The sequence below is a fragment of the Pinus tabuliformis genome, chromosome X (assembly GCF_031772625.1).
Source record: "Pinus tabuliformis cultivar Carrire ecotype Pingquan chromosome X, CPIR1, whole genome shotgun sequence".
Taxonomy (NCBI): domain Eukaryota; kingdom Viridiplantae; phylum Streptophyta; class Pinopsida; order Pinales; family Pinaceae; genus Pinus; species Pinus tabuliformis.
Window position 1 is genome coordinate 1,671,562,917 of NC_142308.1, and position 72,089 is coordinate 1,671,635,005.

The following is a 72,089-nucleotide window of genomic DNA, read 5'->3' on the forward strand; positions in this document are numbered from 1 at the left end:
GTGTTGATCTACTTTGCACTTGCATAGCAAATGCAGTTCGAAGGCTAGCTGGCTTGACTTCAGGCTCCGTCTGTAAGTTTATAAAGTAAACAAATGTAGATAAACAATCAATCTATTCGCTCCCCAGTGGAGTCGCCATTTTGTTACAGGGAAAAGTGTCTATGCAGAACTGCTAATCCCACTAAGGCTGGTAGCTACCTTAGAAACAAACAAAGTAAAACTACTTTCGTTTTCCTTTATGAAAGATAGATGAGAGAAAAATAAAGGAGACCAACCTCTGTCTTGCACTTGGTTCCTTGCTCGATTCCTCTCTCTTCGGATAGTCCTTTGCTACTTGCTTTCTTGTATACCCAGCTTCACAGAGTACCTGTAGAATCAAAGCAGCATAACACTATACAAGAACATGGATCTATTATCATAAACAATCTAGGATCAGATGTAAATTGACCATACAAATGCATAAAACATAAATCACACAAGAGTATGGAGGAAAACTTGAATAGCTTTATTGATAATCAAGAAAGATCCAAGAGAGTTACAACCAATCGTTCTGACCCAGCATCATCCTCTCAGCAAGTGAGCCCTTCTTCACCTCATGAAAAGCTTAGATCACCCAACACTATGATGTTGCCTCAAGAAACCAACAGCAATTCCTTACAAGATGCAAAATTCCGGCCTCTGGATCTCTGGGATGAGGGATCCATATATAGATGTATGCAAGGGAGGTGAGTCAGCTTTTGAGATCTGATTAGTGTCTTCCCTGTGATAGTTCTTGCTTCCACTTGGAGATTGATGATCTCTTACTCATCCCTGGTCGAATTCAGAGAGGCAAGTGTCACAGGAGAAGTTTCTGGAAGATTCCATGCTTCTCCACCTCGCGGATTGACACTACCATTTGTCCCTTCTCACCCATCGCACCCTATAGAAGGGATTTTTGAAATGCAACGCACCTACTGTGTGTATTTAGGTGAGATGCAACGCACTTTGCCTATGGAGCAGGTGAAATGGTCCAGTTTTGACCAGTTCTGAGTAGTTTTTCATGGAGAACTTCTGGGAGAAGCTGTAATCAGTTGACCTTGTTATTTTAGGGGTTGGAACAACACTTTTAGGGACTTAGGAGCCCTTAGTTTATGGACATTTATGCTTGGGGTTGCAGTGCCCAAAAATGTCTATAACAGACCTCTGTCGTTCAAAACACTGTAATTCCTCAGCAATCAAATCAGTAACCAGATGGCCCTGAAGTTTCTCCCCCACCTTCTACTTTGTTTGTTTATCCCTCTCCTTCTTCCTCTTCGCTTGGTGAAGCTAGTAACGCTAAAAACCAAGTAATTGAGAAGAAGAAGAAAGGGAAGGAGAAGCAGAAGAAGAATCCAACGACGAAAGGGGGCAACCATGCATCATCTGGCGAAAATCCACACACTGCACCTTCCAAACCTAAACCTCCATGTGTCATTTGCAAGGGAGACTACTATCATCGAGATTGTCCCTGCATCCCACAGATCCTAAGGGACTGGTCTCCCCGCTTGCACAATCCGGTGTCTTCAACCTCTGATGATCACGTTGAGAGTACACCATCAACTAGTGAAAACGAAGCCAACGAAAAGAAAGGAAGACCTAAATTTCCTTGTAGACTGTGTGAAGGTGATCATGTCCTCCACCGTTGTCCTTTCCTAGACGAAGCTAAAAGAGTCTTGGATAATCGTCCTGCATCACCACAGCAACTTCCTCCTGGATACAAGAAACTCTTGTCGAGTCCATCGCTAGTTGAAAATCCGACTGACACACCATTGTTGTCGGTCGAAGCACCTGTCATTGAATATAGTCCCTCTGAGTCCACACTGGACCAAAGTCAACAGGTCGAGATGGCAGTCGACCCAATCTTGTCTTCAGAAGGTCCACCTTCAGATGATACTGTTACCAAAGAGAATGAGAACAACACCATTCAAATTATTTTCATAAACACAGAATCCGATGAACATGGGGGAAATCTACCCATTCCTTTACCGTGGGAAGGAAGTTCATCAAATATTTACCTGGCTATTTATTCGGTCCCACCTCCAAGCAATCTAGTCGTTTCCTTCGATTGGAATCTACTAGGCAGACCCCACCTACCATCTAATGTACCATTCCGAATCATAGTACAAACTTACAGAATGATCATGGTTGGTACTATTATAGATGAAGGGGCTTCTGTGAGTATCATTTCCTCAACTGCTTGGAAAGCGCTTGGTTCGCCATTGCTTCTGCCTGAGATTCGAAATCTGACAGGCTTCCACAAAGGAACCAATCGACCATTAGGGATCCTTCCAAGTTTGCCTATAACTTTGAGAAGGAAAATCATTCATCTAAACGTGATGGTAGTCCAAGGGCCTCTAGATTACAATCTACGCCTTGGGCGTGACTACATTTATAGCATGGGAGCTATTGTTTCCTCACTCTTTCGAGTGATGTGTTTTCCACATGAAGGCAAAGTGGTCCACCTAGTTGACCAACTTTCTTTCCCTGGTTCAAACATAGCTATTAGTCAAATGCCATCCCTAACTGGTCTTTTTGCACAAGGAATGTCTCATCAATCTCCAGTCTGTCCACCTGATGATCACAAGTGATTTGGTGATTGTGACTGAAACCCAAGAGGCATGCGCCATGGTCTGCTTCGGCAGAAAAACCCCAGATATAAGGTGGGTTTCCACGTAGGAATATGACTAGTTTGACAATCCTATCCGTTTAGGAAAATGGATCAGACTGGGAAAGGATTTCCCCGTCAAGTTTATGTGATTGGCACTGACAACAGTCACCTTTGTCCATTTCGATGGACATCGCCAAGGAAGTGTTTTGTCTGCAATGCGGATGGAACAATCTTGCTAATGCGAGAACTTCCATATGGTGACCTGGAAACTCTACTTTATACCTGGGGGCATGCAAACCTTTTTGCATGCAAGTGAAAAGCGACCATTTATTTTCTTAGTTTGTAGGCTCTTAACCCTTTAAACTCGTAGGTTGGTCGTTCCTAGCTTGCATAACGAAAGGCTCAGGAGAAAAGTTGTGCATGGGGCAAGCTCCCTAAAAAATGAACCTATTGATGAGACATCCTTATTATACCACTGGCATGAGCAGTTTTACGCAAAGTTCAAGCTCGTTAAAAAATAAACCTAACCACGAGTAGTTTTACGCGAAGTTCAAGCTCGTTAAAAAATAAACCTAGCAATGAGAAAATGTTCCCCCAGAGTTTAAGTTCATTAAAAAATGAACCCACCTTCGGTAAATAACCATTGCAATCACATAATTATCAGCTTTTGAACCTTGGTCGTGTTCTTACCATCACCTCCACTTTTTTTTAGCCGATCATATGCCTCCATTTGATTGTTTACCCTTTTGAGGAACAACTGCGACGAGTGATTCTATTAGCCACCTTCTTTACACTGTCATGATTGAAAAGTTCCAAACCTTACCTGGAACCAGCTGCTATCCAAAAACATCACTCATTCCTCAAAAAACGAGTCTCCTTTAAGCTCTTTTCATCTGACTCGTAAAATATGAAAAGATTGCCAAGCAATTGGCCTCTCCAGCTCGTTAAAGCGATCGGAAGTGCCATCCCTCCTCTAGATTTTAATCTTTTTGGACCTGAGGGATCATTACACAAAAAGATCGAGCGCTTGTCTTGTTTAGCTCATTAAAACTATCGAAAAGTCATTCCTTTCATATTATTTTACACTTTTTCAGACTTAAGGGATTACATTATGAAAAAGGACCACTAGAGTTGCCTTTACGTCTCTTTTTAGACTCCTTTACGTCTCTTTTTAGACTCTCTAAAATTGAAAATGACCGAGTTATCTTTGTCGTTAAACTCGTTAAAACAATAGCGACAAACTTGTCCATGCAGACAAGAGCGAGTTTCGCTGTCGCTAGGCTCATTAAAACATAGCGATGGGTTTGCCTGAAGGGCAAATTATAGAACAAGCATATGTTATCCTCCTCAAGCTTGACAAAAATAAAGAGGTACTGGTCAGCAATGACTGGGGAAAAAGGGAAGAAAACTTGAATAACTTCATTGGTAGTAGGTCGCTCTTGAACATGACGCTTTCACTCTGTCACCATGATTGAGTCGGGTTGGGCTATTCTGTTCACCGGTCATATCACCATTGGTCCGTCGTACCATCCATTTTGGCGTTAACGCTACCAATCCATTTCAGTGTCGTTGATATGTTCAAGAGAAGTTGCTCAGAGAATTCACCAACCTAGCTAATGCCTCATCCGCTGCAATACCTTCACTCTCCATTTTTCATGACTGCCACCCTGAACCTTATATCATCAGATCATTTTCACATCCACAAAATCATTTACTCCATTCCGTGTCGTAGATGTGGGATTCATTAACACCCTCCTACGACGGGTCACTTCTTGTCGACATCAGCTCATTATCTAAGAAGTTGACTTAGGAACAACCCTTTCAGTAGTTTGAATCTTGCATGCCTCAATGGCAAGTTTCTCACGTTCGGCAACAGGTTTACATCAATGGCCTTCGACTGAAAGATTTTGCGTGGTGTTCGATATCAACTCATGTATTCACAACACGTGAACTGTACTGCAGTACCTTGAGGGTCATTATCATTATCAGTGATTCCTCTCGCACCTGTTAACAACTTAAATCATTGGCTAGTAATCAGGAAATGTCTTTTCAGGTTCGACTCTAGAACATCTTCTCACATGGATCGACTTGTACTTCAGGCGAAGATTGAATGAGTTTGAAGACCTCGGTTCTAGTTTCATCCATATGGGCTGTGATATATTCAGGAAAATAAAGACATCAAATGTACATCTTTGCTGCACAGATAATCATCCAAGCTAAGGGATGATGGCTCTACCAAAATCATCAGTCTGCCACACAGACAATTGTCTGTCTTATGTACATGAAAATTAATTTATAAAGCTGAGCATGGGAAAGCCCACCTCAGCTAGATCATGAAAATATTATGAAGATAATGTATTGTATTGTATCTTATTATCGGTCACCTTCCAGTTCGAAAAACCTCGGATCCTCATTATAAAGCATTTCACCCGACATCAAAAGATTTACGACCTCATGCTTTAGGGGAAAACTGTTATAGACATATTTGGGCACTGCAACCCCAATCAAATATGTACATAAACCAAGGGCTTATGAACCCCTAAAAGTGTTGTTTCATACCCTAAAGGAACAAGGTCAACTGATTACATCATTTCCCAGAAGCTCTCCCTGAAAAATTGCTCAGAACTGGTCAAAACTGGACCATACAGATTGCTCCATGCATAGGGTGCGATGCATCTCACCTATTACATACGGGGGGTGTGATGCATACTAAAAAGCCCTTCTGTAGGGTGTGATGAGTGAAAGCAAACAAATGGAAGAAGTAGTTTGCTAGGTGGAAACTCAAAGAATCTTCTAGAAACTGCTCAGATGACACTTGCCTCTCTGAAGTCGCCCAGGGATGAGTAAGAGATCATGAAATCTCCAAGTGGAACCAATAACTATCAGTGAAATGACACTAATCAAAATCCCAGAAGCTGACTCACTCTCTTGCAAACATCTATATATGGATCCCTCATCCTAGAGATCCAAAGGCTGGAATTTTGTAGTTTGCAAGGAAGTGTTGTTGGTTTCTCTTTGAAGACATTGTTGGGTGATCTTGCTTTGTATGAGGTGAAGAGAGCTTTCATGTTGGGAGGATGATGCTAGATCAAACAGCTTGGTTGTAATCCTCTCTTCTACTACTTCTATCAATAAAGCTATTTGAGTTTTCCTCCATATGTTTGTATATCTCTGAATCTTGTATTTGTATATGCACTTATATGGTTAATGTATATCTAATCCTACATTTTTTATGGTTATAGATCTCTATGCTTTGATGGTATTTTGCGCCTTGACTCTACAAGTGTTCTTCGAAGCAGGACAAGTGAGAAAGGAGTGGCAAAAGCTCTATCAAGGGAGAGAGGAAACGAGCAAGGAGACTAGCGAAAGACTGAGGTTGGTACTCTCTGCTTCTCTCTCATCTATCTCTCATAAAGGAAAACACAAGTAACTTTAGTTTGTTTGTTTCTAAGATAGCTACATGTCTTAGTGGGACTAGCAGCTCTGAATGGACACTAGTTTTCTCGATAAGAATATCGTCCCCAAATATTGTAACCATTTGACTCCTAGTACAACATCAGCACCACCCATTCGAATGGAGATCATTGGACCATTCAATACATATTCCCCCATGGATAGCTTAATATTATGACACTTTCCAGAGCAATTTATAGTTCATCCATTTACAACCATTACTTGACATGTGGTGCTAGATATAGGAATAAATTCAATTGCTTAGCTATATTACAATGAATAAAATTATGGGTACTACCCAAATCAATCAACACTATTACCTTTTTCTTCTTGACATGTCCTTCTATCTTGAGAGTTTTAGGAGTGGTAATTCCTTCCAATGCATTACAAGATATGGTCAGATTCATTTTTTCTTTCTCTAAAATTGGTTCCTGATGTATATCCTCTTCTTTTGATGTTTCTTGATCTTTTTCTTCCTCCTCTTCACAATCTATGTAAAATAATTTCTTCTCGGCACACGTATGAACTTTAGTGTATTTTATATCAAAACTGTAACAGATCCCTTTTTCTCTTTTTTCCTCCAATTGTTGTGGTGCCAAACTTGTATGTTGTGGAAGGCTAGGAGCCACCCTAAATGCCTTGTCCAATGAATCAAGTTCCCAAGGCGAACCTCGTGTTGAATGTTATCCTCTAAATTCCCTATGAATACATCAATCCTATGTTGCTCTGGAATATCATTTGCCTTGATATTCAATTGTTGGAAGTCCTCAATGTGCTCTGCCATTGAACCCTTTTGTTTGAGATTTATCCATTGGCTAAAGAAGGTGTTTCTCTTTGTATCCTCATAATGTGCTATCATTTCCTCCGTAAAAATTGACCAAATGAAAAGTGGTTTACGAGAACAAAGGCATCAATACCATACAAATTGATTGTATTCTAAATATAAAGATGCAATGTGTACCTTTTGTGTGTGTTGCACATTATGGAGATCAAAATATTGCTCTATCTGTAGTATCCATGTTACCGTATCCTTGCCATAAAACTTACTCATATCGATATTTGGAATATGGTGGGTCCTTAATCCAAAGTTAGAGTCTATAAAATCATGATTAATATTCCTTTTTTTCTCATCATGAGTTTCATCTAATATCTTTTTATCGTTAGGAAGAATTTCTTGTAGCAATTTTGTCAAACCTTCCATGTCTACTTTTAAACCATTCTTCAAATATTCCATGTTGCCTTTAATTTTTTCTTCTATGCCATCTTTCAAACCTTCCATGTCTTATTTTAAACCATTCTTCAAACCATCCATCTTATCGTCCATTTCGTTTTTGGTTACTTTTTGTGTGAGCAAAATTTGTTGCACTTGGTCTCGTAATTTTGATATATCATGTTGCATTTCTTCCTCTTCTTCATGCATCATCATAGAGATTTCTGGTTTCTTACTAGGTGTTTCCATTTTCTTGTTTTGATTCATTTTGGAATCAAAGAATGATATTTATGCTTCACTATGCCTTTTGAATCACTTCAAACTGATTTTTCACACAAAAGTTGTGCAAAATTTAAAAAAAAATACACACATTTTTCTTTCTTTTTAGGAGCTAGATATTGTAGTTATTGTATCTCTGTAATTACGAATATACGAGATCTAAAATTCCATCCTGTAATATCTTTATGAGTCTTCTTTCCAACCCCACAAGTCAGACCAAGATTGAATTCTTCAAGAAAGAGTTTTATCAATATCCCATGATGTCCTGATTATAGACTAGTTCAGTAGAGCAAACTTGTACGGAGTTCCACGTTTCAATGTTTCGACCTCCAGCCTTGAAAATTATTGCCACAAAACTATAGTCTGTCTTATTTCCATCATTTTTATAAAATTCAAATATGATGCTGAGAGAGAAAGTTATGATGATTTTCCCTAGGTCACCTGTTTGAGATGGAATTATATAGCCTGCAAAAACCTTAACTTCCTCATATCATATCTCTAAAAATATAACGAGACAAGATCTGAAATTCTTATACAAAATTCACCGTGTTTTTGTCTCCATGTGGTTTCAATTTCAGCTTCTAAAGCTTTGTATAAAAAATGTTATAGTGAAATTCCATGATTACCTGTTTGAAGTAGTAAAATCCTAGCATCCAAATCTCTAATATCAAATGTTATGCAACCAACTCACAAAAATATAGATCAACGAATTAAAATTTATCCTCTTTAAGGGGGAAACCTCTTTTACATTACATAAATGAACAATTCTTGGATGATACAAATGAAAACACCTCCTTTGTATATATAGGAGTCTAAGGGGTCACAATATAATCAGAGGCTACATAATAATAATAATGTAAGGGCACAACAATAATGATAATGGGCTTCTATGGGGCACAATAATAACAATATGGGGGCTACATGGGCACAACAATAACAATAAGGGGGCTACACTAGTATTATAGGGACCTAACAGTGGATGGTTCATAATAGACAATGATTTGGCAGGATTCAGTAGTAGGAAGAGTTTTCTCCATCTAATAGGAGCTAGACAGTCCAATGTTAGTTGGGCGAGGATCGTTGGTCGTGGGAGCTTCCACCATATGGTAGCCTGCAGATCCATGGGAGAAACAGATTTTTGAATTGATAGACGTCATCATACTTTGGAGAAAGCCAAGTCTTTCAGATTATGGGTGTAAGCCAATCCATGTACAATAATTGTTCATCATATTAATAAAAAGAATTGAACAGCGCAGCAACAGCATGGTAGTTTTCTCCTAAAAGGGTTTCCACCAGAAATACTTTTGTTCTCGTTTGTGCATGCTTGTGTTTCTCATGGTTTTTTCTCATGATTTTTTTTATTTCAATTTATCAATACTTATATGTTGTGAATGAATGGTTAATTGAGGCAAAAGTTTAAATAGGTAAAAAATGATACGAAGGTCATCCCTGCTGATTCACCCCCCTATCAGTAGTGAATACATTTCCAAACTCCAACAACAAGCCTTTCCCAACTCTGATTGGACTCATGAAGAAATATGTTCTTTGTACTGAATTTGCCAAAGCCCCCACTCCACTCTTCTATGTGACCCTCACTTCATTCATTTTCAAATTGGAGTCAATTTGAATTGCTCAATTATAACAACAAAACAACCTCTAGAAATATAGGCTCAAGACAAACACAACAGTCACCTTGAACAATTATGCAACACCTCACTCAATCACTGCAAAAACCCCATCAATAATACATGTTTCATACAAAAATATATTCTAATGAAAATATAATGAGAAATCGTATAGGAAATGATCTATAATCATTCCTTACTCCATCACCATACTGCTGCATAAAATTTTGGCTAAATCATGCTTTTGTTGCCATTTACTACTGTTGTAAACTATTGTAGATTTTCTGCAAAATTCTCTGCACAACCTGAACACAATATTCTTCTCTCACACATACTCTTCCTTACTCACTCAACCATGACCAAAATATAAAAACAACTCATTACTTTTTCCTTCTTCTTTTTTTAGTATATTCCAAATTATCCTCTATTATCTCCAAACCAATACCACAGGAAAATACCATGGTTATGTCAATACCTAGGACACATGTATCGTAGTAATCTCCAAATCAATACCACAAGTAAATACCATGGTTATTCCAATACCACGAACACATGTACCATGGTAATATCCAAGTCAAGACCATGGGTGAATACCATGGTTATGCCAATACCACAGACCCTTGTACCATGGTAATCCCCAAGTCAATACCATAGGTAAATATGATGGTTATTCCAATACCATAGATCCCTGTACCATAGTAATATCCAAGTCAATACCACAGGTAAATACCATGGTTATGCCAATACCATGGACACCTGTACCATGGTAATATCCAATTCAATACCACGGGTAAATACCAAGGTTATGACAATACAATGGACTCTTATATCATGGTAAACTCAAAAACAATACCATAGGAAAATACCATGGTTATGTCAATACCAAGACCATCTGCACCAAGGTAATATCACATGTCAACTTACTCCACACACATACCAATACTAGGGTAATGCTAATACCAACAATACATGTACCATGGTAATACTCTACTCATGAAAAATGAAATATGTGCAAGGTAACCATAGAAATTCTCAAACACAACTAGAAATAACCCATCTCCAAAACATCTGACATAAACCAAGCCAAATCACCTACAAGAATAAAACATTTGCAACTAGTGGCACAAACCAAGAAATCCATCTGTAACAATCCACAAACCATATATCATAACTCAAATCACCTGCAACACAATCATCTGCAAAACATGCTAGGTTGACATCAATGCCAACCAACAACTAATCCATAATGCTAAAAAATATGAGGAATTATGTATTATGTTCATATATTTTATCTCTAAATCCCATGAATTAATGAATAGCTTAACCTTTCTTGCAATGATTAACCTATTAAAATCGGGAGTTTGGGGCTTTATGCCTTGAGGCCATAGCTCAGTGGTTTGGGTCTCCCCTTTGCTATAACGAACACAGAATTGAGGCTCAGGCCTCAGACTCTTAGGCCATAAAATTTAGGAGGTTAGGAACATGGTGACAACACCCCAATGATTGATTCTTTTATATGTGTATATGTTTTCGAGACTGACATTGCCCATTGGTTGTAAGCCTACATGTGTAAGGAGTTTGGAGGCTGATACATGTGGCCAAACACTAAATAAACAAGTAATGGATGAGAGTGGGTATAGAGTGGAACCCAGAGTAGTGGAGCTCTACCTCACCACTCACTACTCGCCACTATGAATTGTTGTTCATTGGACATGACAACAAGCATGTCAACAAGGGTTAGGCCAATATGTCCATGGTTTTGAAGTGGAACTCTATCACTGCTCAAATCCCATCGTCTTGAGATTTGGTGTGTCATCACCCACTTCCCACTCTTTTTTTATCTAGTGTGTTGTGAATGAAATATGATTGTGCTGATAGAGTGGGACCAACCTGGGGTGTGATTCCAGTGTGGGAAGTTTGTCTACCAGGGGAACTGCCATCACCTACTTTCTTTGGTTGAATGGTAATGTCATGACGGTAATGCATACGAGTATTTGAGCCGACTTATCATGGACCTGTCATGGTGAGACCCATTGTGATGACCTATCAAGGTTCTATGGAGGCCACATAGGTGCCACATGGCCAATGTGATGATATGGCCTCTTTTAATAGGTCAAACTTGGAGAGAGTATAATTTTGTATCTAGGCTTAGGTTGAGATAAATTTTATATCACTAGAAACTTATTGACGATCTAAGTATGATGGTGAGGTAAAAATATAATTCTGCAAACTTGAGAGAAGAGGAATTTATAACCCCATCTTCATAATAGACGTTGGGGTTCATGTTAAAGGAAGAAGATAACACCTTCCACTTCTCGAGGTAAGATCATGGGGTGGGAGTTTGGTTACAGGGTGATATCATAATTAGGGTCAACACTCATAATAGATGGGCCTTTATTAGAGTAAAGGTTCAATACTAGAGCTTTGGGATTAAAGTTTAGAATCTTTGTTATAGAGTGATATTAAAGAAATGGTTCGACATCAGACCTTTGGGGATAAAATTAGAGGATATGTTACAAAATTATACTAAAGAAGAGGTTCAATATTGGACCTTCAATACTAAATTGAGACTAGATAAGTGGACAAAATCTAAAATCTTATCTAAATTTCTAGATGTGTGCTAATTTTAGACTTATAATTGATATGAAATCTAGCCTTGATAGAATATTTATATATCTTTTTCTCCAACATGTATAACTCACATGGATTTCGATTTTGTGATTAGCTTCAAATTAGCATGTTTGGGTGTTGAAATACCAAGGTGATAAATTACTATATTCATGTCATATTTAACTAACAGTTGTGTGTGTGTATGTAACAACACATAAGAAAATACAAATTAGAGCAAGGAAATAGAGGAATGAGTAGTAAAATGGTAGAGTATAACATGCCCAAATCATATCATCATAAGGAAGAGGACTTAATGGGAAATAGCTTAAATAAAAATTCCCCTAATTGGATAGAGACCCTCTGAAGTTTGAGAGATTAGTTGAGAAATTACAAAGCAGATAATGAAAGGATTGTCAAGAGAAAAAGAAGGTGAATCATAGGTTAATGCAATGATCTTATAGAGATTTTCATATTTTAAATGGCAAAAGAAACATGAGCTTGGTGCTAGCTATATAAGAAGACACAAATCTAAGAAAAGTCCATATGATATTTGGAAGAAAAAATTGGAGACTAATAAGGCAAAGGGAAGAAATTCAAAGAAAATAAATAGACAAGAAAGTGAAGAAACAATGAGGGGAGAAACCCCACTCAACATCCAGAAAGGGATTCAAGCATCCATGATTGGTTGTCTAGTGTTGCAACTAGAAGACACCACCAACAAAGGAAAAGTGATCAGAGTTGAATGTTGAAGGAGTTCAAGAAAGCAAGGCCCTCCACCTTTGATGAAGAAATTAAGAATGTTGAAGAGGTAGAATCCTAGTTGTTGGGAATGAAGAAATACTTCAAAGTCCACGAATACTCTGAAAATGTGAAGACCGGGTTATCTAGTTTCAACTTGAAGGGAAAAGCTAAGATATGGTGGGAAGACTTGAGAAATGTTAAGGGAATTAGAGAAAAGGAATTATCATGGAGGAAATTTGAGAAATATTTTTGTAAGTACCTTCTTTATAAGTAATATGAAAACAAAATTAAGAAGTTCCATGAACATCATCTATGTGGATATTGGTGGCCACTTGCGTATTCTACCTAGACCTCCAGTCGGCTTCATCTGTTTGCTTGATTATAGAAGCATTTACTATTTTTAGCATTTTTTTGGGTCTTGAACTTCCAAAGTCGTTTTGACCCTCTAAACAGTGTTTTTCTAAGGTTCGCAGCGGGCCCATAGTGATAGGTGAGGGCCTGTGGAAAATCTTGTAGTACTGAGAGAGATAATTCCAACGAGGTATCGTACACACAAAATGAAGATCATATGGACAAGTTACGACCCCGGGAAGTTCGTTGCCCAACTAACCCTAATGGGGCCCACAAACTCTTGGTGTTCCATCTCCTGGGGTTAGGGTTTTGGTTGTTTAGGGTTTTCCTTTATTTTTCAATAATAAAAAGGCCCTTGAGCCTCATTGTAACACAGTTCAGAGGCATCTAGCCGCCACATCTCTTCTCAGTGATAAGGTACCATTTCCCAAGCTAGTTTATTTCCATTTTGTATGTAAGCATATTTTATTTCTTTGATATTAATGAAATGAAGTTTTATTTATGTTGCATCTCGATGTTTATGTTTGTATTTTAATTTTGTTGCATTCCTGTATAATTATAGACTAGTGGTTTCAAAGTGGTCTTCTCTTTCTCTGTTTTTCTTTGCATGTTCCCAACGAGGTTAGGGTATAAGGAGTTAGGGATCAAACTGGTTGAACCTTTGCAAGACCAGCCTCACAAACCCCGATGTCCTCCCATAGCAGAAGAAAAAAAGATGAGGGAGCAGGATATCCTTTCAAAATATTGCTTGAGGAATCTCGCGAGTGACAAAGGAATGCAATGATAGATAAATTTTTCCATATCCTTTAGTGGCTACCCACAGGTGATGCATATTCATCTAGCAGCCACTCTGGAGGTGCCACTCCCGTTAAGGTACAAGTCAAATTTGACATTCCTATATTTGAAGGCATGATAGATGCAAAAATCATAAATATATGATTAAATTTGTTGGAAGGACATTTTTCGGTTCATGACTTTTCCAATCGGGGAAAGATTACTTTTGCACTCCTCAAGTCGCCCCCCCACATCAAGGACTGGTTAGAAACCTAGTGTGAATAGAAGGACAAAAACGAACCCTCGATGTTTTCATCTGCACCCACTTTGAATTATTTCTGAGACACCATCAAGGAACAATATTACCTTGTCAGAAACTGTGAAGATAAATACATAAAGTGGACCATGCTGCGATAGGGAAGGGACCAAGACATGCTAGAGATCACAAATATTTTTCATACCCTTCACACAAATTTAGGTATCAAGGATTTTGAGTGGAATTTGGTACTCAAGTACTGTGTCTGTCTACACAAGTACATCTAGGATCAGATGGAGTTCATGGAAATCTCCTCACTTGGTGTCGCCTATTGATATGTTGTTAAGATTGAGCATAAAATTAAAAATAAGAAGAGATACTTTGGACCTTCGAATCTGAAGTAAGGGAAAGGTGCCCCCAAACCATAGAACAAAGGACAAATTCAAGATAGGGCGAACCAGGACAACCCATCAAAGCCATAAGAAAATAACAACACCATGAAGACAAAGAAAGACATGGTGAAATGGTGTGACTTTCATAAGAGCCCCACTCACAACACAAGTGAGTGTCGAGCCAAGCAGTCACTGGTGGCCGAGATGAAATCTTCCAAATCAAATGCATGTTCTGACTCTCAATTAGAACCTGATAAGGGGAACGATAAAGCGAAGAAGGTTATTGATGTTGATCCCAACGCCACCAGTGCTACCACCAAGATCCAGAAGATGAGCCCGAAGATACATAGGAGAGGGAGCTGATCTTCCACTCATATATGTGGGTGAAGGGTTCTCCGTTGGAGTTCGTTGTCGAAAACGAAAGCCAAAAGAACCTCATTTTAGCAGATGTCGTGAAGTGGTTAGGCTTATCGATAACACCACACCCACAACCATACACCATTGGGTGGCTTCACCAAGGATAAGATCTTTGTGTCAGCCAGCAGTGTCGCCTTCCCTAGAGCATCAAGCCCTTCGCGGATGAGGTATTGTGTGATGTTGCTTCTCTTTAAGTCTGTGATGTATTATTAGGCCAACCATACTTGTGGAAGCATCATGTGTGTATGAGTGTTTATTATTTCTCTAGGAAATAATTTATATAGGATACCAGAGGTAGCACTACCTATCACCATATCTTTGATATTTGTGAAGAAATGCAGTAAGATCATTTCCCATACTGGGAAATTTATTTTCCTTATGATTTTCCCTTAGGGAAAGAAGAATATTGTGGCCATATCCACAGTCTCCAGACAGGGCTCCTATGCAGTACAATAGCAAATGGACAAGGTCGTGGAAGAGTGCACAGACATTTTCACCTCACCCACAGGGGTACCCCTACACTATCCAGTGAAGCACTACATCGATATGACCTCAAGCGCATCACTACCCAATGGGCCAATCTGTCAATGCTCTGTTCTAGAGAATGATTAAATCAAAATGCATATTCAAGAGTTGTTGCACAAAGGGAACATCAGGCCAAGTTCATCACCCTTTGGGAGCCCGATCATGTTTGTACAGAAGAAGGACAGGACTTGGAGACTTTGTATTGACTATTGGGAGTTGAATAAGATCACTGGTCAGAATAGGTATCCAATCCCATGGATTGATGACCTTCTGGACCAGCTAAAGGGGGCCAAATATTTTAGCAAGATTGACTTAAATTTTCATTATCACCGAGTGCTGATTCAACCCTATGATGTGTGGAAGACTACCTTCAAATCCAAGGAGGGCCTTTTCAAATGGTGGTCATGCCTTTTAGGTTGACGAATGCCCCCACAACCTTCATGAGGTTGATGGATGACATATTGCGGCCCTTCACCAACTCATTTTTGGTAGTGTATTTGGAGGACATCCTAATCTTCAACTAGAGTTGGGAAGAGCACCTCCCCCATATTTGACAAGTCCTTCAAACCCTACAACAACACAAATTTTGTGCCAATTTGCAGAAATGAACTTTAAGTATAACATAGGTTCAATATATATGGTAAATCATTGATGAGCGGGGTGCGCATGTGGACCCAGCCAAGATATAAGTTATTCGGGATTGGTTAGCACAAACCACTCTAACATAGCTCTGCAACTTTCTGGGTTTGCCAATTTATACTGCAGGTTCGTGTTGGGGTTCTCTCATATCACTTGGCCTTTGAGTCAAGTCACCAAGGGTGGAGTGAAACCAAAGTTCTTTTGGTTTGAACCCCAACAGAAGGTGTTTTCTGAGTTGAAGCATCCCCTCTACTCTACATTAGTGCTCACATTACCAGACCTTTAGCAACTGTTTGAGATTGGGACAGATGCCTCTAACTATGATACTAGTGTAGTTCTTACTCCGCAGGGGAATCTAGTGGCATATCATAGTGAGACACTTTCATACATAGTCTGAAAGTATCCCACCTATGAAAAATATATGTATTCTATTGTGCAGGCCTGCCGACAATGGAAGCATTACATTTTTGGGAAGTAAACAGTCATCCACATAGACCACTAGCCCCTATCATTCATATAGACACAAGGAAAGTTGCAGAACGATCACCATTAGAAATGGTCCACATACCTGCAAAAATTTCATTTAAACATTAGGTATAAGAAGGGAAACACCAATAATTTTGCAGACTGCCTCAATCAACCATCGATCATGGTGTTGACCACTGTGCTCAACTCTTGTGGACATGATACTTCGAGGTGGCCGCATCTTTATAAGAGTGATCCAGAATTCAACAACACATACCAGATAATCCTTGAAGCCAATAAAGTTCATGATTTTCACCTCCAGGGTGCATTGTTATGCCACATAGGACACCTATGTGTTCCTTCAATAAATTTTTCCAATATGATTTGCGAGGTTCGCTACAGTCAGGTCATTGGACATTTTAGAGTAGAGAAAATAATGGTAGTGTTGCAGAAGTATTTTTATTGGCCGAATCTTCGATGAGATTTTGGAAAGTACAGCAGATCTTGCATTACCTGTGCCATTTCCAAACCGACCATCAAGAAGCAAGGCCTATATACTCCTCTTCCTACTCCTAGTAGACCTTGGGAATCCATCTCCATGGATTACATGTCAGGCCTTCCTTCTACTAAGCATGGCAACGACTGTGTTTTCATGGTCATTGATAGATTCTCTAAGATGGTCATTTTGGTGGCTTGCAAGAAGAGTATCATAGAAAAATCCACCACTAAGATCTTCTTTGAATGAGCGTGGGTACACTTTGGGATCCCAAATTCCATTATCTCAGATCCCGACAACAAGTTCATGAGTACATTTTGGTCAAGCCTCTGGTCAATACTAGATACCAAGCTCAATAAGTCCATGACCTTCCACCCCCAAACTGATGGCCAAATAGAGGTCGTCAACAGGATGATCATGCACATTTTGCGCATGTACAACTTGAAGCATACACACACATGGGATGAAAGCCTCCCCTATGTCCAGCACAGTTACAACAGATCTCTTCATAGCTCAACTGGACCATACCATTTGTAGCTACTCGGGCAGATTCGGCTCATGTCCAAGCTGAAGCTAACAAGGCTAAAAAAATTCATTTAGAACATTTAGCACATCCCCCAATAGGTCCATAACATATTAGATAGAGTTAATGCTAAGTACAAGTAGCATCATGATCATCGTCGGGTGCCACACAAGTTCCATGTGGGCGAAAAATTTTGGTTACATCTGCAAAAGGTGCACCTCGTGGGGCCCCACCAAAAACTCACTCACTATGGTATGGGTCGTACACCATCACCAAGGTTGTAGGGGACAGTGCTTTTGAGCTCAACATTCCACCATTCCTTGGCCTACACCCAGTATTCAATGTGGACTAGTTGTGACCATACTTTCCCCCATTGTTGGACACATCTAATGTTGTTGAGTAGCTGACACCAATAAATCTCAACTCCAACTACATAGAACAAGCCAAAACTAACATGATCATGGAAACACACATCAAGAATACTCACTATCAAAGTATCCATCTCTATCGAGTCGTCAAAGCAGACCAATGCCTTCACCAGGGTAAGTGGTTCACCAAGGACCGGGTTCAACATAAATTTGCTCACCTCATGGAGGCTCTACACGCAATGGGGACCATTGCTTCCTTAGGGGGGAGGACTGATCTAGGTGGATATTTGTGGCCACCCTCCTATTCCAACTAGACCTCCAATTAGTTTCATTTGTTTCCTTGATTATAGCAGCATTTACTATTTTTAGTAGTTTTTCGGGTCCTGAACTTCCAAAGTTGTTTTGACCCCCTAAATGATGTTTCTCTGAGGTCTGCAGTAGGTCCATAGCCATATGCAAGGGCCTATGGTGAATCTTGTATTACTCGGAGAGATATTTCCAACGAGGCATCGTACGCGCCAAACAGAGATCATATGACCAAGGTACGACCCCAGGAAGTTGGTTGCCCAACTAACCCCAAGGAAGCCCATGAACTCTTGGTCTTCCATCTCCTAGGGTTAGGGTTTTGGTTGTTTATGGTTTTCCCTTGTTTTTCAATAATAAAAAGGCCCTTGAGCCTCATTGTAACGTAGTTCAAAGGCATGTAGTCACCACATCCCTTCTTAGAGATAAGCTACCATTGCCCAAGCTAGTTTATTTCCATTATGTATGTAAGCATATTTCAGTTATTTAATATTAATGAAACAAAGTTTTATTTATGTTGCATCTCGGTGTTTATGTTTGTATATGTATTTTGTTGTGTTCCTGTATAATTCTGAATCAGAACATAAGCTAGGGAAACTCACTTCGAATGTTATACTAATAGATTTTTGGATCTACTAAAATGTGTGTCATATATCAAGTAAGAGAAGGTAAATATTCAAAGGTACCTTAGTGGGTTACCACAATATTTCCAAGAAAAAATTGAGTTTGATGAGGTAAGAAGTTTGGAGGATTCCACCTGAAAGGATAAGTTCTAATATGATTAATCTAAGCATAAGAATGAATTTTGATTAGACTAGCGAGAAAAATAAAACTAGTTTCAAGGGGAAGGGACAAAAATCCGTAGGATACAAGAAAATGGGGAAGGAAGTGAGGATCACCACACACATTAAAGGTGAATTCCAACAAACGTTCCCTACTGATAATAAATATAGACTCATTAGATCAACAAGAGATGTGATCAAGGAACCCAAGAGAAATCCATTGCAATGTTGGGGATGTGGAGAGAACCCATGTTGAAGGATTTCCCTCGTCAATAGAAAAATTGTAAGAGGTTTTATAATGTGTAGGAGGTAGTAACAATGAATTATGTGGCTTAGAGTGTGCCTCAAATTTATGTTGCATCAGACAAAATGCAAGTGGATCATGAAGCTGCAGTAACTGAAATGGAAATTATGGTCATTAACTATCATGTTTTGATTTTAATTGATCCAAGTTCTAATTTCAGTTATATCATCCTAAAGGTTGTAGAGAAATGCACTTTTCAAAAGAATACTCATGTATAGTTGTGGTTGATAGAATTAACCATGGGATTCAAATAGTGAGTAATGAAATTAGTGGAACCGTGGCCCGTAGATCTGGGTGGCATGTCCACTACAGTCACCCTTAATTTATTACCATTGGGTTCATATGACATTTTAATCGATATGGATTGGCTAGCATCCCACAAAACTAAAGTTGATTTCTATCATAAATCATTAAATTTCCTTATCAATGAAGGTGACACAAGAACACTACAAGGACTAAAGAAGCATGTCTCTATTAGGAAAACTTGCAACGCTACAATTGAAGAGATCCAACAAAAAAGGGTGTGCTCTGTTTTTGGTTCAAGTGACTAAAGTACAAGAGATCAATGATTATAGAAAGGAATACCACCCTATTTTAAATTAATTCAATGGTGTGTTTCTAGAATAGGTGTTAGGATTTCCACCTAAGAAATAAATTTATTTCTCCATTGATTTTATTCTTGAAACAGTGCTAGTCGTGAAGCCCGCATATTGCATGAGCGCACTAGAGCTAGTAGAGTTAAAGATACAATTAAAGGAAATGATGGATAAAGGGTATATTAGACCCAATGTTTCACCCTAGGGATCCCTTACGGTGTTTTTGAAGAAAAAGGATGGCACGATGTGGTTGTGCATCGACTACTAAAACTTGAATAAAGCTACAGTGAAAAACAAGTACTCGCTACCTAGAATTGATGACTTGTTTAATTAATTGTGAGGGTTTGACATGTTCTCTAAGATAGATTTAATCTCTAATTACCATCATATCCAAATTAAGGACGAAGAAATCCACAAGAAAACATTTGAGAATAGGTATGGAAACTACAAATTTGTGTTGTTTCCATTTGGGCTCACAAATTCCCCAACCATGCTCATGTTCCCAATTAATAATTTCCTCAACCCATATTTGGCAAGGTTTGTATTGGTTCTTTTCGATGAGATCATGGTTTACTTGAAAAACAAACAAGAACATGAAGAGGATTTGAAAACAATGTTGTAATTGCTAAGAAAGCACAAGATGTAAGCCAAACTCACTAAATGTGATTTCTTCCAATCACGAATTAAATACTTGCCACACGTCATTTCAAGAGGAGTGGTTGTCGATCCCGAAAACATTAAGGCCATCATAGAGTGGCCCACTCCCCAAAATTTTATAGAGGTTACATATTTCATGGGATTAGTCAGATATTATCGACAATTCATTTGATACTTTTTAAATATTGGGAATCCAATCATAACATTGCAAAGGAAAGGAATTTAATTCCAATGGATATCAAATTGTGCAGCTAGTTTTGAGAAGATAAAGAGATTGCTCACACATGCACCTATTTTGAGGATAGCATACCCAGACAAGGACTTCATGGTCTACATAGATGCCTAAAAGGAAGGACTACGTGGATTCATAATACAAGAAGGAAATGCAGAGTCTTGTGAGTCAAGGAAACTCAAAGAACATGAGAAGAACTATGTCAGTCATGACTTGGAGCTTGCAGCAAGAGTGCATGCACTAAAGATGTGGAGGCACTCCTTTATTGGAAGAAGATTTTTGTTGATGTTGGACCATGGAGGGATAATATATAGATGGTATGTTCCTTGCATGATTGACTTAAAGAATATTATAATGGATGAGTATCAAAAAATTCCTTCTTCAAGGCATCTTGGATATTAGAAAATTATAAAAACCATGAATAAACAATATTATTGGCTAGGGATGAAAAAGGAGATTGTTGAATATATTGTCAGGTACCTAGAATGCCAACAAGTCAAGGTAGAAAGCATGCATCTAGTGGGTTTTCTATAACCAATCCCAATTCCTGAATGGAAGTGGGAATTCATATCTATGGACTTCATCATAGAATTTCCAAAAACATCCAAGCAACATGATGCTATAATGGTGGTAGTAGACAAGTTGAGAAAGGAAGCTCATTTTATAGATATCAAATCCACCCACAAATCCATTAACATAGCATAAAGAAGGTTGCATATTGCATTAGCACACCAAAGCTAGCAGAGTTAGAGATACAACTAAAGGAAATGATGGATAAAGGGCATATTAGACTCAACTTTTCACCCTAGGGAGCCTCTATGATGTTTGTGAAGAAAAACGATAGCACGATGCAGTTGTTCATCGATTACTGACACTTGAATAAAGCTACAATGAAAAACAATTATCTACTACCTAGTGTTGGGTGTGGAACTTGATTATCTTCTTTATTCAGAGGTATTTCCGCATTGGACCCCAGTTCCTAATGTGGCAGAAACACTGCCCGTAAAATGTACGCTGCCAGGGGGGTCCAGGGGGGGCGACGACGATTATTTGGAGCCCCCCCAGCAGGGAAGCGGGGGCAACACCCTAGAAGATAAAAATAGATGTAAAATTGCCTTGTAAAATGTTGTAATTTCGTAGTCAATCTGGGCCATTCATAATCGTCGTTGCCCCCCCAGCAGGGAATCAGGGGCAGCACCCCCGAAGATAAAAATAGATGTAAAATTGCCTTGTAAAATGTTGTAATTTCGTAGTCAATCTGGGTCGTTCGTTAGGCGAAGATTTGATGGTAGAAGTTATGTTTAATTTAGGGATTTTTTCCCTAGAAGGTAACCCCTCGCTATATATGTATTGCGTCTATGTAGATCTATATTCTGAGTGAGAAAGAGAGAGGAGATTGTGTGAGAGCGAAGAGGGGATTACAATGGATCTACTGTAGGTTGTATCTCTTCAGTTTGTTGGATAATATAAAAGGAAGTACTGGTTGTTTCTCCATGGACGTAGCCCAAATTGGGTGAACCACGTATATTTGTGTCTCTCTTGTTTTATGTGTTTTCTGTGTTTACATTTATGCAATATATTTTATGTGTTCCATTGCTCAATAATATTTAATTTTCTAACACCTAGAATTGATGATTTTTTCAATCAACTGTGAGTGTTTGACATGTTCTCTAGGATGGATTTAAGCTCTACTTACCATCATATCCAAATTAAGGATGAATACATCCACAAGACAACAACCGAGAATAGGTATGGACACTAAACATTTGTGTTGTTTCCATTTGGTGATCTAAAAATGAAGATCTTAGATTACTTTTAAGGTATTACAGACTCATGTGCATGGATTTACCTATATTACTTAGTGCAATGGATCGATAAGAATGCTAATAACATAGACAAGGAAGCAGTTAAAGAAACATAATAGACAAAACACATAAACACAACAATTTTAATATGGGGTTCACCCAAAACTCTTGGGCTACATCTCCTAGTCCAGCCTTCATTGGTGGCCTCTCTATTATGTCTTCAAGAGCAAAGTTTTACAAAATGTGAGCTCAAATTGAGTCTCAACACAACAGATACAAAACAACAGGAGTTTGCTTCAATCCCTCAAGCCTCTCTGAGTACACAGACTCTCCCTCTCACTCTCTGTCTTTGTCTTTGCTCTGTCTCAGCACTACTTGTCTTTGTCTTTTGTCAGTCTGTGTCTTTAAAGCCAATCGGCGGTGTCTGTTTGTTTCCCCTTCTCGGGCTCTCTGGCTCCCGGCCTCTATCTGCTCAAATCCCCTTCTGAGTGTTAGCAATCACGGCATAACGTCTTCAGGGAAGGTGGCCACCTGTTCTGCAACGAAAGGGACCACCGGGCCTTTGAAATCCCCAAAAATAGTGTTCTCTGTTTACACAGAGAAATATACTAAAAGCACAGGAAAATTCACCAAATTGTCATTTATCGGACTTCAAATATCCTTAAATACACTCTATACTCCTATCGGGTCTACCTGTAATCGCTATCGCATCTCCACCATCAATTTGAGTGATCTTGATCCAATGGTTGAGATCTATTTTGGGTGGCTCATGCATACGAGGGTTAATAGCCTGAAAAGGGTGGTTTTCCCTCTCCAATGCCTAGCCACGTGGTAGCCATTGTATGGGCTCAGGCGGAACCCAGCCAAAACCACTTACCACCTACGACCTGCCCAAAATCCCGCTCGTTTCGTGGTTTCCCTTTGTATTTGAAAAATACATTAAAACATTGAAAATCTCGCAAAATGGCTTTATTGCGGACTTGAAATTTTATACATGTGCATTCATAAAACCTTTCAGGTCTGGTTTCATCGCATCGGGCACATTTCCTTTGCAATTCATTTATTTGGCGGAAATGTGAAATACAAAGGAAAATGCCATTTTCTGGATTTCAAAATATATAAAATATTGCCTATAACCCTATCAGGTCTGGCTGTCACAAGCCATATTTGTATCGGCCCCGCTCCTTTGTGTAGCTCCGATGCGATTGATCGCAATCACATATCGCATAGACCCTCGGGCCGTTTGCAAGTGCTCCTTTGTAATCGCTGATTGCGATATCGCGAGTTAACCTGGGTCGTCGATCTACGCGCTTGATCGATGGTCCTCGTTGACCCGCACTGATTGTGATCGCAATTGTCATATGATAGGCTCCGATATCCTCTACCTGCCATCGCCAATTGCGATATGCTGATCGGATCTGGACCATTAATCGGGCAGATCTGACGGTTCCTGTGTGTCATTCCTTTGACCTTCAATATGCCTTATTTCACTGGTTTCTTCATTTTTTTGCCTCCTGATAGTGTAATCCGCCTTTTTAAAAGGTTCTTCTCAGGCGATAGTTTTGAATGTTTGAAGACTTAGAGGGTGTTTTGGATCCATTTTGGATAACTCCTTCCCACTGAAAAAGCTTTTGGACCACCAAAAGTTGGTTTTTTAAGCATCAATCAAGTGAGGATACAGCTTCCTCACTTGTCCAATCTCTATACATCTTGCACTTCTTGGTTTTGAACCTTTGATTCCAATTCTCAGGTACTCAATATCCCCTCTACGCGTAGTTCTCACCTTCCTGTCCAGAACTGTATCTTCCTGCAACTCATTGAGATATTCAGGCAACAAATCATCAATAGAAGGCAACTGACCTTGCTCTTCAGGATCTTCAATCAATGAAGGTTCATAAAGTCTCAAGTTCTCTACATTAATGACTAAATAGATAAGCATATAAGTTGGCAAATCAAGGCAAAAAGTGTTCTCACCAATTTTCTCAAGTATCTTGAATGGCCCATACCTTATTGGCTTTAGCTTCTTACCTTCACCTTGCATTTTGTCTTTGCTAATGTATAGCCAGACTTGATCACCAACTTGGAAGCTATGCTCAATTTGATGCTTATCATGCCTTGCCTTGTACTTGGCCTGGCTTCTTTCCAGCTGTTCCTACACTGCCTGGTGAATTTATTGGATCTGTTCGATGAACTTGGTTTCTTTGTCCACATCACTGTGTCCATCAACTGCTATGTCTTTACTAAAGGCAAAATCCAAGGGAGACCTTTATGTAAAACCAAAACAAGCTCAAAAAGAGATCTCTGTGTAGAAGAGTGCTTGGCATGGTTGTAAGCATGTTGCACATAGCACAAATGTTCATCCCAAAGCTTGAGATGCTTGCTGCAATAGCCTCTGAGCAACTAGATCATTGTCTTGTTGACCACCTCTATTTGACCATCTATTTATGGATGAAATGATGTGCTCTTCTTCAATCTGGTGTCCACTAACTCTTATAGACTTGACCAAAACTTCCCAACAAATCGGGAAACTTGATCAGATATAATGGAAGTGGGTAACCCAAAATGAACCCCTACATGCTGAAAGAACAACTTTGCTATTTGTTCAGCTGTAATCTACTTATTACGAGGTATTAAAATACACATTTTGCTGAACCTATCCACAATAACATATAAATAATCATGACCTTTTATAGATTTTGGCAGTCCCCCAACAAAGTTCATGGAAACACTTTCCCAAGGACGAGAAGGAACTTGAATTGGAGTGTACAAGCCTAATTTTCTATTACTGGGCTTGCTTATAGCACACATGGTACACCCTTTAATATATCTAGAAACGGTTTCATGCATTCTTGGCCAATAACAGAACCTTTGCAGCTGTGCAGTTGTTTTACTTACACCAAAATGACCTGATAATAGAGAAGTGTGTGCTTCTTGAATTATCTTAACTCTTTCAGTTTGAGGAATGCATAACTTTCCCAAATGATATAAGAGTTGGTCCTTAACATGATAATCCAATTCTTCTACTTGTTTGCCATGACTTAAAGTTTCATATACATCTTTAAAATCTACATCTTGAGCATATTGTTCAATGTAGCTTTCATGCAATAGTGAGTTATGCTTAAGTATAGTAGATGCATTTATGATTGGTCTTGATAGCATATCTACAACCTTATTATGTATGCCCTTCTTACATTTGATGACAAGATGAAACTGTTGTAGGAAACCCATCCACCTATAGTGTCTTGATTGCTACAATTTAGTTTGTGAGTGCAAATATTGAAGTGGTTGATGATCTGTATGTATAATTGTTTCTTTGTCCATTAGGCAATGTTTCCACTTTTTCACACTCTGCACTAATGCATACAATTCTTTATCATATCTGGGATAATTAACTACTACAGAAGTAAATGTCTCAGAATGATAACATATGGGTTTACCGTGTTGCATCAACACTGCTCCCATGGCATAGTCACTGGCATCTGTTTCAATCTCAAATAGTCTTTGAAGATCTAGCAATGCTAGTACTGGTGTTGTACTAATTTTTTCCTTCAAGGTGTCGAAGGATTTTTGTTGTTTGCCTACCCACTGAAACACATTGTTCAATCCTGTCAAAGCATGTAAGGGAGCTGCAATCAAGGAAAAGTTAGCAATAAACTTTCTCCAATATTGTGTTTCTCCTAGGAAACTCCTAACTTCTGTAGCAAATTTGGGTTTAGGCCAGTTCATAATGACTTCAACCTTAGAGGGATCTATCTTCAATTCACCACCCCCTACAATATGACCCAAATAATTTAAATATGTTTTTCCAAATTCACATTTTGATAACTTCACATAGAGATTTTCTTTTTTCAAAACATTTAGAGTCTGCTTTACATGCTTCAAATGTTCTTCCCATGTTTTACTGAAAACAAGAATGTCTTCTAAATATACAATTACAAAATCATCAATAAAAGGTCGGAGTACATCATTCTAACTCTCATGAAAGTGGCAGGAGCATTAGTTAAGCCAAAAGGCATAACCAGCCATTCATACAGCCCTTGCTTTTTTTTGAAAGCAGTCTTCCATGCATCTTGTTCTACTACTCTGACCTGATTTAGCCACTACGCAAGTCCAACTTGGAAAAGTAAACAACTTCTTTTAGCTGATCTAATAGATCATCAATGCGAGGAAGAGGATAAAGATTCTTGATTGTTATTTTATTCAGTGCTTTGTAATCAATTCACATCCTCCACGAACCATCTTTCTTTCTCACCAACACGATTGGAGATCCGCATGGTGATGTGCTTGGTATTATGAACCCTTTGTCCAGTAGCTCATGTACCTGCTTCTTGATCTCTGCATTCTATAAAGCAAATAACCTTTTATACCTCTAGTTGTGGCTGTTGTTTCATCACCTGAGTCTGACCCCAAGTCTTTCTGAATAGCAGCAACGGTCTTCTTCTTCTTACCACCGAACTTTTTTGCTTTCAACTCCGGATGCAATGACCAGCAGTGTTCATCATCATGTCCATCCTTCTTGCAGTGAGTGCATGAAGGTTTGTCTTTCTGTACAATGTTTTCCTTCCTCTCTTTCCATTTCTGCTTCTTCTTTTCCTTGTTCTTGCTTGTAGTGGGTTTTGATGATCCCCCAATCTCTGGGTTCACATTCTTGCCTCTAGCCTCTAGATGTGTAGCCTGAACTCATACCTCATCTATGCTAGTAGGGTTAAACATGAGAATGGTGTGCCTCAAATAGCTATGTAGACCAACTATATACTTCAACAAAGTTTCAGGTGAGTCTAGAGAAATGCCTAGAATTAAATCTCTTTTTCTAAATTCCTGGGTACAGCTTTGTACACTTTGGCCCTTTAACTGGCAAAGAGTTTACCAACTCATAGTTGCTTGTTGCATATAAGCTAGTGGATAGAATTGTTTTTTAATGGCATAAACAAATTCACTCTAGGTAGAGAGAATTTTACCATGCTTCCTCAAATCAGCTTGTGTCCTGCCTTCCCACCACACTAGGGCAGTTCCTCCAAGGCAAAGGCTAGCCAGCTAAATTTTTCTCCTTTCTAAATCAATGTTCTGCACCCTGCAATACACATCAATCTGTCTAATCTATTTATCTAGCTTTTCTGCATTTATTCTTCATCATAGATTGGAAAATCAAACTTTACATCTAATTTAATCAAAGATGTTTTCTTCTTTTTATTTTCAAGGCTAGAAGGAGGTGTTGATGGGGGAGACTCTTCCCCTTTCCCTTTACCTTCTAAATGGGCAACTAGAAGAGGTTCCTCTACTCCTTTGCCTGTTTGAGATGCTGAAGTGCTTGCACGTTGGCCTTTCTTAAATTCTCGATACATCTCTTCCACCATGGCTCTCATGGTCATGAAACTATCCAGGAACTAAGGTTATAATTCCAATGGAATCTCTTCTGCCATTTTCCTCTGAGGATAGACTCTTCCAATTTCTAAATTGGCCTCAACAAGTTCTCCATTTCTCTGTTTGAGCTTTGACCTAGTTAGCATTCAAAAAAAAAATCCAACAAAATCTTATCTAACCTTAGCAAACCTAAAGCTTTGATACCACTTGATCTGAAAATGAAGATCTTAGATTAATTTTAAGGTATTACAGACTCATGTGCATGGATTTTCCTATATTACTTAGTGCAATGGATCGATGAGATTGCGAATAACATAGACAAGGAAACAGTTAAAGAAACATAATAAACAAAACACATAAACACAGCAAGTTTAATATGGAGTTCACCCAAAACTCTTGGGCTACGTCTCCTGGTCCAACCTTTAGTGGTGGCCTCTCTATTATGTCTTCAAGAGCAGATTTTTACAAAATGTGAGCTCAAATTGAGTCTCAACACAACAGATACAAAACAACAGGAGTTTGCTTGAATCCCTCAAGCTTCTCTGAGTACACAGACTCTCCCTCTCACTCTCTGTCTCTATCGTTGCTCTGTCTCAGCACTGCTTGTCTCTGTCTTCTGTCAATATATGGCTTTAAAGCCAATCGGCGTTGTCTGTTCATTTCCCCTTCTCGGGCTCTCTGGCTCCTAGCCTCTGTCTGCTCGAATCCCCTTCTGAGCGTTAGCAATCATGGCATAACGTCTTCAGGGAAGGTGGCCACCTGTTCTCAAGGGAATGGACCATCGGACCTTTGAAATCCCCAAAAGTAGCATTCTCTGTTTACATAGAGAAATATACTAAAAACACAGGAAAATTCACCAAACTGTCGTTTATCGGACTTCAAATATCCTTAAATCCACTCTATACTCCTATCAGGTCTGCCTGTAATCGCTATCGCATCTCCACCATTGATCTGAGTGATCTTGATCCAACGGTTGAGATCTATTTTTGGCGGCTCATGCATACGGGGGTTAACCGCCCGAAAAGGGTGGTTTTCCCTCTCCAGCGCCTAGCCACGTGGCAGCTAGTGTATGGGCTTGGGAGGAGCCCGGCCAAAACCACTTACCACCTACGGCCTGCCTGAAATCCCGCTCGTTTCATGGTTTCCCTTTGTATTTGAAAAATACATTAAAACATTGAAAATCTCGCAAAATGGCTTTATGGTGGACTTGAAATGTTATACATGTGCATTCATAAACCCTTTCAGGTCTGGTTTCATCGCATCAGGCACATTTCCTTTGCAATTCATTTATTTGGCGGAAATGCGAAATACAAAGGAAAATGTCATTTTCTGGATTTCAAAATATATAAAATATCGCCTATAACCCTATCGGGTCTGGCTGTCGCAAGCCATATTTGTATCGGCCCTGCTCCTTTGTGTAGCTTCGATGCGATATTGCGATGCGATTAATCGCAATCGCATATTGCATATATCCCCAGGTCGTTTGCAAGCACTCCTTTGTAATCGTTGATTGCGATATTGCGAGTTAACCTTGGCCATCGATCTACGCACTTGATTGACGGTCCCCGTTGACTCGCACTGATTGCGATCGCAATTTTCATATGATAGGCTCTGATATCCTCCACCTGCCACCGCTGATTACGATATGTCGATCGGATCTGGATCGTTGATCGGCCAGATCCAACAGCTCCTGTGCGTCATTCCTTTAACCTCCAATAGGCCTTATTTCACTGTTTTCTTCATGTTTTTGCCACCCAATAGTGTAATCCGCCTTTTTAAAAGGTTCTTCTCAAGCGATAGTTTTGAATGTTTGAAGACTTAGAGGGTGTTTTGGATCCATTTTAGATCATTTGGGCTCATAAATGCCTTGGCCACATTCGTGTTCCTGATTAATAATGTTCTCAACCCATATTTGGTGGGTTTGTATTGGTTTTTTTGGATGAAGTCATGGTTTACTTGAAAACCAAAGAAGAGCATGAAGAGCATTTGAAAACAGTATTTCAATTGCTAAGAAAGCACAAGTTGTAAGCCATACTCAATAAATTTGACTTCTTCCAATCACAAATTAAATACTTGTCGCACGTCATTTCACGATGAGTGGTTGTGGATCTCAAAATGATTAAGGCTATCATGGAGTGGCCCACTCCCTAGAATGTTACAGAGGTTAGTATTTCATGGGATTAGTAAGATATTATCAACAGTTCATTTGATATTTTTCAAATATCGGAAATTGAATCATAACATTGCAAAGGAAAGGAATTAAAATTCCAATGGACATGGAAAATTTTAGGGGCGAATGTTCGCCCTTTGGCGAAGTTAAGGGGTTTTAAATTTTTAGTGGGAAAATATTTTGTATCATAGTACATTTTTACAAATCACCTCAAATAGCCCACCTTATTTTAAGGGAGAGGGTAAGAAAGGTAAATTTAGCACTTGAAATTAGGAGTTACAACCTTCCATTTGCCCTAATTTTCAAGAATAGGTTTTATTTAAGTGAATCCTATGGGCCAAATACCATATTTATAAAATAGGTATGGTAAATTAATAAAAATATAAATAAATGAGAGGTGTGGTAAATAAATAAAACATTTTTTATATTTACTCCATAAGTCACCTTATATACATGCAAGGGTGTAAACAAATAAAAATATAAGTGGAGGTATGGTAAATAAATAAAACGTCCTTTTATACTTACTCAAAAGGTATGGTAAATAAATAAAAATATAAATAGACTAGACGTATGGTAAATAAATAAAACCTCTTTCTATATTTAGTCCATAGCCCTCGTTCTATTTATGAAGGCTCAAAAAGGAGGTTTTATTTAAGTGAATCCTATGGGCCAAATACCATATTTGTAAAAGAGGTATGGTAAATTAATAAAAATATAAATAAACGAGAGGTATGGTAAACAAATAAAACATTTTTTTATATTTACTCCATAAGTCACCTTATATTTACGAACACTCAAAAAATGTGTTATATTTAGGTGAAACCTATGGGCAAAATACTATGGGACAAATACCATGGGCTAGATTATTATTAATACCATGAAAAAAAAAACATTATTAACCCTAATATTAGTATTAATAAGGTTCAAGCACATTGTTTCAAGGCACAATTATTTAGACTTTTCAAGAACTGGGATCGAGCTTGGGCTCCAAGGATGAACCCTAGATATACCGCCTCCTTGCCCTCGGCTGCCATCGGGTCTTTGAACGCCCCTGCTGCGGATGGTTTCGAGAGATTCATGCACAGGTTAAGGGTCTTTCTCCTCTCGGCAGATTCACAAGATGTCCATACCATGAACGCCGGCGCCGCAGACACGGATGCTCACGCAGATCTCTTTGCCGAGAGCTCTGGGGTAGCATGGCCTCAGCCCCCTGCTTCCACAACACGCTTATGTGGCCCTCTTCAAAATGTCGGCGCAGCGGCCAAGGACGATCACGCAGAACCCTTCGCTGCTCCTCCTCGGATCGTGGCTTTCGGGAAGGAAGGGTTTGCACCGATTGGCTGTACGCCTCTTCTACCCATGGGGAAAATCCAAGAAACGAAAATCAATCAACGCGTATGCCTCCTCTCTTCACAGATCTGCAGGGGAAAGAGGCATTCGGACTTTTCTCCCTCATTCCAGATACAAATCAAGCTCATTACAAGCAAAACTATGCTACAATGGGTAAGCCAGACGGATCTAGTGCAGAATCTCAAGCATACACTGAACATCAAACTGGGGATCCCCTCTGCGGCTCAACGGCTTCTCCACGAAGGTAAACAACTAGAGGATCTCCATCCTATTTCTTTTTACGGCATTAAGAAAGATGCATCCATTATTTTAATCCTTCGTTTGAGAGGAGGAGCTGCTGGAGAGTCATCCTCAGCTAAGGCATTTTCATATAAAGATGCAGTCCATGCTAAGAAGCCTGAAAAGATAGTTCCACCGGTTCAGGCTCCACCCAAGCCTTTTTTGGTTGACAAATCGGAGGAGGTGCCCTCTGTTGAGATCTCTTACTCTGACCTGGCAGATGACACCCAAAAATTTGCTGAAAGGGCCATCATCTGCAGATTCAATGGGCTCTGGCCATGCTCAAAGGATCTTTATGACTGGATCAATGACAACTGGACTCACCGTTGCAAGATTTACTTCTGTGCAAAGGGATATTTTATAGTGTTGTTCGATAATCTCGAGTACTACGAAAAGGCATTAGAAGAAGGCCCTTGGTTCATGGGTTCGGCAGGTCTCTTCTTAACTCCATGGTTCCCAGACTTTGACCCAGCTTCTGCAGTAATCACTAAAGCCCCTGTCTGGATCAGACTTCCAAATCTCCCAATATACCTGTGGAGCACAGAAGTATACAGGCAAATAGGCAACACTTTGGGTTGCTTTTTAATGGGAGATTACGAGAGGGAACGGCAAGGTCTCTACACATATGCTAGAATTTGTGTGGAGCTAGATTTAAGCAAGGGATTGCCAGAGCAAATCAATCTCAAGATCAATGACACTGTTTGGACCCAGTTTCTAGATTACGAAAACACTGCCTTCCGATGCCGTCATTGTCACCTAACAGGGCACCTACAGAACTCCTGCCCATCGCTGACAGCAAGATCGAAAAAGGGAATCTTCGCAAAAACCAAACCCAAGCGTTGGGCTCCCTGTCCTCCGCCGCCAGCTGGGAGCTCCAGCTCCCCAAGTTCGGAGGATGGGGAAAGCGATTCAGAACCGGACCAGGCGCCTCAGCCGATGGATCCGCCCATGGATACTATGGGGCACACCCATGACACAACAATCTCCCAGAAACGCGCCCATGAGACCTCCTCTGAATCAGAAAAGGAATTCCCGATGATAGAGAATTCCAGTCTTCAAGTTGTCTTAGCTCATTCTCCCCATGATGGCTGGACAAAAGTCAACAAAAAGAAAGGGAAAAAACAATGTGTTGTAGTTTCTGCCCCTATGGGGTAAAAGTCAGTTAGTCAGTCTGTGATCTCAAGTCATCTGTTGTAGCTATGAGTTTGAATCTTTCCTCCGGGACCGAGGTTGATGGATCCATCATTTCCGGTCTGTCGGTCTCTTGCTTCTCCTGATTGTACTATATTTTACTTAATAGAATTAGTCTTTATCGAGAAAAAAAAAATATTAGTATTAATAAAAATAAAAATGGCACATGGTATTGACCCATGGTATTCACCAAAATGGCACATGGTATTGACCCATGGTATTCACCTAGAATGTAGCCTATTTAAATGGGGGAATTAAACGAGCATAGATCCATCTTTACTGTTGATCTACTAACCCCCAAGAGGTATCAAATATCGTGATATGCAAACTAGCATAGAGTGAAAAAATATTTGATCTCTCGGGGCTTGGTGGATCAAGAGCAAAAATGGATGTTGTAATTTAATGTATGTTGTGATAACCCATGGTATTGACCCATGGTAATACCATGGTATTCATGTGAGCATAGACTATTTAAATGGGAAATTCTATCATCTTAGATCCATCTTAATTCTGGGTCTACCAAGTGCTCAGAGGGATAAATAGATTTCATCCCCCTAAGAGTGGTAGATGTGGAGTTAAGATGGATATAGGTTGGTTTTTATGATAATTACATAGACTTAGGAAATTATATTGTAAAAACATCTTAAGGTGAATGGTTAAAGCATAGACATTGGACAAGTATATTTGTATACTTCTGTTTTAAACTGAAGCAAATCCAGGGCTAAAAGGAATGGATTGATTGCACTAGTCATCCTTCTATAACTTTCCAACATAGGTTGGAGTAAACAGATTGTAATTTGGGTAATTTTTCTAACTGCAAACAGGAACATACTTGTGTATTGGCAGGGTGGTTACGAGGTCCCTACAAGTGATGAATTTGACTTTTTCCTGGTTTTATATATAGTATTAGGTTTTTTCTCATGCTTTTGTGAATGACACGAGTGAATTTTATCCTACACCCACTAGGTTATCGATATGTAATTTCGGTAATTTTGATTTCAAAATATATTTTAAAGAAATGCAATGATTTCATTTTTGTATTCAATAAACACAATATTCTAATGGAATTCTACATTTGTGGTTTACCTATACAGAATCCATGGAGAAGTATTAGTGGTGTGACATCAATTGTCCTCAAGCAGAGGCTTTAGTTTTACTCTTTTCTGGAAGCAAATACTTTCTTCCAACATTTTTGAGTTCCATGAAAAATTTGAAAGTCATAATAGTATTCAATTATGGGTTCAAGAGAGACATAGTATTCAATTATGGGTTCAAGAGATCCACACTGAATGATCTATCGATCTTATCTTCAATTAGTTTAAGACTATTCACTTGGAGGGGCTGCATGTGCCCCCACTTCAAGAGCATAGTAAAGTCATGTAGAACTTAGAGAAGCTATCTTTAAGCTTTTAGTGAAGATTGGAAAAATGTCTAGGTTCAATAACACCCAGTCGAGCATTAAGCTTCCAATAATGCTAGATTTTAACCTGGAGCAGTTTTGTGATTTGGAGGAGATGCCCCCTCATATTTGTGACACATCTTCAGTTGTGAATTGGACTATTACTAACTGTCATTTCCTTCGAAAGTTACCTAATGACTTGGGGAACCTCAAATCTTTAAGAATGTTAAGGAAGGAAAGAAAGTACATTATGTTAAGTTCTCTTATGCTTTTCAAGTTTTTCTTGGATATCTACAATGTTTCAAGTAGGAAAGTACATTCTGTTAATGAAAATTTGTCTTGATAGAAAGGCCCAATTTCAAATTCTAATGCTTTCAAAAAACATTGTATAACTATAATGTTTCTAAAAGGAAAGCATATTTTTTCAATTTAAGTATCATGATCCCATATTCCAACTTATTTTTTAGTAACCCATTAGGCTTTGTAGCTTTGAATAAATCCATGTCTTTTGATAAGATCCTCTTCCAATTAGAACGCAGTTTCCTTTTAGCAATAACCACATACAATGTCTTGAATTTGTTATTGAGAAAATAGAGGTTGTGAAACAAACCTGTGCCATACAAGGACCTGATTCATTGATTATGTATCAATTATGGCTCTTGATGTAACAATGTCTTGATTTTGTTGCTTGAAAATAGAGGTTATGCTTTACTATTTCACAGAATTTCTTACAATCTTTCCATAAGTATTGATTTGTAATCTCATTCACTAAGGGATGATGGTAATGACAAAGGTAATATTCCATGGTTTGAAGTTCCCCTCTTACTAAATATTTAAATATATCACCACAATTTAACTGTTAGTTAAAGGAATTGTATTTGATTTGTAAACAATTCATTGCTTGATCTATAGATTTTGATTTTTTCCCTTTTTTATTTTTTTCTCAGATTTGGTATGAGATATCTTCCAAGATTTGGGTTCCTTAGTTTCCCCACCATAGCTACGAGGTTCAGATGCTATCATTAAATATTCTTGGAACATTACAACGTTTCCAGTAAGTGTGCTTTGAAACATTGTTGTTGCTTTTCCATGGTGTTAATGCAAATAAGCACTGCAACTAGTGCCATTATTTAGATTAAGTGCCGAAATCTAGGTGGTCTTGTAATGATGGAGTGATTGTTTTCTAGCTACTAAGGCCATATGCATTTTTATCTCTTATGTTGTCTTGAGATATTCAAATTCAGAATAAGAATTAAGGTCTCGTTTCCACTGTAGATTGTAGTCAGTTTCTTGAACATAATATATAGTAGATTATCTTTTACTAATCAACTATGGATGTGATCCCTTGTACGAAAGGAAATTCAAAGTGACTTTGATTTCACATTGATTTTTCAAAACATCCACAAAGGAAAGGAGATTCAAAGTGACATTGATTTCACATTGATTTGTCAAAATGGAGGCAAGAGAAAAGGAAACTTTGTATTCAACAATGCTCTTAATTTCATATGTGCATGCATAGACATATTAGTAGAAAATATTGAAGGGTTGCCTAAGTAATATTTTCCATTCCACTACATTCTTTATAGCTTGTAAATAAATAACTCGGAACAATTCATTACACTACTTGTTATTCTTTATTAATCAGTGGTTAAGATTTTGATATTGAACTAGCTAAGATTTTTCTTCCTTCTATGAAATTGTGTGTTCTATAATGCTTCTTTCCCATTCACTATATATAGCATATAAAGTGTGTCTAATGGAGTAGGAAGATTGGAAAGTCTTGTGATCCTTGAACTATGTTACAAGGCAAAAACACAATGGGGCAGGATAGGTGCATCCCCACAAAGGGGTCACAAAAACCAAAGTCGGTATTGGCTAGTGCCTTGAGCTAGAAAATTTCCTTTACCCTTGTATTAACAGTGAATCTAGAGAGGATTCTAATATTATCTTTATAAGATTTATATCAGTTAAGATTGATGAATAAAATTCATGAGACATGAGCTAGGATGTCCTTGCAAGGTGGTTGTTGATTATTGGAAGCTATGATGGCCATTATGTCAGGCCAGGTGGTCAGACTCCCTTGATCGTGAGCACGATTATGATCAAGATGGAAGACTTCATAGTCTAGATTGATTGTTTAGCAGTGACAGTTAGTGGGCTCATTCACAAAAGCTTCTATTTCACTAATCCTTTTTATAGGGTTGTTAGATTCAATTTCCAAAGGTTTTAATTACACTATAGAGTTGAGTTTTGAGAGAGTTGTGATTCATAGTGTTAAGTATAGCAACTATGGCACTTGAATGAAGACAAGCATAATAAAGGTATCAAACTCTGTTATAAGCTTACTTGCATATTATAAGGGACTTGGTTGGCTTTTTTATAATTTTATAAACAAGTTCCATTTCGTAAAAATGTGAAAAAAACTGTGATATTGCCAACATGTGGCTGTTGTCATATATGGTTTTATACTTTTTCAAAAAATTCTCTAAGAGTTCACAATGCTAAGATTCACCAGGACTTTACAAAGTTTTATTATTTAGTGAAAGACTCGCCAAGATCTTACAAGATTTTATAATTGAGTAAAATATTCACTATGCCTGGTGAGAGATTCACCAAAAAATTATATATACATATTATATTATTGATAAAATCGCCTTCCATTTTTCCTATATACGATGGAGATTCACCCATTTATTATACATATAGATTTAGGGGGGGTTCTTAAAATTTTCCCTGCAAATGGATATCGAATTGTGCAGCTATTTTTAGGAATATAAAGAGATTTCTCACACATGCACCTATTTTGAGGATAGCATACCCAGATAAGGAATCTATGGTCTACATAGATGCCTGAAAGGAAGGACTAGGTGGAATCATAATAAAAGAAGGGAATCTAGTCTATTGAATCAAGGAAACTCAAAGAACATGAGAAGAACTATGCCAATCATGACTTGGAGCTTTCAACAATAGTGCATGCACTAAAGATGTGGAGGCACTACTTTCTTGGAAGAAGATTTTTGTTGATGTCCAACCATGTAGGAATAATATATTTGTTTGACCAGCCTAAATTAAATGCAATACAATATTGGTGGTTGGATTTCATCAACGAGTTTTATTTTTAGATCAAACATATTAAGGTTAAAGATAACATAGTGGTCTATGATCGTAGTAGAAGTTTACAAGTGTCTCACTTGGCAGCCATGAGAACTTGTGATTTTGACCCCAAAAATAGGATCAAGGAGGCAATGCAACATGATGAACACTTCTAGTGTGTGAAGGAATTCTTACAATAGGAGTTGGAGGGATAATTGAGAAAGAATTACAAGCTCACTGATGATGTTATGCTTCTATTCAAGGATAGATGGTATGTGCATTGCATTATTGAATTAAAGAATCTTATAATGGATGACTATCATAAAAATCCTTATTCAAGGCATCCTGGATATCAGAAAATTGTAACAACCATAAATAAACAATATTGTTGGCTAGGGATGAAAAAGGAGATTGTTGAATAAATTTTCAAGTGCCTAGAATGCCAACAAGTCAAGTTAGAATGCATGCATTTTGTGGGTTTGCTACAACCAATCTCAATTCCTGAACGGAAGTGGGAATTCATATCTATGGACTTTATCATATGATTTCCAAAAACATCCAAGAAAATTGATGTTAGAATCGTGGTAGTAGACATGTTGAGAAAGGAAGCTCATTTTATAGCTATCAAATCCACCCACAAATCCATTGACATAGCCCATATTTTCATAAGAGAAATATTCAGATTATATAGCATACCAAATAAGGCCATTTTAGATTGGGATTCCAAGTTCACATCAAGTTTTTGGAAGTCATTGTTTGCTATTTTTGGAACCTATCTAGCTTTTACTATCACATATAATCCTTAGACAAATGGTCAAATAGAAAGAGTGAACATAATTGTATCGGAAATGTTGAGGATGTATGTCATGCATCATCTAAAGAGGTGGGAGGAATTCCTTCCACTGGCTAAATTTTCATGCAATAATGGGTATCAAGAGTCACTAAAGATGAGCCCTTTCAAGGTGTTGTATAGAAGAAAATGCAACACTCCTATTAGTTCGAACGGCCCAATGAACATAGTAGTTCTTGGACCAAACATGCTGAAAGAAATTGAACAAGAAGTGCTCACTATCAAGTGGAAATTAAAGGATAACCAAGATAGACAAAAGAGTTATGCACATAAACAAGGAATACATAAAGAATTCCAAGTACTAAATCTCCACATTAGACCAAAGAAGATCTCAATGAAAGTGGTCTCTTATTCTAAGTTGGAACCCAAATTTTGTGGACCATTTCAAATTTCGAAAGAGTGGGACTAGTGGCTTATAGATTGGCCTTACCACTCATCATGAGATCACATGATGTATTTCACATTTATTTTCTTAATAAGTATGTACATGACACTAATCATTTCATTGATATGTTTGTGATATAAGTGGAATCCAAGGAAAATTTTCAACCAGAACCATTGTGCATCCTAGATCAGAGATAGATCATGCTCTAGAATTGAGTAATAGAGTATGTCAAGGTGTAATGGAAGTTGTTTGGACTAGATGAAGCAACCTAGGAGATGGAAAATCAAATGAGGATGTTCTACCCATTTTTGTTTAATGTATAACTGAATGTAAGATATGTAAATATAATTCTTAGTGTTTATTTTTGTTTTCTGTGTATAGAACACCAAGGATACTTTTCCCTTAAGGGCGTAGAATTTTGTAGAATTTTTCCTACAAATCAGTCAACTCTGATACCATGTAGAAATTTCCCACCTGTAGATCACCTGGTAATGCAATGTACTAAAGAAAAAACTTGATCTACGTCTACAAACAATTTAGCGGAAGCTTAATCAACCATGAGCAACCTCAATAAGAACACATATAACTAATATGGAGAAATCAAACACACATAACACAGAATATATAACCAAGGGAAAGCACCAGCCTAAAACCCCATCTCTGTATTATCATACAAGTGGAAATATGTCCGGATTACACAAAGCCTTAGCTCGAAAGCTATCTAGCTCTCAGTACAATCCCTCTGCTACTCATAGACAGTCAAAGGCTTCTCACAAACCTTCTCCTCTACCCTCCAAGCCTCCTATTTCCTTGTGCAGTTTCCTTGGGGTCCAGTGATGTCACATGTGTGAATTGGCCTCTTCACAAACTCACTAACCTCTGATCTAATTGCACAAACCTGAAGGAGATAAATCCTCATCATGGATGAGCTTCCTTTACAGGAAAAATATTTATCCAACTGATACTACATTGTCCCTTCTCTGATCTCAACTGGGTCTCTGTCTGAACTGCCATGCATCAGTTATCCATGAGAGAATACTCAGTTATCTGAAAATAACAGTTGTCACATGCATGCAAGCATCAACAAAATGTATCTGATTAATTTAACAACTTGTTAAATTAATCTAACTGAACTTGAATAAGTTAAACTAAGTCAACTGATCTTCTCAATATAGAACTCATCCTTAATTCCTCAATCTGTGGAGAAAATCAAGGACACATTCCCCAATTAGTGGAGAAATTATTGCATGTTCTCACAAAGACTTCAAGTTTGATTTTCCTTAACTAATTAACTCATGGAGAATTAATTAATTAATATTCAAATTGCTGGTAAGACCAAATTTGAATTTTACTTTCTATTTTAGACTAGGGACTGTCTAAAAATAGGAATCCAACTTGAACTGCTAAAAATAGAACTTCCATTTTTCATTCCCTGTTGCCCAATCTAGCACTAATGCCCAAACTACTATTTTTAGCAATTTATTGTTTCCATTTTTCAACACTCCCTCTCAACAAGAAAGGCTTCCTCTCGAACCCAATCCTGTACCTCTGGAATGTTCTGCATGCAACACATCTACCAAGTATGGTTGCTCCAACAACTCTCGGAACAAAAAAAAATCCCAACTGGCCTCTCTGTTGGGCTAGAAACATAGTCTGATGTTGAAGCTCTACCTACTGTTGACAATATGTTGCACCCTTCTCTGTGCTACCCTGCACTGTGCAACACACTTGTGCCTCTCACATTGCTGCAGCCTGCATGCTCTGCGTTGTCCTGGGATTCCTTGCATTGTAGCTCTCTCTGCTACTCCATCTGCATCTGTCTCTACCCAACCAGTCAATTCCTTCTACTCCACATCGGGGCTCCCATAGCAAGGTCTCATCCAAGAGGTTGGGTACCTCAAGGATCCTGCCCCTCATCCTTGGGACGATCACTCCACATCGCCCCACCTCCTACCTGGAGGTATGGCTACATGTGATCCCTTTGCACACCTGGCTCGAAGTTTCCCCCTACTATAGGTCTATGCATGAGTAGGTGTCTCTACTCAATCTCCTCTCAGCTTCCCCTGTTGTGGTTGCTCCACAACCCCCTAAAGCTATTGCACCAATCGTGGCTCCTCCACAATTGTCTGAGACTTCTTCTGGCTCTACATGTTGAGAGGTAATATAATCTCCCTCTCAACCACCAAGTCTCTAACCTTTGCTTTGCTCCTCAAGGCTTTGCATGCATCTTGTACCTCAAGTGCATACAGGTTCTTGGCTAGCACACCAATCTATTTCCACTTTCCCGCCGTCACGAAATTTTCTAGAAAAATAGTTGATTTTAAATCAGCGATATCTCCCTCATCCAAACTCCGATTAAGCCAATTTTTATTTTTTTATTTTGGGCATTTTTCTACAAGGAATCCAAATCTGCTATTTATTTCTAAAAAATTTGTACAGAAATATTCAAATCTGTTCTGCAAACTCTCGGCCCAAAACTCAAAACTTTGAAATTTCCTCCTCTTGTATATTGTTCTTCCTTGATCACCTGTTCTCTAATACCATGTAGAATTTTGTATAATTTTTCCTAAAAATCAGTCAACTCTGATACCATGTAGAAATTTCCCACTTGTAGATCACCTGGTAATGCAATGTACTAAAGCAAAACACTTGATCTACTTCTACAAACAATTTAGTGGAAGCTTAATCAACCATGAGCAACATCAATAAGAACACATATAAATAATATGGAGAAATCAAACACACATAACACAGAATATATAACCGGGGGAAAGCACCAGCCTAAAAACCCATCTTTTGCATTATCATACAAGTGGAAATATGTCCGGATTACACAAAGCCTTAGCTCATAAGGTATCCAGCTCTCAGTACAATCCCTCTGCTGCTCATAGGTAGTCAAAGGCTTCTCACAAACCTTCTCCTCTGCCCTCCAAGCCTCCAATTTCCTTGTGCAGCTTCCTTGGGGTCCAGTGATGTCACATGTGTGAATTGACCTCTTCACACACTCACTAACCTCTTATCTAACTGCACAAACCTGAAGGAGATAAATCCTCATCATGGATGAGCTTCCTTTATTGGAAAAATATTCATCCAACTGATAATGCACTGTCCCTTCACTAATCTCAATTGGGTCTCTGTTTGAACTGCCATGCATCGGTTATCCATGAGAGAATACTCAGTTATCTGAAAAATAATAGTTTTCACATGCGTGCAAGCATCAACAAACTGTATCTCATTAATTTAACAACTTGTTAAATTAATCTAACTAAACTTGACTAAGTTAAACTAAGTCAACTGATCCTCTCAATATAGAACTCATCCTTAATTCCTCAATCAGTGAAGCAAATCAAGGACACATTCCCCAATCAATGGAGAAATTATTGCATGTTCTCACAAAGACTTCAAGTTTGATTTTACTTAACTAATTAACTCATGGAGAATTAATTAATTAATATTCAAACTGTTGGTAAGACCAAATTCGAATTTTACTTCCTATTTTAGACCAGGGACTGTCTAAAAATAGGAATCCAACTTGAACTGCTAAAAATAGAACTTCTATTTTTATCACTTCCATTTTTCATTCCCTGTTGCCCAATCCAGCACTGATGCCCAAACTTCTATTTTTAGCACTTCTATTTTTAGCAATTTCTTGTTGCCATTTTTCAACACTCCCTCTCAACAAGAAAGGCTTCCTCTCGAACCCGATCCTGTACCTCTGGAATGTTCTGCATGCAACACATTGCTCCAACAACTGTCGGAACAAAAAAAACTCCCAACTAACCTCTCTATTGGGCTAGAAACATACTCTGATGCTGAAGCTCTACCTGCTGCTGCAAGTGCTCCCTCTCTGACCTCTGCGCTACTGCAACATCTCCATGCATCTCGCACCGTTGTACCCTTCTTTGTACTACCCTGCACTGTGCAACACACTTGTGCCTCTCGCATTGTTGCAGCCTGCATGCTCTGCGTTGTCCTGAGATTCCTTGCACTGTAGCTCTCTTTGTCGCTCCATCCGCATCTGTCTCTACCCAATCAGTCAGTTCCTACTACTCCACATCGGGGCTCCCGTAGCAAGATCTCATCCAAGAGGTTGGGTACCTCAAGGATCCTGCCCCTCATCCTTGGGACGATCACTCCACATCGCCCCACCTCTTACCTGTAGGTATGGCTACATGTGATCCCTCTGCACACTTGGCTCGAAGTTTCACCCTACTGGAGGTCTTTGCATGAGTAGATGTCTCTACTTGATCTCCTCTCAGCTTCCCCTATTGTGGCTGCTCCACAACCTCCTGAAGCTGATGCATCAATCATGGCTCCTCCACAATCGTTTGAGACTTTTTCTGGCGCTACATGTTGAGAGGTAATATACTCTCCCTCTCAACCACCAAGTCTCTAACCTTTGCCTTGCTCCTCAAGGTTTTGCATGCATATTGTACCTCAAGTGCATACAAGTTCTTGGCTAGCACACCAATCTATTTCCACTTTCCCGCCGTCACGAAATTTTCTAGAAAAATAGTTGATTTTAAATCAGCGATATCTCCCTCATCCGAACTCCAATTTAGCTTCTTCTTTTTTTTTGGGTATTTTTCCGCAAGGAATCCAAATCTACTATTTATTTTTGAAAATTTTGTACAGAAATTTTGAGATCTTCTCTGCAAACTCTCGGCCCAAAACTCAAAACTTTGAAATCTCCTCTTCTTGTATATTGTTCTTCCTTGATCACTTGCATTCTGATACCATGTAGAATTTTGTAGAATTTTTCCTACAAATCAGTCAACTCTGATACCATGTAGAAATTTCCCACCTATAGATCACCTAGTAATGCAATGTACTAAAGCAAAACACTTGATATACTTCTACAAACAACTTAGCGGAAGCTTAATTAACCATGAGCAACATCAATAAGATCACATATAACTAATATGGAGAAATCAAACACACATAACACAGAATATATAACCAAGGGAAAGCACTAGCCTAAAACCCCATCTCTATATAATCATACAAGTGGAAATATGTTCGTATTACACAAAGCCTTAACTCAAAAACTATCCAGCTCTTAGTACAATCCCTCTGCTGCTCATAGACAGTCAAAGGCTTCTCACAAACCTTCTCCTCTGCCCTCCAAGCCTCCTATTTCCTTGTGCAGTTTCCTTGGGGTCCAGTGATGTCACATGTGTGAATTGGCCTCTTCACACACTCACTAACCTCTGATCTAACTGCACAAACCTGAAGGAGATAAATCCTCATCATGGATGAGCTTCCTTTACATGAAAAATATTCATCCAACTAATAGTACATTGTCCCTTCTCTGATCTCAACTAAGTCTCTGTCTAAACTTCCATGCATCAATTATCCATGAGAGAGTACTCAGTTATCTGAAAATAACAGTTGTCACACGCATGCAAGCATCAACAAACTGTATCTCATTAATTTGACAACTTGTTAAATTAATCTAACTGAGCTTGACTAAGTTAAACTAAGTCAACTGATCCTCTCGATATAGAAATCATCCTTAATTCCTCAATCAGTGGAGCAAATCAAGGACACATTCCCCAACCAGTGGAGAAATTATTGCATTTTCTCACAAAGACTTCAAGTTTGATTTTCCTTAACTAATTAACTCATGGAGAATTAATTAATTAATATTCAAACTGTTGGTAAGACCAAATTCGAATTGTACTTCCTATTTTAGACCAGGAACTGTCTAAAAATAGGAATCCAACTTGAACTGTTAAAAATAGAACTTTTATTTTTATCACTTCCATTTTTCATTCCCTAATTCCCAATCCAGCACTAATGCCCAAACTGCTATTTTTAGCAATGTTATTTTTAGCACTTCTACTTTTAGCAATTTCTTGTTGCCATTTTTCAACAAAGGGGGTGGGTTCTGTAACCAGCCTTTTTAGCTACCCTACATTTTGTATACATAGCTACATACTACTAAAACAAGAGTCATGGCTAGCTAGAGCAATTGGAATGTAAAATAAGAATTAAAAATGTAAACTTTAATTTATTGGCTAAGAAGATGACATTATTTATGGTTCTAAGGGAATAGAGAGATCTATTGTTTGAGAAGCCATGAAACTTTATTGGAAGTTATGACTAGAGTCAATTTTGAACCAATCATGCTAGCACCGCCTAAAAATGGGTTTAGTATTGGACAAGAGAAGCAATGGGTGCAGGATGATTCCTGTCTCCCCTCAAAGATTAAGGAATGATGGGTGGAATAGGAGGACTCTTAAGGAAAGAAAGCATCAAAGGTAAGACATATTGGGGAGGAGATGAGAGCAAGTATTGAGACTGCACTCCTTCAGAAGAGGGACATAATGGAAAATATGTGTATGCACAGTACAAAAATGCAATGGGTTCTTCTAAAACAAATCCTCATCCTTTTTCGATTGGTTGTTATGCTAGGAAGTGCCCAAGACTGGTGCAAAGAGCACATTAGGGAATTTTTGAGGTGTAAAATGGGACTCCTAACGAAATTATAAAATAATAGTGGAAATAATAAAATAAGATTAGATTATGTCATTAAATTTTAGAGGGAAAAAAAGGAAAAACTATTTTTTCAACTCGTATTTTCAACTTATCTCCCTATGGGTTTACTCAAATTTCAAGTGGAAACACTCGTTGGATGCATAATTTGATTCCACATACAAGGAGTACCCATGTTGCATACTTTTGATAGACTCTACTACAAAAAAAAAAAAAAAAAAAAAAAAAAAAAAAAGGATAAAAACATGAAAAATGTGATTTCAATCACATTTTTTCATGTATTTCTCATTTTTCGTGTAGCAAGGTCCATCAAAAGTATGCAACATGGGTAATCCTTGGATTAGAAATTAAATTTTGCATCCAAAAAGTACTCACGCTCGAAATTTGAGTAAAACCTTAGGGAGATAAATTGAAAACACGAGTTGAAAAAATATTTCTGTTATTTTATTATTTATTAATCCTTTTACTTTTTTACTCCAAAAATGGTGAATCATCCCCCATGGTTGACATCATAATCTTGAATACTATTGGTTCTCATAAAATTCATTTTGGTTGTGCGTTTTTCTTAGGATACCCATTTTAGACCTCAAAATACCCCTAATGCAAAGTTGTGGGGAACTTCAAAAGGAACCCAAGGATATCGTGGAGCAAACTATTGAGCCCTAAGCTCTATAAATTCAAGTGTTAATCCTCGTGTTGTGTTTCTTAGGGCACTAGAATGTGTGTTTATGCATGTGAGATTAATGGGAGGCATACTCAATGACTGAAACATTATCGTGCTTATTGTATCATTGATAAACCATCTGGACAAGGCAATATGAGTCATTGTGGTGCTTGCTAGAGAGTTGTTAACCACTTGGACAATGGACTGTAGAACCCTATGGTTCTTGCTAGGAAAACATAGTTGATAAACCACCTATACATTGGATTAAATCTCCTAGACTAAGAAATACTCCTTCTAGACCTTGGGTGAAGCCCTATGAATGCACAAAGGAGAGTAAGTGAGTTATTGGCGTGCTTACTATCAAAGGATAGTTGATGAACTACCTGAATAATGAACTCCATATTTGAGTGTCTATTTAAACCATTTGTGTTAAGTCCCTTGAGCAATCATTCCCTTGGAATATGGATCTGGCTCGAGGGTAGTCAGCTACAAGAAAGGTTGCAATGTAGTCGACCTATGGTTGGGTAGAGAGTTAAAATACCTCCAATTTCCAACCATATTTAAATGCACGATAAGTGTAAATTATTAATGCATATACTTATGAACTGTAATGTTCCTTGTTATGTTATGAATAATGCATGATTGATGTGTTGATGAATGTACATGAATTTCTAAGTTGTAAGGATCACTCTTATGCTCATTATTGGGATGATATCTTGTATGCTCCTAAATCTATTGCATGCTTGGACTATGTTGTCCATTAATATGTCAATGATGAATATGAGCAATTATGTATTTATGTAGATACAGTTCATCTCTAAAGGTCGTGAATGAATGAATAGCTCAACTTGTTCATGTATTAGTTAACCTATTTAAATCGAGATTTTGGGGCTTCACACCTTGATACCATAACTCCGCAAATATTAGTGGTTTGGGTCACCCCTTTTTTCTAATGAACCAAAAATTGAGGCTCAATCTTGGAGCCCTTTGGCCTGTTCATAGTGCTAGATCCACCAACATTCAGTGGATCTCCCCGGTATGAAATCCCAACTAGACCTCACACTATTTGGTGTAGGAATCCCATCTGGTACAATGACCCGGTTTCCATTATCTTAAAGATATGCCTTAGCTCTTTTTGTTTAGCACATGAGAGTTATATACTTAGTCTTCAAAAGGTGAGGTGTGTGTGCCTAGTGAGTGCGCAATGTAACTTTTGTTTGGGTTCCTTCACTGTAAAGGGAGAGGGTGAAAGTGGGTCTCTGGTTGAGAGGGAGTAGTCCCAACTTAGGAACAGACACACGCAACACAAAAAGGATATGCACAACTTCCAGGGGAGTAGTCCACATGGATGCAGCAGTCACAAACACTAAATTAAATGAATAACATGTACAACACCCAACGGAGTAGTCCACATGGATGTGACGATCGTTATAACAAGTATACAAGATGAATTTGTTTAATGTTCGGTGGAGTAATCCACACGGGCGAGACAACAATAGCAACCAATACAACACATCTTCAATAGTATATGCACTAAAATAACCGAAGTAGTTCAACTATCTTAGTACAAGTTAAGAAAACATGCATTACAAGCGTTTAAATAATAGTCTTACAAACAGATACAATAAATGCATGAAAACATGCTAGCCTCAGCAGGCTTCTGAATTAAGTGAAAGTTCCAAGACACATATGTACATCATACGTCACTAGCCCAAGTAGTGTGAAAATGGAGCCACTCCCCACTCCTCAAAGAATAGACTACAGACTCTCAAGGCTATGCGGGAGGAGCCAAGGTGAAAATCCATTTGCTCATACAATGAGGGTGTGTATATAGCCAAAGGGGGATAACTGACCCTTGTGACTCTTCGACTTCCCTCATGACTGTTTGACTTCCTATGACTTTTTAACTTTACATGAATCTTCATCTTCATATGTGGGTCTCTTGGACTTCCACTTTACATTACATTGGTTACAACAAGTATGGCCCATAGTAATGATGTGGCCGAGACAACTCATGGTATTGCTAACATGTACTGGCTGACTGTGGTGTATGTGTCAAGTTGTTGTGCTGCTGAGTGATGGTATGCTCTCCATGTAACATGTCTTCACCTCTGCACGGAAAAGTGCATGGGGTCTTCGATGGTTTTGGTGTTTTCTTGATGGTACATGTGTATGTGCCAATTTTTCTCGCTGCTTGATGTACTTCGTGCGTTCGTTCGACTACGAACAAGTCTTCTAGCATGTGCCTTTTCCTCATCTCGTTCGTCGTCGCACCATGTTTCATCGATGTACCTGTTCGTGTAAGCACTCATGATGAGACGACATCAAATCCAAAAATATCCTACTCTGACATGATGCATTGTTTGTCGTTTCGGTGCAGGTGACTGGGAGAGGGACAAAGCATTGAAACTACACAGAGAAAAGCTCAGGCTAGGATGCGAAGCTACAAAGAACTATTGGGAAAACTATGTAGATGTCCTGGGAGGTAGATTTGCACAATCCAGGACAGTAATCACAGTTGCAACGAAAAACCCATCTGGGATTCAGAATTACGCAGTTTCTGGGAAGAAGACCAGGCAGGGTGTCGAGGAACTGTTGGGCCAATCTGCGCAATTTTCAAGGGTAGAACTGGGCAGGTCATCCATCTGGGATCTACGCAATTTCTCCTGGGAAGACAATGTGAGTAGTAGGAAGCACTGGCAGGAAAATCTGTACAATTTTCCAAAGGAGGAAAGGATCGGGCTGCAAGAGCTTTAGATCAACATTGCATAATTTTGGGAGACTATCGAGGCCCATAAATAACTACGCAAATTCTGGGCTGATTGCAGAGCCGGAAAGAAGAGCAGGTGACAGACAAATCTACGCAATTTTCTAAGTGAGAACGGAACAGGCCAGCTGGGAAGCCTTCCTGTTAGATATGAATAATTTCTGGGTTGATTGCAGAGCGGGGCAAAAGGGTAGGTGACAGACAACTCTATTCAATTTCTAGGCTGATGACAAAGACAGTCAGCAGGGAAGCCTACCTGTCAAATATGCGCAATTTCCTGAGATAGTGTAGTGACAGGCAGTAGAGGCATGTCCCACATGTCTGCGTAGTTTCTGCAAGCAGTGTAAGGCAGATAGGCTAGACAAGTTTTGTGCACTTTTTTGGAGATCAGTGCAGCCCTGGGTCAAAGATCAAGCCATCTTTTCTGGTTACCTAGAGGGAGGCTTGATGGGTGATCTTGCGAGAAGCGCAAACTAGATCAGGTTTTCTGAAAACTTTTCCGCATTTTTAGGAGACAGACAGCTAGCTCATTTCTAGAATTTTGCAGTGCAGGCTACCTGGAGGAGATCCTCAAGCTCTGCATAGTTTTGGGCAACAAAGCAAGGTCACTAAAATCGGGGTTCGGTTGAAGGAGGCTTGTCCAGTCAACAGATTTTCAGGAAAAATGGCTATGTGTAGGAGCAAGTGAACCTGTGCATACATGACCTTGTGATGACGCAATTAGCATGACTCGATGACAAGACACCTCAAACCAATGAGACAAACATGTGCTTAGTGAGACTTTCTAAAGGTTAAGAGTGACAAGTGCGACACTTGAGACATATCATTAAACGATCATGACGACACTTGTGTGACAATGCTTACAACTTTGTGTGTCAGTGTGACAGGTGTTCGCATAGCTAAGATAACACAAACACACAAAGAAAAACCTTCGATATTACCAACATTGGGTGGCAAGCATGAAATAACAATCAACATCCCAAAGAAGGCAGTTGGTCAAACAAGCGAAAAGGATACAAGACACATAGAGGAAACACATTAAATGACTTTGTGCTTGCAAACATGCATGTTATTGAATATAGAATGATATGACAATGAAAAGCAGTCCTTCAAGCTACACTAAGAGATGTACTTCAAAAGATATTATTTACTTACCATACTTACCCTCAAGATGATCATGCATCCGATGGAGTTTGCATGAGGTCCTGATCTTTTATCATAACTTGGTTTTTTGTTCCTTCTCCTCAACTCCTTGAGAGTGATTTAGCATGTCATCTTTTCCTGTAATCACTGAGAGATAAATCTATGCAATTTCAGCAGACAGTGATTGTTGTTTGGATGATCTGTGTAGTTTTCTAGAGCAAGGTTGGGCTACTTGCTCTGCATAATTTCTGAGAGCAAGGCTACTGGCCTGCTCTGCACAATTTTCAAGAGCAAGGCTAGGCTGCTTGTTGGGCATGGAATCGCCCCACGGCATTTTTTGGGCTCAAAGCCCAAGTTTTGAGTTGATATTGTTGTAAATCTCCACAAATTGCGGGCGCGAAATGTATGTTAGAGTCATAGGGCTATCCACCCTAGTTTTGAATGTAATGTCGGCCTACCCATGATCCGCGAACCATGGGATTGTATAAATAGAGCGAATATCTAAGTGTAAAAGTTAGGCAAGGAAGAGAAAAGTAGGAGATAGAAGCACAGAGCAAGTATCTAAGTGTGTCTTGGGTCGTAGAGTAGGAATAGGCTCTGCAGCTAAGTCCACAGAGGCCTAGTAGAGTTCGCAGCTGAGTGCGCAAACCCCTGTACCTGAGTGCGCAAGGTGAAATATAGTCTATAACCAAAGAGAATTTTTATCTAAATTTTGCGTATCTATTCTTGAGTTATTACATGTTTGATATCAATTTCTAATGTATTGTTTATTTACTGTGCGCACTTGTATGAATGATTTATATTGCTAAGTATACTTTATACATGTAAGTAAGCTAAGTTAATCAACTAATATTGGGTCACTAGTAAGGATTTGGGTAATAACACTGTTCGGCCCCCAAGTAGGGTTGCGCGAAGGAAAAATCATAGGCTGTGGGGAATGGGTAAGTGCGCGTAGCGACATGCGCGCCGCGAACCACTTGAAACCATCAGACATATCCAGGAAGTGAAAACCTTATTCTAGCACCCTCCCATACTACTTCGGGTGAGACCTCAGTGCGCGCTCCGCGGACTGTTGCCAAAATGTCCGGTAGTACCGGGATTTGTTTCGCTAAATCACCTTTGAACCTGGGTCAGGCCCCAAAAAGCCAATAAATGGTTCCATTGCCAGGACCAGGATCTGCATAAGGGATGTCTGATGTCGTGTCACTGGAATCCGACAAAGAAAGAAATTGAAGGGTGGTTGGACAGAAAAATTTACGAGTTCGCGGCACAGTAAAATAGGAATCCGTGAGCATCAAAGGAACAGTGGTTAGAGTGCTACTTACATATGTAAATCCATGAATTTTCTTTGCATCCTTCCCCTCTAAGTTGTATGAGTGGATTACGAAGCTAGCTGACAGTCAAGGAAGTTGTAGGCTCGACAAACCGATTGTTTGGACTCCAGAATTGGTGCGCAGACTAGAATCATCGGAAGATAAGATCACACGTGTTGTGGACCATTGGCTTGATCGAATTATAGGAGGGTTTATCACCGAGTTTGCGATAGACACAACAGTCAGTGACAGCAAGGCAGGATGACGCTTCCTCAAAGGACTGCAAGGTAAGTACATTAAATCTTTGAACACTTGGATTAAAATTCTATTGTGTGAAAAGCGAGTTATGCAAATAAATTGATGTTTGGGGAAACGTGAAGTGGGAGGATCTATAGAAACAAAGGTAGCGCAGAAATAGAAACTAGCCCTTTGATTTTGCCTCCGTGAGAAATCAAGGAAGAGCTCGCGAAAGTTTCACCAAGAACTGCGATCAGTCTGATAAGGTAGTGAATTCCGCGCATACCACCTCCACCTACACCACCACCAGTCTCACCATATTCACCTCCATCTCCACCCACACCACCTCCGCCACCACAAGAGTTCAATATAGCGATCATGATAAAATTGTTGGTATTCAGAGGAGTAGGGAACAAAGATCCGAACCAATTTTGGTTCGTGGCAAAAGCTATATTGGAAGCACAAGGATTCGTAGATGACAATATAAAGAAGTACACACTGGTAAGCACATTGTAGGATCGCACACTAACATGGTACATTAAGCATTCTAATGACCATCCAAACGAAGGGATTGTAGATATCCAGGCTGCACTAAACAAGGAATTTAGCAAGCCAAAATTGGAGACACAATCGATTATCGGGTTTAAGGAAATTGCAATGCTTCCAGGCGAGACCCCATGGGATCTAGATTAGAGACTGAAGAGTATGATTTGCGAAGCCAACATGACCTTGACGGATGGACAGCATCGCGCATGGTTTGTAGCATCACTAACGCCGCATTTAAGGACAACATTGTCACAGCAGAAGTTATCCACCCAGGCTGAAGCTTTGGAGATTGCAATGAGACTGCACGAGACCCCAATACAAGATCCTAGCCTAGGAGTCCAACAAATCCACGCGCAACTACAAAATTTGTGTCTAGAAATGAATAGTTTGAAACAGGACAGGACAACTCGCTCAGAAGCGCGCGAGGAAGTATGGTGCATAAAATGCAAAGGCCAGGAGCATGACAAGGACCATTGTCCAGTATTCACGAACTACCTAGCAGCAAGAGGGCCAATGCCATTAAGACCATAAGCACAAGTAGGGCCGAGCATGGTGCCTGCATTATGGTGTGCGATTTGTTAGATAGGAGGGAAACATTGTACGGATAATTGTCATCTATTACATAAGTATACACAGACGTGCCAACAATTATTATGTAATTTCTGTAGGTCGGTAGGCCATGACGAGCGCACCTATAGAAGTTAGGAACTGATGATGGATTGGACTTCTACCTATAGAGTGCAGACCGAAACGCGAGCCCTCGATCCAAATGCAGGGATGGCGTGCACTGGATTTCAGGGACGCAGACAAGGTCGAGGTGGAATGGGACCAAGAAGAGGTCGTGGAGAGCTGATTTATTACAATTGTGGAGGGACAGGGCATTATGCCCGTGATTGTACAAATCTAACGAGAGCATCATGTTTATATTGTACTCAGTTTGATCATGAGATGGAGGACTGCCACTGATAGCGAGGCTGCGCAATAAAGAATACTCCAGCCTCCCCCGACTCAGAATTTGCAAATGATGAGGTCTGAGCTGCGCGAAGAGGACCCGAATGTAAACATCGTGCTCCAAAGCGATATCACAATAGGAGATCACAAAGATAAACAGCCTAAAGAAATTGCGTGGGTTCGCAAGGCTCCTAAAAAGAAACCTGAATTTGATTTGGAGAATGTGAAGGAAACATTCATGGAAGCTAAGAAGAGCTTCACGGGGGCCTCCACTTTAGGTAGTAAGGATCAACTAGGGCCGGAGATGGATCCTTTAATGCTCACTACCTTTCTAGAGACATGCATGAATTTGTTGCGCAACAGCAAGGTGGTGAAGGGACTACAGGAACTTATCACTAGGTGTGCTAGGTGAGGAGAACCGCGTGTAGTCCAGAAGCTCAGGAAGCACACATCACGAACAAGAAGGGAAATGAGATTGATTGCGCAAATCGGAGAATATGAAATGGATCAAGTGATTCTGGATTTAGGATCAGACATGAATGTATTGCCAAAACAGACATGGGAGCGCATGGGTAGGCCCGCGTTGCAATGGTCCCCTATCTAATTGTGAAGGCGAACCAGCAGAAGATCTTGCCGATGGGAAGATTGCAGGGAATACTGGTAGACATCGAAGGTGTGAGCGTGCTTGCAGATTTCGAAGTGATAGAGATTATCGATGACAGCAATCCTTATCCTGCGCTACTGGGAATAGATTGGGCCACTGATATGAACGAAGTGATAAACCTGAAGAAGCGCAAAATGATTTTTGAGAACAAGGCATTGCACGTAATCGTACCTTTAGACCCTGCGGAAGGAGAACGCTACACAGAGCTAGTGCGTGATGACGAGAGTGACGACGATATAGACTATATCTACAAGATAACCACTTGGGAACAGGATTGGGTGAATCCTACAGTGGATGGCAGGATTTCGTGGGAGCACGAAAGCTCCTGCACATCAGATTCGGATGAGGAAACAGAACGATGGCAGAACTGGTTACACAAGGTAACCATGCTCAGTTGCAACATGATGGTAAGATCACTGCGTTGCGTGACAACAAAGGTAAGGGATCGGCCTATGTATGATGGGTTGATAGCGATGGATGAATTCCTGAACAAATTTGAAGGAGAAGTGCCAGAACAGCAATGTTTTGACGCTTTGAAATGGGCACTGCGCGCTATGCTTGCAAGGTGGTGGAGTACGCATCAAAGAAGTTTTGAGGACTAGCGCGGATGCAGAAGGATGATTCACTTACGATTTGGGAAGCCTCAAATGCAGATGGAAGATGGGTATGATGGACGAAACAGCCTGCGCGCCCAACTCTCCAGATGGGTACAGGCGTATGGTACGCAACCTGCACGAACACACATCGTCCTCACAATAGGAAACATGAACAACAAGCAGGAACAGGCAAGATGAAGGTGCGAACAACGAAGTATGATAAGACCAAGCACGCCGAAGATCATATGCGGGGAAGCCTTTGAAATGGTGTGCGAAGTACTAAACACGGTCCACCAGGTGAGACGTACTAGGACCTGTGCGTACCAACGGTTCTATGGGCTTATAGGACCATGTGCAAGACCCTGACCGCACGCGCAATTCTGAAGCTGAAATATGAAGCAGGGGCTGTAATCCCTAGGAAGCATGCGAAGCCTAGTCCACGAATAGCAGCGCTCTTAGCTACAATAGTCTGCGAAGCATGGAACAAAGGAATCACACAGCCGCGAGAAACAGAACACATAAGACTTGAGGAAGAAATCTGACAGGGAAACCTTAGACTTCACGAACTTGAATAAGACCAAGTACAGCTAAGGGAGAAAAGAGCTTTGATAGACACGGAGGTCAAGAAGCTAGAAAACGAAGTAAAGGAAGCATTTCTCGTCGAAAAACAGAGGATGGTAAGGCAAGGTGCGTACGATCATACTGACAAATTGGAAAACTATCGTCGTGAACTGGTTAGTATGTTGTCTTGGCTTGGACCACATATCGCCAAACGTAGTGACTAGGGTAGCACATTGCAAATAGTAGAGTGTGTGATGCCGATCCCCACAATGGAAGATGGGGATTCTCCATGAACCATGATGGAAGACGGGATGGAGCCCCGCACGGGTGGTGAAACCACCTGACTAACCATAGGAAGAACAGTCTTAGCACTCCAGGCAGCTGAAAGGGAGCGCGGGACTATAAAATATTTTACCTAGGAGTTGCGTGATATTGGGGATGTGCACAGAAGCAAAGCGTCACAAGGTCGGCGACCATGCACGAAGGGCTACGCTGCCGCGCGAATTGGCTGGAAAGTGACCGTTGGTGTCACTATTCACGATGGGATGTTCAATTTGAGGCAAAATGGAGCGGGAGATGGGCATTTAAGACGTGATTTATGGGCAAGATTTGGGAAAATTGGCGCCAAGAAAGCATTAATGGCCTGAAATTAGGGGGAACGGTCGAATTTGAATTCAAAAGGCGCTATAAAACACAAAGGACTAGCCAGCAAACAACCCTTGGTCATTTGAGAGTTGAGCGTCTGAGCAGAGCACTGAGCATTGAGAGCCGAGCAATAATTGAGCCCCTAAGTTTGGAAGTGACAAAATACAGCCTAGATATGATGACGGCCACTAAGGATGGGTTGGGAATTGAAGAGGTAACTGTCGGCGAGGCCGCACAGACCCAAATGGTGGAGGATGTTCCAAAAGGTGTCGGGGTTGTGGCAGAAATCCCCAAATCACTACGACGCTGAGGCCTAAGAAAGATAAATAGGCAATGGCTCCAATATGCGTGTCCCCAAGAAGCCCACTATGCAGCAAGCTATCAATGGCAGAAAAAGGGAAAGTTGTCATGATCAACATAGATAAGGAAGAAGAAGACTTGCAGGCCCTGATCGCCACAGAAGAAGAAGAAGAAGACATGGAGGAGGATACCCAACTGTTACACTCTGCAACAAAACTGCCCACGTATGTCCCTCCACAGAAAGGGAAGACTAAAGTGCTGAAGAATCTGGATGAAACCAAGAGTCCGCTCCAGACCCCACTCCTCCCAGATGGCATCATGTTTGAAGGCACACACCTGGGTCGTGTGCCAACCATGAAGTTTGAAGACTGGGACCTCGCTGACTGCGAGAAGTTCCCTCATGTGGAGATCGCGACTCTGATGAAGTAGAATACTAAGGGGGTAGTGATAACGTTAGAGCTGTGGAAATGGTTGCGTAGTGTGGAAAAGGCCAAGTTGTTGCACTTATTATGGATACCACATTTCTACCATGCACCCATCACCATTTGTGTCATCAGGCAACTACTTTCTCATCACGGAAAACCTATTCCCATCACGGAAAACCTCATTCACCATATTTCTCGGCTCCCTTGTAAAGGAAATGACCCCGTGACTATAGCCAGAAAGAGCAGCGATTTGGCTCTCGCCGAAGCCATGAAGGTGAAATACAAGCTGGAGAAGAAGAAGAGGGGCTACGCCATCTCCAGCATCAAGGAAAAAGGGGTGCGCGTAGCAACCCAACTCCTGGCCAGCAAAGTTATGAGGAAGTGTCGCACCGATGAGGTACTAGTGCCGGCGGTCGCACTGGCAGAGCAGTGCGTGGAGGGGGTCCAGTTCAACTGGTCTGAATTCCTCTGTGAAGAATTTTTGACAAACTGTCATGAAGCCCAAGAGCAAGGTAAAACCTTCCACTATGCGTGGCTGTTGTTATCCATCATGCTCGTAGCAGGGGAACTACCAGAGGACAGTTAATTCCCCAACATAGACAAAAACTTACTGGAGGCTGTGAAGTACTCTTCACTCTAGGCCATGAAGGATGCAAAACGGATTCGCGACACCAAAATTTTCTGGGTGTTCATGGAAGCGAGCATCCGGATGTGGATTAATCGGAGTTCGCGCCTGTCACCTACGGTGTACAATAGTCTACATAGTTTTGCAGACTTCAAAGCTGATATGCACAACATTTATATCAGGGCACGAAAGGATTCGGCAAAGTAGTGGATGAAGCTACCATTTGTAACCACTGATGACGTGATTTTTACTGTCTTAGAGACATGGCCTCCCGAATGGCACACCCTAAATCTGGTAGAACTAGAGAAGGCGGCAGTCCAGAAGAAAAAGGACGATGCCAAGCTGCACGTCATTCAATTGGCAGAGAAAAGGCAAAAGGAAAAAGCAGCAGCTGAGGTACGGGCAGCGCGAGAAGCGGCACAGAAAGTCGCGGAGCAGAAGAAGGCCGCAGAAGCAGCAGCAGCAGCACAGGTAGCAAAGACAACAGCAACACATGAAGACGAGGGCTAAGCAACATCCTCGCAAGGGTAGGAGGCAGAGGAAATAGAAACACCAGAAGGGAGCGCAGACCCAGGGGCAGCATCCACATAGTTAAAGAGCCCATGCATCGCAGAAAGAGCAGGACCATGGAAAAAGGTTAAGGCCTCAAAGTTGGCCATTAACCCGATCACCTTAACTGAAGGTGATCTCCATGACATCGGTGAGACGGTCTGCGACATCATGAATGAAGTGCTTCAAGCTTTTATGCAGGAGCATCAGATTGTCTTGGGGGCCCTCAAGGCACAGCTACAGGAATTACAGGTGCGCCCCCTCAGGAAGGTACCTTTTCAACCCACATCGCAGCAAGAACTTCAGCAACAGAGTAGATGTTGCGTGTGTTGTGGCCACTAACAACCCCCCTCCTTATTTAGTATTAGCAATAAAACTAGGTAAGAGGGGACCCTTAGTAAAAAATTCAAAAAATCAATTAAGGCTCATGTATTTTACTCCTTAAAGAAACATCACCTCGCGTAAAGAAGGATAGGACATTTCCTTATGAGTAAAAATGATAAACTGCGAGATTGCGACGCGAACCCCATCGCATCGCATGCATTAATAAATACTCACATTGGAAAACCTTAAAAATTGCCAATATGCGATATCGCATATCACATATCGCAAAATTGCAGGAAAGACACATAACGATTATAACAATACTGTGACCCGCAATATTGCGATACTGCGATCCGCGACCTTGCGATAGCACGATCAAGCAACCTTGCGATAGCACAACACGATGAAATTGTGAAATGCGATAACAGCGAAATGCGATACTGCGATACAAATCGCAGAAACATTCCATCACAAATTTTCCCGGCTCAATATTCAAGAAAAGTTTTCCATAAAACAAGAACTGGATACGCGCTTTAATGATAATTAATGAATTATATGACAGTTTTTAATGAAAGATGGTTTTGTGTTTTTCGAAGAGTCAGTTCACGTCAGGTGGCATGTTTTTGTACATCCATAGAGTTTAAGGCTTTCCTGTCGATTTTTATTGTCATTACTCTTTCCTCACTTGTGAATTGCAGGAACGAAAAACAGAAGTTTCCCAAAGCGATGTGCAGGAAGCTATGAGGAAAAAGGATAATGCTCCAATGTTCAAAGACAGAGAAAAGACGCCCTCATAAACAGATACTGCATGCAACAGAACCGCAGATTCACAGAACGCTGCTGAGCCATCCATCAGAGATCTTTCATTTACAGCCATGGTTGAATGAGTATTGAATGATGCTGATATCAACGGACAGTTTAATGACTCAAGGTCAAGAGCTCACGAAAGCATTATTTTTGCAAATTTTGAAGCTTTATACCCAATGAAGAAAAAGGCGCTAAAAGCGAAAAACGCATCAGAAGAGCTCGGATCAAAGAACGGAGGAAGTTTCTGATGCACGCTGAGAAAATTGCTCAAAAAGCAAAGCCTCTAACTGCTCAGTCATTTGTAAGCCCGAAAAATGCAAGAAAGCAATGGTAAAGAACAAACTGGAAACAGAAAGCTAGAGAAAAAGGCAGAAGCAATTCAAGGGTTAACCAAGTTGAACTTGGATTATTATTGGGCATACGCAGTAAATCCACATAGTCAGAGGATGACTCTCGAGTATATCATCGATCTTGCCGAGAAGGTTGTGCCAGCTCTTACCATTTCTGTTTGCTTAGCTCAACCAAAAGCGGAAGACAATCAGCCGACTCTACCCAGGCAAAATACTGAATGCTTGCAATATTAAGGAGCAAATGCAGAAATAGTTAGATATTAGATTAATTTTTAGAAATAGTTTTGCTTAGAAAAAGGGCGGTCATTTAAACCGTATCTTGAATCTATGTAATTAATTTATTTAGTTAGTAGTATTTAAACCCTTCTCATGCATTTAGAGAAGGGTCCAGAAATTTATCAAAAACTTGTCCTCAGAACATGCACTTTTACACCCTCAGATGAGGTTTTGGTGAATGAATGGATCAAGATTTGTTGATGTTTGCATTTGATATCTGCTAGTAATGTTGCACTTCTGAACTCTTAGTGGATGTTAGAGAAAGGAGAGATAAATCATTGTTGCTTGAAGCTTATGAGTAGGACTAGTCATAAATGGTACTTTTATCTCTTGACCATTTCTGCTTATATGTTAAAGTGATATACAATTTTTAGTTGTTTATGTATTATTGCATGAATGCCTAAGTTATCATTTGGAACTTTTGTACGGTGATAGCTATTTATTTATGTTTAATGTATGAATAGCTCATTATGCGATATGTTTTTCACAACTGTTTCGTCTAACTTTTTATGCGAAGTGGTTCATCTTTAGTGATTTCATTTCTTATAATCGTTGAATGATCTTTATTACCAGTTGTTATTTGAAATCTCTTTAGATCGCATAATAGAAAAATTACATTCCGGGTTAGTATAGATTTAGATGTGATGTTTATTAGATTACAATAGCATATAATTAGATTAAAAATAGAATTAGAACATCTTAAATAAGAATTGTTTTATCAGCAACATCGAATTCTACACACACACACTCATAGATTTGGAAACTGGTCCCATTATCCCTAGTCAGACCCGCTATACCAAACGGATAAGGAGCTGCCAACCAAGGTCCGGACCGGGCGGGTATCCCCCTTGTTGTTGACCCGATTTTTGGGGCTTCAACATATTTGGCACTAGAAGGAGGGCATGAACTATGAATGGGAAGTAAATCCAAATCTGAATACCATTCTGAGAGTAAATCGCCTTAACCATCTCCCATGACTTCTCCATTACACTTAAATTCAGAGTTAGAAGTCGCTCGAGTATCATCCGCTGCTACCCACCCTGACATTTCAGAACAATCTACCGTTGAACTTCCTGAATTCGAATCTCTGATTCACAAACTTCAGCGATTTTCCATTTCTCCTCAAAGGTCTAATAAATCTCAAGGCAGCGTGACTTCGCATCACAATCCTGCTCATCCCCTGACCAGGCTAAAGAGTGAAAAGTTTGGTGTTCAGCCAACCGAATTACCTCTCCCCACCAGGAAAAGAGCGAGGAAATCACCCAAAGAGTCCGACAGCGAGACTCTTTCGTCAACATCGTCCATCTCAACTTCTTCACCGCGAAGTCAACCATCCACTCCACCACTCCAGATCATCGTCCATCCGTCCACTAGAACCCCCACAACCCCTCTTCAATCATCTACAATCATAGTATCCTCATCCTCCCAGCCACAGGGATCATCTTCTACACTTTCCTTTGTTAGCAGTTCAACAATGGCTGAGTCTCCATGGAATAACCCTAGGGCAGTCTTAATACCTGCACCCTTGAGTCAAATATCGGCCCATCTTGACAAATGGCTGCCTAAATTTAATCCTGAGGCAAGGATGCTAGTAGAAGGGCACATAAACAACTTCATGCTTCCATTAATCTCAATGGGGTTACTAATGAAGATGTTGTTGTTCGGCTTTTTCCTTATACTCTGCAAAGGAACAGCTGGGTCATGGTATTTTTCATTACCCTCCGGATCCATCACAAGTTGGGACATCTTTCAGGAGCAATTCCTGACCAAGTTTGGTGATGATAGATCTACGGCAACGTTAATCAACAACCTATCCAACCTTAGAGCCGAAACTAGAGAGCCTATCAAGTATTTCAATTTACGATTTAATAAAATTTTCAACAAAATCCCTACTGCTTCCCAGCCCAGCGAAGAAGTACGATGTGAATGGTATATCACCGCTCTACCATCAAACATAGAAATCTTCATGGACAGGGCCAATAAAACAACCTTAGCCGATAACATGAAAGAAGCAATAGCAGTAGAGAAATGAATAATAGCTCTGGAAAAGAAATTCGCTATAGAGGAACGTAAATCCAAAAAAGTCACCTTCAAGGAAGACTCCAAGAAGAAACAAGCAAAGGATCCATTCGATTTGGAAGGATTGTAGAAAGTTCTAAAGACCATGTCCAATGAAATGGTCGACATCAAAAAGCAAGTAGCAGAAACTTCTTCAAAAAAGCCCTACAGAGCTTTTAAAAGAGGTCCTTCTATGGATTCAAAGCCACCCAATGCCATTTCAAATGTTGAATCCGAGGAAGAGGAAGAGGAAATAGCCACTAAAGGGCAGACTGATGACGAAGAAGTTGTGGAATTACAAGGAATGTGGGATTTCATCCTCCCACAAGAAGAAGATCAAGAAGTATTCCTAGTAAGCACACAAAGCAAAAATCAGCTTGATCCTCCCCAAACTATCCCTAAGCCGAAGAGCGCAAGCTCTGCAATAAAGGATAAAGTCGCATCAAAGAAAACGACATCTAAAGCGACTCAAACCAGCCCAGTCCAAACAGACCAAACAAATCCATCTAAAACACTGATCGTGTTGGATGAAATGGAGTACAATATTATAGAAGACATGAAGAAAACTAGGGCCAACATCACCCTTTACGAACTGAGCAAGTTAAAGCATCAACAGAAGATAATGATGAAAGAATTACATGCCGTGCCAGTAGCACCTTTGCATGCCGCTGTACTTTCTCAAGCTTCTCATAACATGGAAAGACCTCCAACTAACGCGATCAATAAGATCGATCCAAATGACATCGCTCTAATTGGAGGAAGATCAAGATCTCACACTCCCCCGTTTCTCCTTATGAAATCTTCAATAAAAATGTGCATAATTGTTTGGTAGATTCTGGTGCTTCATCGAACATTTTACCCAAATCCATATGTGCCAAGTTAAACGTTCAACCACAGAAATCCGTTGTGCGCATAGTTCAGCTAGATCGATCTCAAGTCGAAGTGATCGGTGAACTAAATCAAGTAACCATAAGGTTGTCATCCAACCCGAAGGTATGTCAAGTTATTGACATTCTAGTTGCTGATATTCCAGAATTCTATGGCTTAATCCTTAGCAGGGATTGGTCAGAAAAACTTCATGGATACTTCGCAACCGACTGGTCGCACATGTGGATGCCCTACAACGGTAAACCGAATAAAATAAAAGTTGAACGAGAGCTACACTAGAAGTACATAGTAACGGAGCTAGAGGGGGAGAATGAACCAGTAGCGTATAATAGTAGCATTATTGGCAATTACTCGGTAGATTCTTTCCTCGGCAATTTCAATGCTCATGCATCACCCTATTTAGAACACTCTGTTTTGTCCCAAGTCGAAAATTTTTCTCGAACTGATAGTTCGAAATGTATCAATTTTTTAGATAAACCTGTAAATAAATCTTTGTTTTGGAAATTATTTTTTGATGGTTCTAGATCTAACGAAGGAGCAGGAGCAGGATGCATTTTAATTAGTCCAGAAGGAGATAAAATCATGCTTACATGCAGACTCAAATTTGATTGCACTAACAATACAGCAGAATATGAGGCTTTGGTCCAAGGCTTGTACAAAGCAATCGGGTTAGACGTCAAGTATCTTCAAGCTTTCGGAGACTCTGAGATTGTGGTTAAACAGGTACGTAACACAATACATTTCTTATCAGGTCATTTAAAACATTATCAATCCTTAGTTCAAGATCCGACTGAGCATTTCATAGCGTTTAATATTTCTTCAATCCCCAGACTCCAAAACGCAAGTGCAGACCTTTTGGCTAACGTAGCTTCTAAGCTTATTCCTTCTGAAGATTTTAGTCCAGATAGATTCTCAATAGAATTAATCTTTAAACCATCCATTCCTGATAACATCACAAATTGGAGAGTATTCAATGACGATCCCGATATTGTAAATTTCCTCACATATGAAGGATCCTACTCCAATCAAATAATTGACGAAGACCAACATGATCGACAATTGAAACAAGATAGCATTAATAATGCTATACCTAAGTCGGTGGTCAAGTTAGAAGACTTGTACGATTTGAAAGATCGGTTTAAAAGGTCTACCAATTCAAAACTCCAAAGTTCAACCTTGAACTACGAATTAGTAAACCTAGGAACTGATGCCAAACCACAAAACATTAATCTAGGCCTTGGCCTAACCCCTGAAGAAAAATCAGCGTATATTTGTCTTTTGAGACAATATAAAAATGTTTTTGCCTGGAATTATGATGAGCTGAAAACATACGACACTTCCATCATCCAACATACTATTCCCATGATCGATAATGAAAAACCTGTCCAACAAAAGCTGAGAAAGATCCACCCCAATTTAGAAAATCAGATAAAAACTGAGCTCAATAAGTTATTGAAAGCCAGAATAATCTTTCCCGTCAGACATTCCAAATGGGTCTCCAATATGGTACCCGTTAGAAAGAAAAATGGAGATATTAGGATTTGCATTGACTTTCGAAACCTTAACAAGGCCTGCCAAAAAGATAATTTTCCTCTACCACCTATGGAACAGATACTGCAGGCAGTGGCGGGCTCAAAATTAATGTCTTTCTTGGATGGATTTTCAGGATACAATCAAGTGTTGGTATATCCTAATGATCAATTGAAAACCACATTCCATGGGGCATGTACGCATATCGAAAAATTCCATTTGGTTTGATTAATGCTGGTGCCACATTTCAGAGAGCGATGGACATCGCATTCAAAGGTTTAGTCAATAAATCTGTAGTAATTTATTTGGATGATATAACCGTGTATTCGAAGAAGCGAAGCGACCATCTCAAAGACTTGAAACAAATCTTTCAACGGTGTTTAAGGTATGGAATTTCACTTAACCCAAAGAAATCTTTTTTCGCACTAAGTGAAGGGAAACTTCTAGGATTCATAGTGTCAAAATCCGGTATTCACATTGATCCCGACAGAATCAAAGAAATTTCTGAAATATCCCTACCTCACAACAAAAAAGACATGTAATATTTCCTTGGTCAGATCAACTTTGTAAAGAGATTTGTTCCAGATTTTTCATGAATCGTGTCTCCTTTGCAAACCATGATTAAAAAGAACTCAAATTTTAAATGGGGCCAAGATGAACATGAAGCATTCAACCTGATCAAACAAGCTATTATTAATGCTCCATCTTTACCAACTCCTAATTTTTCAGAGCCTTTTATTTTATACACATTTGCCTCAGATAAGTCATATGCTGCAATACTAACTCAAGCAAATCAAGAAAAAGCGGAAGCTCAAATTGTGTTTTTCAGTTCAAATTTACAGGGTGCTGAATTAAATTATTCAGACGTGGAGAAACAGGCTTATGCCGTTTTCAAAGCAGTCAAATACTTCAGACCTTTCTTACTTAAAACCCATACTAAGATTATAGTACCACTTCCAGTGGTAAGGAACCTTCTAGTACAGAAGGATGTGGGTGAGAAGATGGCCAATTGGGTTACTGCCTTATAGGAATATGACATTGAGATTAAACCAGCAAACATTGTAAGAGGTCAAGGCTTCTGCAAAATGCTGGCTGGAGCATCGCAAATTTCTGAAATTCCATCTGAAGAAGTACAAATGTGCGAGGTAAGCCTGAATGATACAGAGTCATTATATGTTGATATCATTTATTATCTTAAGAACGGGTATGCTCCTTCACACCTTGATCATACTAAGAAAAGAGTTCTTAGGTTGAAAGCCAAACAATATCAGCTCGTAAATTATATTCTTTTTAGGGTAAATTATGATTCTGTTCTTCTTAGGTGTCTTGAGAAATCTGAAGCTGAAAAAGTTTTGCAGGAACTCCACGATGGGCCGACAGGCGGACACTATGTTGGAGATGCTACAGCACATAAAATCTTGCGCGCAGGATATTACTGGCCCACATTGTTTAAAGACTCGCACAGTTACGTGAGGAGATATCAAGTCTGTCAAACTACTGCTGGAAGACAAAAGAAGCCATCCTTGCCACTACAGCCAGTAAACATCGAGCAACCTTTCAGTCAGTGGGGATTGGACATAATAGGTGAGATCGTTCCTCACTCTTCTAAGCAGCATAGATACCTCCTTACAACAACAGATTATTTTACTAAGTGGGTAGAAGCAATTCTGCTCAAGACGGCTAATTCTGAAAATATCATTGAGTTCATAGATCAATTTATAATCACCAGGTTTGGATTGCCATCTGCTTTAATGTTTGATAATGCATCATACTTTTCTGGAATTGCAATGACTGAATTTGCACTTAAAAGAGGATTCAAACTTAAATATTCGGCCAATTCTTACCCGCAAGGCAATGGGTTAGTTGAGTCCACAAATAAAAACCTAATCAGGATTATTAAAAGAATAGTTGACCAAAATCATAAGAATTGGCATAAGGCTTTGATATATGCTTTATGGGAAAACCGAATAACGCAAAAGGCTTCTATTGGCACTTCTCCCTTTAATTTAGTTTATGGGAAAGAAGTGGTTCTTCCGACTCACTTAGCAATTCCCTCTTTGTCTTTAGTTCAATACATTGATGAAGTACCCACTTCCTCCTTACAGCTGAGATAAATGGAAATAATTAAATTAGAAGAACAACGAGAACAGGCTAGGAAAACGCATGCTTATCATCAAGCACTAGTAAAATCCTAACATAATGACCAGAAAAGAATTTCAGATGGGAGATTTAGTTTTAAAGTGGGACAAGGCTCATGAAGAAAAGGGCAAACATACAAAATTTCAAAGAATGTGGCTTGGTCCTTTTCAAATTGTAGAAGTCATAGGTCCATCAACGTTTGTGTTATAGGATTTAGCAGGTAAGAGGGATCCTTTGCCTGTTAATGGACAAATTCTCAAGAAATATTTTCCATAGAAGATTATTCTTCTATTTTTGTAGAGTAGTTGTCTTTCTTTTTCATAATAAAACCAGTTGTGAGTGGTTACATTAGGCATTTACGAAAAAGACACCAATTCTCTTTCAGATTTTGAACTTTTCGCTTGTATAAATAGCAAATCTTTTGGAAAACTGATCTTTATTATTGATAGATACAGTTAAAGACTCTAGCTTAGATATGATACTAGTTTCAACTTCAAAAAGTTTGACAAAAACAACCTTTAGTGAAGAAATTTTTTTATCTCAATACAATGAAAGGTATCGATAACAAAATAAAGATTCTTTGTAGAACAGCTGTTTCCAAAAACTCTATTATTGTCGTCCAGAGCTATCTTAAGGAAACAATGACTTCCTCCCTGCTAAGGAAATCACAACTTTTAGAGGAACAACCCAAGGATACACTTTATCTTGAAGAATAAGAGGTCTCATCACGAGCCGGCTTATCATTATCACAGATATTATAACTTGCTGACTTTGCCAATACTGTACACCACAACAGGGCAATGACTCAAGATTGTTGCAATCAAAAGACAAGGGGTCTCATCACGAGCCAGCTTGTTCAACAAAGTTATAAATCAAGTGAATGACTGTGTCATAATTTGGCTACCAAACCAAGACATTGTTCTTTAAGAATAAAAAAGAAAATCAAAGCAATAAGTGTGGATATGGATTTTTCTCTGAAGGTTGTAGGCTACCTTAAGTAGGATACAGTATCATTGCTGGGTAACAGGTAACCTTTTCGAGGCTATAAATGCCTGCTGGCAGCAGAGGCTCTACCTACGACAAATGAGCATATTTAAAACTAGTTTACAGAGGAGACTTTGTTTTATCTTTACAAGACCAAGTAATGACTAATGTAAATACAAGAACTAGCCTGAGGAAGCAAATAATCAAAGTGGAAAATGGTTGAAACAAAATATCAATAACAGGTTAGAGCATAATGTACTTTATCTTTCCATAATAAAGTTTAATTTTCTGAAAAATTTTCTGTTTTGGAAGTTTAGAAAATTCAATAGAAAAACAGAGATAACTGGTTCTTCCAAGTGAATCGCCAATTGTTGTGGCCACCAACAACCCCCCTCCTTATTTAGTATTAGCAATAACACTAGGTAAGAGGGGACCCTTAGTAAAAAATTCAAAAATTCAATTAAGGCTCATGTATTTTACTCCTTAAAGAAACATCGCATCGCGTAAAGAAGGATAGGACATTTCCTTATGAGTAAAAATGATAAACTGCGAGATTGTGACGCGAACCCCATCGCATCACATGCATTAATAAACACTCACATTGGAAAATCTTAAAAATCGCCGATATGCGATATCGCATATCGCATATCGCAAAATTGCAGGAAAGACACATAATGATTATAACAATACTGCGACCCGCGATATTGCGATACTGCGATCTACGGCCTTCCGATAGCGCGATCAAGCAACCTTGCGATAGCACAACACGATGAAATTGCGAAATGCGATAACAGCGAAATGTGATAATGTGATACAGATCGCAGAAACATTCCATCACAAATTTTCCCAACTCAATATTCAAGAAAAGTTTTCCATAAACCAAGAACTGGATACGCGCTTTAATGATAATTAATGAATTATACGACAGTTGTTAATGAAATATGGTTTTGTGTTTTTCGAAGAGTCAGTTCGCGTTAGGTGGCATGTTTTTGTACATCCGTAGAGTTTAAGGCTTTCCTGTCGATTTTTATTGTCATTACTCTTTCCTCACTTGTGAACTGCAGGAACGAAAAACAGAAGTTACCTAAAGCGATGTGCAAGGAAGCTATGAGGAAAAAGGGTAACGCTCCAATGTTCAAAGACAGAGAAAAGACGCCCTCATAAATAGATACCACATGCAACAGAACCGCAGATTCACAGAACGCTGCTAAGCCATCCATTACAGATCTTTCATTTACAGCCATGGTTGAATGAGTATTGAATGATGCTGATATCAACAGACAATTTAATGACTCAAGGTCAAGAGCTCATGAAAGCATTATTTTTGCAAATTTTGAAGCTTTATACCCAGTGAAGAAAAAGGTGCTAAAAGCGAAAAATGCATCAGAAGAGCCTCGATCAAAGAATGGAGGCAGTTTCCGATGCACACTGAGAAAATTGCTCAAAACGCAAAGCCTCTAACTGCTCAGTCATTTGTAAGCCCGAAAAATGCAAGAAAGCAATGGTAAAGAACAAATTGGAAACAGAAAGCTAGAGAAAAAAGCAGAAGCAATTCAAGGGTTAACCAAGTTGAACTTGGATTATTATTGGGCATACGCAGTAAATCCACATAGTCAGAGGATGACTCTCGAGTATATCATCGATCTTGTCGAGAAGGTGGTGCCAGCTCTTACCATTTCTGTTTGCTTAGCTCAACCAAAAGTGGAAGACAGTGAGTCGAATCTACCCAGGCAAAACACTGAATGCTTGCAATATTAAGGAGAAAATGCAGAAATAGTTAGATATTATATTTAATTTTTAGAAATAGTTTTGCTTAGAAAAAGGGCGGTCATTTAAACCGTATCCTGAATCTGTGTAATTAAGTTATTTAGTTAGTAGTATTTAAACCCTTCTCATGCATTTAGAGAATGGTCCAGAAATTTATCAAAAACTTGTCCTCGAAACATGCACTTTTGCACCCTCAGAGGAGGTTTTGGTGAATGAATGGATCAAGATTTGTTGATGTTTGCATTTGATATCTGCTACTGATGTTGCAATTCTGTACTCTTACTGGATGTTAGAGCAAGGAGAGATAAATCATTGTTGCTTGAAGCTTATGAGTAGGACTAGTCATAAATGGTACTTTTATCTCTTGACCATTTCTGCTTATATGTTAAAGTGATATACAGTTTTTAGTTGTTTATGTATTATTGCATGAATGCCTGAGTTATCATTTGGCACTTTTGTACGGTGATAGCTATTTATTTATGCTTAATGTATGAATAGCTCATTATGCGATATGTTTTTCACAACTGTTTCGTCTAACTTTTTATGCGAAGTGGTTCATCTTTAGTGATTTCCTTTCTTATAATCACTGAATGATCTTTATTACCAGTTGTTATTTGAAATCTCTTTAGATCGCATAATAGAAAAATTACATCCCGGGTTAGTATAGATTTAGATGTGTTGTTTATTAGATTACAATAGCATAGAATTAGATTAAAATTAGAATTAGAACATCTTAAATAGGAATTGTTTTATCAGCAACATCAAATTATACACACACACACTCATAGATTGGGAAACTTGTCCCATTATCCCCAGTCGGACCCGCTATACCAAACGGATAAGGAGTTGCCAAACAAGGTCCGGACCAAGCGGGTATCCCCCTTGTTATCGACCCGATTTTCGGGGCTTCAACAGCGTGCAAGGATGGAAAACACAATAATGTTGCCGGAGGGAGCTTTAGTGTTTTCAAATGCAATGGATCAATTGTTGGTTAGCATTTTGAAAGGACTTGGCCTTAATTTGGTTGCCCTTCCTCGAGAGACATTGTATCAGCTATAGGATGGGATAACGACAAAGTTGTGGGCCAGGGAGAGTCGCAATCCAAGTTCTTAGTGAGCAGAAAACAAACATAGAACAGCTCAACTTGCAGCGTGATGAATTGGTGTCGCAAAATCAATATTTGGTGGAGACGGTAGATGATGCTTGCCGACACGTCCCGAAGCTAGCCATCATAGCAGATCTACCGGTAGAAGTACGAATCCATAGTTTGGCAACCAGAGTTCGCAAGGCCAAGGAAGAGATGACAAAGGTGCAGCTAGAGCTAAATCTCCAGATCACCGAGCTGCGGTTGAAGGCGCAGCCTTCCACTCCCCCAAAAATCAGAGAATAGTGTGCTAGTGCCATCGCAGTGGGGTTGGAAGAAATTGGAGGTGCAACGTGCGACTGTACCGGCATGTTGGAACAGGCACTTGAGGTCCTCAAGACTTTGCAGGAGGACCCCAACATTCAGCGCCTGGAGACAAAGGCACGCAAACTCCAGCAGCAGTACAACAGTGTCAGAGGAACTGCGCAGACAGTAGTTCTCACTCAATGGCTTGCAAGGATGCAGGAATCCAAGGCATTAAAGGAGCAGGTGGATGCAGCACGCCATAAGGAAGCAATTCTCAAAGAATGCGTTTAGCCTTGGATTGACGAGGCCTTCATGATCATGGCAAATATTGAAGGGAAGCTTGCGCACATACAAGGAATGCACGAACAGATGCAGGAAAGCAGGTTGGCCATAGATGTCTCAGAAGAACAGATGCAACAGGTTTAGCAAGCAGCAACTCAATGCGCTGCAGACATCAGTGTTGTTCGAGAGTAGTTGGAGGGACTCCATGCCAAGATCGCAGCGCCGATAGAGTGACTCAAGGGCGAGTCATGATGTTTGTGTTGAGGGCCTGTTGGGCATGGAATCCCCCTACGGCATGTTTTGGGGCCAAGTTTTGAGTTGATATTGTTGTAAAGCTCCACGAATTGCAGGCGTGAAATGTATGTTAGAGTCATAGGGATGTCTGCCCTAGTTTTGAATGTGATGTCAGCCTACTCATGGTCCACGGACCATGGGATTGTATAAATAGAGCAAAGCCCTAAGTGTAAAAGATAGGGAAGGAAGAGAGAAGTAGGAGATAGAAGCACAGAGTAAGTATCTAAGTGTGTCTTGGGTCGTAGAGTAGGAATAGGCTCTGTAGCTGAGTGCGTAAAGGCCTAGTAGAGTCTGCAGCTGAGTGCGCAAGGTGGAATAGAGTCTGTAACCGAAGAGAATAATAAAGAGAATTTTTATCTGAATTCTGCATATATGTTCTTGAATTATTACATGTTTGATATCAATTTCTAATGTACTATTTATTTATTGCGCGCACTTGTATGAATGATTTATATTGCTAAGTATGCTTTACACATGTAAGTAAGCTAAGTTAATCAACTAATATTGGGTTACTAATAAATATTTTGGTAATAACATTGTTCGGCCCCTGAGTAGGGCTGCGCGAAGGTAGCATCACACGCTGCAGGGAACAGGTAAGTGCACATAGCGACGTGCGCGTCACAGACCACTTGAAACCATCAGACATCTCCACGGTGCGGAAACCTATTTCTAGAACCCTCCCATACTACTTCGGGTGAGACCTCAATCTGCGCTCCGTGGACTGTTGTCGAAAGGGCCAGAAGTACCGGGATTTGTTTGGCTAAATCACCTCTGAACCTAAGTCAGGCCCCAACAAGCCAACACTGCTCTATGCAATTTCTTAGAACAAGGTTGTGATTTATTTTTTATTGTTAGATTTTGTTGTGCTAATATCAATTATATATTTATAAACATGTGCTTTCTTATTACTTCTTGTACTGAGGTTTCATTAGTTGTTTGTGTATGTAAATAGGTAAATATCCTTAAGTTCAATATGACATTCATGAGAAAAATAGCTTAAATTATCAATGTTGAATAACAACAGTGAAAAGTAAAACAAAACATCAGATAGACACATAACACAAAGTTTTGATGAAGGAGTTCACCCATTCTGGGCTACATATCCTTGGTTCAACTTCCATGGCTTGGGCCTCTATATTACCTCAATTATGGAAAAATGTTGTTTTAAAAGGATCTATGGCTCCTGATACATACACCAATGTGTTCGAAATGTCCAAATTAGCCAAGAACACCTCTTCCTGAGCTCAATTTGGTCGAAAATTTCCCAAATTATGGAACAAACATTTTCTTCCTAGAAAAGCTCCTCTAAATCTGGAATAACTCAAGTTTACCCCGTCATTTTAAGTGTTCCCATCGAATTAGGAGGTCCACTAGAAATTCTGCCAATCTAACTGTGTGTTTAATTAGTGTTAATCTTGTATTAACTACGATTTAAACGGTATTAGCATACTAAGCATGTTTATGGGTACAATTAACGTTAACTGATTGTTGGCGGTTATGAACAGTGGTCACATGGGACTAACCATTAGGTGTTGGAGCATTGAAGTCGTCGGATTAATGTTTGCGGTGATTGTAGTTGCATTCACATGGGGACACTAACCATTGCAGTGTTGGAGCATTGGAGCCACCAGCGCATATCCGTTTGCAGCTAAACTGTGGCGCGTTCACATGGGGAGGGCTAGCCCTCCCCTAACCACCAAACTCCTGACAGTTAGTCTTCAAATAAATGTGGAGAACTAATGGGGTAAGCATCACCTGGTAGTTGAGGTGGTTAAGGCTTGTGGAATGTATAGCGGGGGTCGCGGGTTGAACCCCGACCTCCACCCAAACTTTTTCTCCACTGTGCCGAAGATTGTCTAGGCCATTAGGAGGTGCCCCGTGGCATCCCTTGGGATTGCTACATGTCATTCTTTCATTGGTCCAAGAATAAACCAATAGAATTGCACAAACACACCAATCTAAAACCCAATGAAAATATGCCACTTTTCCAATTGTGATTCGTTGTTGAC